This window comes from Ceratosolen solmsi, unplaced genomic scaffold (genome assembly GCF_000503995.2).
Source record: "Ceratosolen solmsi marchali unplaced genomic scaffold, CerSol_1.0 scaffold3, whole genome shotgun sequence".
NCBI lineage: Eukaryota > Metazoa > Arthropoda > Insecta > Hymenoptera > Agaonidae > Ceratosolen > Ceratosolen solmsi.
Genome location: NW_011948428.1, coordinates 5,134,645 through 5,206,733, shown reverse-complemented (window position 1 = coordinate 5,206,733; position 72,089 = coordinate 5,134,645). Strand labels below are relative to the sequence as shown.

The window sequence follows — 72,089 nt, the reverse complement described above, 5'->3', positions numbered from 1 at the left end:
TTAAGATTTCCTGGGGATTTAATTTGAATAATTTCGCTTGAAGTTGAAGAAAGGTATTGTACGCTAATAAAATTTTGTCAAATTAATTGTGAAGCTAAATAAATTCATTGAAATTACTTTAAATTTTATTTATACGTTAAGTCATGAAAAAATTTAAATTGTCAAAGACTTATATTATACGAGGGGAAAAAATGCTTGTGAAAAAACAATCAACACAAGCTTTTCTCGTAAATTTGATTAAGTTTTTTGAGATTTCTATTTTATATAATTAAATGCGATTCCTATTTAGTGTAAATTATTAATTTTATATGAGTAGATATTTAAAGTATTGAATTTTTAACGCAAACATTCGTTCATGACAATTAAAGATTTATAATCAAACCATTATTTGATAGAAAGTACTGATATGTATATATATATATATATTTTTTTTGTCCCCCCCCCCCATTAGCTATATTATACTATAATAGAAATGAAACTGTTGTTTATAAGCTTTTTAAAAGCATATTATCAATAGATTCTACATTTATGTACTAATACATATAAAAGCCTAATTTGATAATTAAAATTTAAAATGATGAAACAAATTCCAATTAGTTAAATATTCTTTATGTATATAATAATTATATTATAACAAAGAACATAAACGATTTCATTAAATTTTTAGTAACAAGCCTTTACATATTTTGATATAATTTCCGATATTTCTTATCTTCTTATCATTTATTTAGCCTTATGGATATTGGAAATTTTCATAATGAATTTTCGTTTGAATTTCAGAAGAATCTTAAATTATTTTCTATAATCACTTACCTTCACCATTTTTACAAAAATCGTAATTATTTAATACTGCCTTGTATTTATATTATTCCTTTTACTCCTTTATGTCCCATTTTGAATGCAAGTACATAAGCTCTTGCTATGAAACACGTTGAGCATTGTAATTCAGGAGTTGTATAAAAGATACAAAAGTAGTATTGCTATCCATTTCTATTTTTCCCTCTTCTTTTTATCGGAAATTGACTTCCTGGTATTCTGCTGAATACATGATTCTTTGATCAGTCTTCATTCTTCTTTTATTTTTCACAGTTATTCCAGTTATTTTTGCCTTTCTTGTCAAATTTAAAATTTTTGAACATAGATACATTGTCTTATTGTATAATGAATTACATGAAACAGATGTAGGACTGTATACTCTATATCTAGGACTGAAAACTTTGTATTTAGGGATGAATGGAAGTTTTATAAAAATTATAGTATTTAGAAAGATATGAGAGCCAAATTTCTAATTGTATGGATAATTAGCATTAAAAAATTAAAATCTGCTCCTATTTTACTATATTTGTCCATTCACATAAAATCATGTTTTATATCCTTAATGTAGTTCCCATACAATTTAATAGAATTAATTTAATTCTTAAAAAATGATAAGTAATCAAGAGTATATAATCAAAAATATGTTTTCGATTAAATTTATTTGGATTATATATATTTTTATTACTTTAATATCGTATACAATTTTCTACTTTTGTTTTACAGTATAAGGATTTCAACAGCCCATACTTTGTACCAAGATATCAATTATTTATGTAGTGTAATAGAAAAAATTACTGAACAATTTTACTACCTGCCACTGTACTAAGACGATTCGTAGCACTATATTGTTTCAAACCTTTTTGTTTATCCTAAGCACTTCTTAAATAACTTCTTTCTCATTTATAACTGCCAATTATACGTAGGATGGGTATTAATTCAGTGCTTTTAAACAAATATTTCAGTAAATCTATCAAATAACAACAAAACAAAAATTGCAGCTTCTTTGAAATCTGATCACATTTAACTCAGACCATTGATTTACAATTTTAATATTTTATTAATTTTATTATTAAAATATTTCAGAAAACTTTTTATTACCAGACGAAATTGATTGAGTAGTAGTAAGGTATATTCTGTTAGCACACAATTACTAATAAAATTATTATGTCTACGATTATTCTAAAAAGAAATACATAGTTTATTGATGCAAAATAATATACTTGATAAACTATGAAATTCCTTGAACATATATTTATAATTCATAGATTATATAGCATCAAACAAGTAAGAGTAAATTAAAACTAAAAAATTATAAATTATATTAATGATGCTTCGAAACATTATACATTTAAATATAATTCGATGAGTAAAATTATATTTCATAATTTAATATTAATGAAAATATTTAAATAAACTTCATATAATATTCATAAAAATAATTATAATTCTTAATAGTGTAAATATTGTTTCTATTTTAATTGACAATGAAATTTTGAAAAATTAATGAATTAAAAAGAGAAAATAAGTGAAATTTTTTATTCTAAATATTAAAAAATATTTTCTTATATCATAATTTCATTGAAAAGTAATGCCAGTTTACATTTGTTATATCAGTTGTTCATAATAAACTTAAAGGAACGATGAGACTGTAAATTTACATATTATATATCTCAAAAAATGAGAATATTGTTAGAACGATAATGTTCTTCGAATGTGTCCTTTAGTATATATTATTATTATTTGGTTATTACTATAATTTTTTTATATTCATGAATGTTGCTGAAAAAAAAGTCATTTCAGTTTCCTTATTGAACCGTTTTCTGTATTTATTTAGATATTGTCTGGAATTTGCACTTGGAAAATAAATAAAATAATTAATAATACGATTAAAATATAACATGTAAGCAGATACATTTGGAAGATGAATCTTTCTTATAAATAGACAAAGGCGAGACATTATTACATTAAGTAGCACAGTAACTTGAAATAGAACTTGGAGACCATCTTTTATCTAGATACGCTTTAATCTAAATTTACGAATCATGCATAAAATTTGCGGACTCCACTGATTCTCGCGATCCATCAGTAGAGAAACAACAACTGATCTACAATAAATAATCAAAAGAGTAAAATTCGTGAATTACTTCGCGTCGAAAAGAAAAAAATAACAATAAGTTTAAAATAATCGTATTGAATAAACAGAGAATTGTACATTAAATATCTTATTAATGAGATATAGTGTACAAAAGAGTATAATCTTCAGTCCCGGATAAGGAAGTGTTAGCTTAAGTAACAGTACGTATACTTGCAGTCTCTTACATTTTCAAATTTTTCTTGATAAAACAGATGAAGATAAACTGAATCCAATAAGAAAAAGCACTACTACAATGATTTCATTTATAAACTATTTTTCTATAAAAATGTGTAAAATGTTACAATATTTTACAATTATTTCGATAATATGATATAAAAGTAATAATTATTTATATTTTCATATAGATATAATTTATATTAATTCGGACACCGTAAGGTAAACATTAAGCGTCTGTTGATTTTGAAAAAAAAAACTTTTTTTTATAGATATTGTAATTTTGATATAAGTAAAAAACATTTACATGCTAATAAATATATATTTGTTATATTCTCCCCTACTCCCTCCCCCTCCCCGCCCATTCACCACCAAATTGGCTTTCACTCGCTCTCTATATGTCTACCTCGCTCACTATCTTTCTTCTTTTGTAATTACTACAGAAAGAAATATTTGGTATTTAAGCAAATTTCAATATTCGTATCTCCATTAAGTCAATTCATTATAATATTTGTAAATTATTGTTTAATATTGATATGGGCTTATTTAATACATATCTAAAGTTTCTAAATTTATGAATATGTACATGCCTATTTCTAGTAAACGTAAATATTATTATAATAATTCCTATAAGAGAATATTCGATACACTTATATACAAAACTTTCGGTTATTATATAATAATCGTTTAGGAATATTACACAAACAATACAATATAACAATATATATATATATATATATATATATATATATATTTATCTCACAAGACCTAAATTAAACATGTTTTAATTTAAATATTGATTCTCTACGATCATTATTTCATTTTTTTTAATAGTTTCCGCGTATGAAAATCTATGAAAGAACATGTTATTTAATTAGATGTTTATCGGCATAATAAATTCAAAAAGATTTGCATAAACTCAGGGAATTTAAATATTGCCAATAATTATTATTTATAATATTTAATCAAAATTAATTCAAATCAAATGAATAAATTGTTTCTTAAATCTATACAAATGTTTATTTATTTCGACACAAATACTAACACCATCAATTCCTCGTAAAAAATACCTTAACATAACAGCAATCATTATCAGTAGATGAATTAATTATTAGAATAGAAATTTTTGTACAATTATTATTTTGTTTAACATTATATTGCAAATTAATAAATTTTTTTTTAATATAAAAAAAAAAATTATAATAGCTAAAAGCTTACTGCAGAATTGAACGATATAAATGTTTATAAGGTATTTATTATAGATATTTACCACTTGACATGTCATACTGATTATTTATAGATAAAAATATTTAATTAATAACATGTTTGAATTATAGAAAACCAACACATATTTTAACGCTATTAATTTAATATCGCACATAGTTTTTTACATCGTCTAACCAATTTTTCATGAAAAATATTGTTAAAACCATACTGATATATTATTCTATTTAATAGATACTTCGTAAAATATTCATTTGGCTAAATAAATAAGCACAAGCTTTAAAATATTTTCTGATATAACCGATTATTAATTAATTCCAGTCGTATTTATTAAAACATTATGTAGAATATAAAATATAAACGTTTTAGTAAGTTTTTGGTTTGAAACTTAACTTAACTTAATGATAACTGTAATAAAACTCATCATTTGATTTAATTTGTAAGAATAGCAAATTATGAGAATAAAACATTGACAAATACATATGAATGACGTATTTCCATTTTTTCAAAATTTGAGTAGATTTTCCAGACATAATTTCATTCAATTAATTTATTTAAAGAAATAAATAAAATAATTGAATTTCACAGTTCGTTACGTATAAACTATGTAATTTAAAGTAATTAGTAGTAAATTAATTAATAAAAGCATTTTTTTTTTCATTAAAAAAAATATATATATTGTTTAAAAATAAATAATAATGACCAAAAGACACTTTAGATAATCGAACTATATATTTTTATAAAAACAATTGGTATTTACGTATATTTATCGTGTGTGAAATAATAATATCCAGTATTATATAAATATAAATATAAATATGTATAATATTAAAAAGTATTTTAAAAGTGCATGACATCTACTTTAATGAATGTAAATCAAAAGTTCTAACTAAATTTTTTCCTTTGGAATAGTATTCATCTAAAATTTTCAATTATCTTTGCGTAATATACGATGAAATAAAATCATGTTTGTTAAAAAAAGAAAATTATATATATTTCTTCCCTAAAATATTAACCTGTTCAATCATTGAGTTATCAAACTAAATAAGTTACTAATGCAATTACGAGAAATTGTATACTTAACACTGTTGTTGTAGCCGAAGTCATATAAACAGTTGATACGGAAAAGCTACTTTCATTTTGTGCCTCTGTTGTTGAAACGACATTTGTAGTATTTTCTTCCGTTGTCCTCGTCTCTTCCGTTGCTTCCGTTATTTCTTGAGTCGTTGTTTCTTTCGTTGTTGTTGTTTTTTGTGTTGTCGTTGTTTCTTGTGTCGTTGGTTTTAACGTTGTTCCTTCAGTCATTGGTTTTAACGTTGTTTCTTGTGTCGTTTTAGGTGTTGTTGTTGCAGCTGGTGTTTGTGTAATCGCCGGTGTTGTAGTAATTCCATTTGTAGTCATTATCATATTAGTATTATGTACTGTCATTGTCGTTGGCTTTAGCTTTGTAATGATCATTCGACTTCTTCTTCCCATTAAATAAATTGGTTTTTCATAATTATTGTTCTCTTTCTCAAATTGACTACCATCTTCAATTATTGGCAAATCTTTTAAATGTCCAGGATTCCTGAATTCTACATTATTTAAAAAGAAAAATATTTATAAAGTTATCATCTTTAGAAATATCATTAAGTGAAAAAAATTTCTGTTTCGTACTATCGACTTTATTTTTATCAAATGGATAAGCATGTACAGCATATGCTACTAGGGCTAATACTGATAAGATTTTCCAAGTCATCCTGAAAAAAATATGAAACTTTTTATATATAATTATTATCATCATTCAGATATTAAAATTAAATGAGAAAAATAACAAAGAATTTATAACTTGTAAATAATTATGTGTATAAATTGCTTCGAATTATTTTTCTTATACTGTAAGAAATATTCTTATTTATACAAATTTTTAATTTGATTACATATTTAACAAAACAAATAATTTATTAACATTATGTGTTACCATTTTATTAAAGAAACATTTTTTATTATTCTAATATTAATTTTTCGTTATATCATCCTTTTATTATGTATTTGATATATTTATAAAAAAACTTATTTGGAATTAAACAATATAATATATAATAATATTAAGTTATTGAAAGAATTTTTTAATTGAATAATAATTTACAATATTTTTTTAATATATATGAAATATTGTATAACTAGTAAATGGAGTAAATAAAAAGGTATTAACTAAAAATATATATATATATATATATATATATATACTCTCTGTATATATATATATATATATATATATATATATACAGAGAGAGAAAGAGAGAGGGAAAGTAAATAATGCAATAATTCATTCTTTGTAATTTGATAATCTAGTACAATTTTTTATAATACTTAAAATATTTTATTTTCTTTTGATATCCAACTTATTATTACTATTATTATGAATTTAAGTAAAAAGGAATCAATGACTGGTTGATTAATTAATGCATGTATATATATTTGTTTTATTCTATTAGAAATATTTATCGTTAAACAAAAAATCATAAAAAATTAATTCTGTATAATATGTGTTTAATTTGAATATAAAAAAAAAACTTACTTATTTTCTGCTTAGTACGTCTTCTTCGTAAATTAAAAAATATTGAAATACAATTTTATACAATGAACATTCAGCACCTAAATTCTTAACTCTACGGAAAACCACTGATAAATGAACATGAACCCACAATATTTTTACTATACATATATAGGATTAGATTAGTTAAAAGTGTGACCAACAGATAAGACCAATGTCGATAAGTATAATTTTAATTTAATCGATGTTTGTAATGGAAAATTCATGTTTTACTCAAATATTTTTTGAATATTTCAAGAAGGTTTTTCGTAGAATTTATTTATTTATCTAAATAAATAAATAAATAAATATATATATATATATATATATATATATATGTTAATAAAATAGTTAATTGTAAAAATTAAGTTAAAGATAAGTGTATTTAATATTTAATATCTTTTAACAATAGAGGCTGCCATAAGCGGTTAAGTTTATTTATTCTGATGATTTATTCTGACTTGACCTAATACACACATTTAAAGCATAAAAAAATATTAATAAATATAGAATTCCTTTAATACAATTATTAAATATTGAAAATTGATTAATAGAAGTAAATAAAGTTTAGGAAAGACTTATTATTTATATACTCGTTTGAAATCAGTGATTACCAATTAATTTAAAAAATAAAAAACAAGTTTTAATATTTCATTAAAAAATTTTCTTTTTTATACTTGTATATATCATGATTTTTAATTCTTTGTAGATAAATGAAAATAAATTTTCATCTAATTACCGTATTGAGAAAATATAGCAAATTATTATTTGTGCTTACAAAGAATATTTTAATACTAAATTTGTATATTAAAAAATATTTATTTATATATTAGATTATGTATAATTATTTTTATATTGAATTATTTTTACACATATTTGAGTGATTATAATCGATTTTAAATTTTATCAAATTAAATTAAGAATTGTAAGTAACAATAATAGATAGTATAAATAAAATTATGCGGCAATACGTGGTCAATATTACTCTCTTTATGCATCTGTTGAAAATATCAGTGATCTATAGTAACATTTGGCATAAATTATTTACAAAATTAATAGACATATTATTATATTTTGAAATCGCTCAATTTTCAAAAAGATCTTTATTAGTTATAATAAAATTTAATCGAATTCTAATAAAATGTTGCATCGTCAAATTTTATGACGAATCAAAGTGTATTGCACTTATTTAAAATATTATAAGAAGAAAACATCTATTTTGACTTATGTTATATGCTATTAAAAGTAAAAGAGAAGAAAATTATGACTAAAAAGTATAAAAATCTAATGTTTAGTTTTGTGTAATGGATTTATGCACCTTTTCTATATTATTTTACTCCTTAAAAAGTAAAAATCACTCCATTTATATTTTTATATTATATATATTTCAGATTTCGTTTTCGAATCTAACAATGTTTACTTTAGATAAATTTAATAAATATATGCAGAATTATAAATGAAAACAGATAAATATTTCAATATTAATTATTAAATTTTATTATTATAATTTATTATTATAAAGTTTATATTATTATATTTCTTATAACTACTAGTATTGATCAATCAAGTCATATGGATTGCTAGAAATTCTCTATTTTATTATTGCAAAATAACAAATTTACAATAAACAAAAATAACAAAGAATAAATTTCTATTATTCTATAGTACAAAATAAAAACATGTAATTTATCGTCTGTCTAATTTTCATATGAATCAATGTCTTCGAACGTTCATTAATTTTATTAAAAAATTTTACTTTATAATATATATATATATATATATATATACAATATTTTTATAGACAATTAATATATATAATTAGAAGGATACATTTTCTCTTTCTGCAATATGAAAGATATTATGAATAGTAAGTAATAGGATTATCTAATAGTCATCTAATAATTATATTTATTAATTAAAGTTTAAAATATCACTGCTTCTAATAATTATTTTTTACTATTCTAGGTAAGTATTTACTGGCTTCGTAATTAAAATATCAAATTACTCTCAAATGATTATCAAGTAAGTATATGATTATCAATTTAAATAATAATAATATAATTAAAAATAATTTTTCATTTATTTTTAATAAAAAATATTAAGACTAATTGAATGATTTTTTATATGAATTTTAAAAAATCTATGAACAATGGACGTTTACAAATTGATGAATATTTCTACTTATCAAAATGTCTATAAATATTTCTCTCACAATTTTATATTACATAAAATAATAATGTAAAAAATGATTAGAAACATTACTCAATGCAAACGTGAAGACACTGAAATGAGGCAAGAAGGCACATTTAGTTCTTTAGAATAATTATTAATTGTTTCTTAATTACGCAAGGACACGAGAAGCTTATTTTGAAAATCATATTTTCACAATCATAGATCCGTTGTATCAGTATATCTGTTTAATTCATAATGAACTCTACATAAATAAAACTCACGTTTTAGATTAACACGTTATCCGATAACGTGTCGCCTTAATTATAATTTTAAGCTGCATGAATCCGTATGAGACAATTTTTTGTAGATAAACTTTATTTACTTATAATAATAATACAATAAGAATTAATTTACAAAGAAAACCTTTTTTTTCTAATTGTATTAATAAAATGTATTTTAATCGAATGACTCAGTTGATAAGTGTATTTAATGTATGTAAATATTAAAAATTTATTTTAAGATATAAATCAGTAATTGTTATTTGGACAAGTGAAATTAAAAATTTTATATTCATCATTCTATCTATCTACGTCTATAGTTATTAGATTATTGATTTTTAAATGAAAAATAGGGCTCCTGGATTTCTGCATTTATAGAATAAAAATAAATATTACACATAAATATACCAGCAATTAGTAGTTATAATTTTCATAATGATTAATTATATTTAATATTTTGTCATTATTTTTTAATGAATTAATAATGAATTTGTTAATTAATAATATGAAAAAATATTTGTATCCAATAGAATGTATGCAAAAAATATTTGAACAGTTGATAATACAAGTGAGATATATGTTTCAACAAAAAAAATCGGAAATATTTATCATACAAACACGTTGAATTTCTAAAATAATTAAGCATAATTAGATTAATTATACATTCATAATCTTTATAAAACAATGATAACCTAACATATTTGAAAATTGCTAACTCTATTGATATTGTAATTATAAAATAATAATTATATAAGATTGAAATGATTTTATCAATTTTTGATAAATTTAGATAGATTAGAATAACAGTTGGAATTGAATTATTAAATTCATTTGTTTAATTGAAAAAATCACATTAAAATCAATTATTTAGCGAAATCGAGAGTATACGTTTCTTCAAAATTCTTTAAATATCAATACTTTGAAGCAAAAGCATATTTACATTCATTATTAATTTGTAACTGTTCTAATTAGATATTAATTATTTAAAAACTTAATAAACATTTATATGTACAAGAACATAAAAGATTGATCGAAAATGTAAAAACTCTACAAAAAATTTTATTTTTAATTTTTCTAATATGAGAATAAAGTGCATTTATAAGCTTGAATATATTGGTACTTACCCATATAAAATTATTTATTTAATATTCTTATATTTAAATAGCTTAAATTTAGTATTTATCCCCTTAAATATTTCTTGCCATAAATCAATTTCAAATGACATTCAACCACTTGCAATGAATATATTATATTCGTCGTAACGTCGTTTAGTAAAAAGCATACTATCGGATTAGGTTCATCATCTTTGTGCTTGTGGCCGACTTGTTATTTATTAAATATAACTTGAGGATAGCAAAACCAGGTGTAAGAAGGGAAAATTCCGCCTCACTAAGGCAAGAGAATTCACTGTGCTCGTTCCTGCCATAACACATTTTTGTTTTATCACTTGCAATCTGCATTTCTAGACAACTTTATAAAATACTGTGGAGTATGTTGATCATACATTGAACTATTTAATTAAAAAAAAAAAAAAAAAAAAAAAAAAAAAAATTATCTAAATTGTCATGATAACTTATCTAAAAGAGCAAAATAATTTTATGTGCTAATTTTATAATTGTTAACAATATACTGTCTAGTTAATTTTACGCTATAAATAAATTTAATAAACGCCATATATATATATATATATATATATATTTTTTTTTTCTGTATTACACAGGATATTTACTAATAATTAAGAGAATGTTGTAAGAGGATTATATAAAAATATGAAAAAACAATAGTAAATTAATAAAAACTCGACTCTATTATAAGCGTATAAGACATTACCTGAATTTAATCAGAAAACAATGAAGTATCGTGGACGTTTAAAAATATATGATTAAAGATTGTAATTATTGATGATAAGATAAACAAACAGCACCAAACGGAATTGAAGTGGTCTTTGAAAAACTATACTTTATCTGTTCTTCAAGAAAATATAAATGACATTCTTTAGATTAATTCCGTACAAAACGTTTAAAAATAATTATCTTTTAAATTAATCAATTTAAATATTAAAAAGGTTCGGAATATTTCTAGATTTTTCAATACCTTAATTAAAAAGCAATGAAAAATTTCTGAAATAAATTATTGTTTCTATATTCATTGAAATAATATTTCATGTTAATTTAACAGATTTAATAATAGATATCATTTCAAAAAGTTTTCCTTGTGTTTAACATAAAAATTACGATAAGAGTTCATATAAATTTAATACTCTTAATATTAATAAATTTGCCAGTCGTTTCTCAAATGTAATGATTTTCATTATAAAAAAAATTATTATATATTACCGATGCTTCGCAAATATCTTATAAAACTGTAAAAATAAAGAAAATATATATTCATTAAATTCAATTATGTTTAACAAAACAAAAATAATAATAAAAATTGTCCTAGTAACCTATTTTTATTATTAAAAATAAAAATTATATTATATCATATAAGCATCTGCCAGTTGAATTGGCAATACAACTTGATTAATTTTAAAAGGCATTAAATAGTCTATGAACTAAAATAATTTAATAATAAAATAGTGAATTAAAACAAAAACAAGATTAAAAAATCGAACGGTAAAACAAATTTCAATACTTTCTTCTTTCTTATCATTTGGCGTTTCAATGAATGTAAGTTTTGTAATATTAAAAAATTAATTTAGACATTGCATTAGAAATAATTATGTTGAACTTTTTAAGAATGAAGTTGAAATTAAAATAGAAAAGACACTCATATCCAGAAAAAAATGAAAAAACCAATAACAAGGTATTAATGATAGAAGAAAATGACTTCGTCTAGAGATTTTCATCTAAAATACCTTATAATAAATTGCTTATTAATATTTATTAATATTTAATATATATATATGTCTTTAACAAATTTTAATTGAATTTGTAATGTGTTAAAAAATGTATAGTAAATTTATTTCAATAAATTAATTATAATCTTATAATTTTTTTCTAATTACAACATTAAACTTATATAATTTATTGAACAATTCACTTGAGAATAAGACTACAATTAATAAGTATAAACAAGTTCCTTGACAAAGTAAATTATAAATTTTAAACTCTATTCTAAGATATAGACTTTCCATTCTTCAAGCTTTCATACTAACAGTGGATACAGTCATGTTTAATTAAGTATTAAACACTAACTCGCACTCACTTTGAAAAATTATGTATTAGCAAAATGTGATTTTATTTATGTGAATAACCGATACTATCATTTTGAAAACAAAGTGATGAAACTAGTGCAACGAAGGTGTAGATAACAGTCACATTAGACTGATAAGTTAGGTAAATGATCATGTATAGACGTTAAATCTAAATAGCTCCGAGCTATAGTTATATATTCAATTTATATTCGTCACGCGATGGGCAACAAGGATACCTACAAAAATATCATAATGTAGCATATCATGCAAGAAAGTCACAATGCTCGTCCTAACGAGAACTAACTACTTATTTTGACATTCTGATAATCTGAATGTATTACATACGAGAGGACACGCACATGTGTATTTGAATAATAAACATTTATAGCGAACAAAATATTTAATATAAATATTTAAAAAATGGTTGCTTTGACCATTTAGTCTTCCAAAATAAATTTCTCGACTACGTACGATTATTAAAGAATTATCCAATTATATTATTTTTAAATTATAATATTATTATTTTTAATAACTATTAACGTAGTTGTTAATTTTATTAAATTTTTACTATATATATATATATATATATATATATATATGTATAAATATTTTTTAATCTGAAAATTTTTCAATAAATGAAATGCACATAATTAGAAAGTATTTAGGAGTTCTATGATAGATGTTTTTACGCAATCACACTCAAACATTGAATTTTTATTAATTATAGAATTATAAATAGAATACACATTTATAATAAATGTCAATATATAAAAAGTAAATAAATTTTTAGCTCTACTACATCAATTTTATCAATATTCTATATTTTTATTATATTTTAAAAAGATATAAACGCATTTCAAATTGAAATGCATATTCATATTGCGGTAATAAATCAAAAAACAAAATAATTTTTATTTCAATAATAAAAGTCTATTATTGTCAAATACATTTTATTAGTTTTACAATTATTAAAAATATTTAATTATATATATATATATATATATATATATATATATATATATATATATACAGTTTATTAAATATTTCAAAATTTTCGAATAGATATTCTAGTAATGAATATTAATATTTTAAATATTAATTAAGACATATTTTACTTAATACATTATATGCTACAGACGGTGTGAAAAATAATTAAAATAATTACCTCTCCGTTGTACATAAATTATTGATTGTTCCACTTTTCACAATATACGTGATTATTAAAATTAATTTGTCTTGATTAAAGAATAATTTATCTTATTCTAAAAATTATAAATCTTATTTAAAATGAGAGAGAGGGAGAGAGAGAGAGAGAAAGAGAGAGAGAGAGAGAGAATCTTATTTATGAAAAATTAAGTTATTAAATTCTATGTAAAATATTCTCCACATTAATAAAATTTATATCAAATTGTTTATATTAAGTAATGTATACATTTTGTGTACATTTATTGTTTTGAAATATTTTCAAAAATCATATTTCCAATGTCTTTTTCAAAATAAAATTATCGTATAACTAACCGAAATATTAATGAAATTTTTATTTCTAAAAATAGAAACAAAATTAATATAAATAATAATATTCATTAATTGTTAATATGCAAACATTAATATTTATAATAAATATTATTCTAACAAGTTATAAAATTATATTTTAATATGTAAAATTTTATTCAGATAGTATGGAAAAACTCAATAGTTACGGCAATATACATTTTTCAGACAACATTTCTTAAAATGAACATCAATGAATTTAACACTGTGCTATGTAACGGAAATTTGGTGGCTGTTATAAATACATAAAGGTCAAACTTATATGTGAGTGCGGAGGTGAAAATATATTGCTTGACTTATTGACTTGAGACATATCGAATTATTGAAACGGTAAAACTCAAACACCTGTTTGCTTGGCTTTCCAAAGAGTTTACGAGATGAATATCCTAATAAGACGAATGCTCTGCTCATTTACAATGATTGCTATATATATATATATATATATATATATATATATATCTTATTATTATACAGATATTAATTAAGCACATAATAATTAAAAATAATTTTCAAAAATTAATTTTTAGTGCTATTTCGGATTCTTTCAATTTCAATAAAACATGAAAAATAGTTGAAAAATGTTATCATTATTCAAAATAATAAAAAAATTGAGGCACGCTCAGTGCTCATTGTTTAAATTATGTTACACGTGTTAAAATGGAGTAATATTTCATTTAATATTTTTACTTTAAAAAAAATTATTACTTTTGCATCATTCAACACTACATTATTACCTACATTATTTAAATTTCTTTCTTCATATTTCTTCTTTACTATGTAAATATATTTCTTGCATTCATTTATTATTCTATATACTAAGGGATTTAAGTATTACATGCATTTAAATTTAAAATTAATTTTTTATTGAACTTATACAATAATGAATACACAATAATAAATTTAAAAATAATCTTTTATGTTTTGTTAAACTTTTTAAAGTATATTATAAGCTGTGAAATCGAATGAAATTTTTTATATAAATTTCTATGTAGTAAAAATAAATTTACATTTATTTATAATCTACATTTGTTAGATAAAATACGGCTTGTGAATTTTATCTCAAACTTGGTTTGTTTTAATTAAATTTGTTAGTTTTATATATTACTAAAAATTATATACTCGATGTCATTTTGAAAACAGAATAAAATTGATTCATTCTAATGATAAAATATTGGCTTTAAAATCTTAATCATATAATAATTTTTTCTAAATTTGTTTTTACTCACTGAAGATTGAGATTTAATTATAAGTCATAGAGAATTTAATTCATTTTTATCAGAACTGGCGCTTGATAAATTTTCAATTTTTGTAATTTTTTTCTTTATAACAGCTGATAGAAAGTCGTCTGATATACATTCTACTTCTCTTATCTTCTTATCACTAATCGATATTTGTGTTAGTAGAATTTTGACACTTATTTTTCCCTCACCTTATATATTTACGAACATTATACAAAGTCTGCAAACGTTACTTGGCACTCGCAATTGAAAGGTAAAAACAACGCCACAAATAGGAAAACGAGGGAAGGTAGTTAAACAATGCAAATGATACGTTTTAACTTTACCCAAAGCGGTGCAATCTGTAAACGGAGATGTATAAGTTTAAAGAAAAATATCGATCGCGCAATTAAGTTTATCCAGATTCGTCCACTTTTTTTATTAAGCGCAGTAAGCATAATTTATGTACGTATGTGTTACGATAAATGTATGGTGAGCGAGAGACGATGAGCATCTATTGAAAAGATCTCTATTTATTGTACTCCAATTCCTCTATTTATGTAGAAATGAATGGGCATCGATAACCAATCGGCAATAAAGCTCTATTGCGCAGAATCAAAAATGTGGTACGATTAAACTGCACTGAACACCTGTGTGATACAATTGTCTGGAAATGACGCCGAAATCGTCGCTTTAGCGAATGCGCCGCCTCTGACATTCCAACCACTTTAATTTCAATTTTATTTTTCGAAATGCATTTTTTAATATGTTTTTGTCTTAAGTTATATTTATCATTGACATTCATAAAATAAAAAATAATATTTTTTATTATTTTAATCGTTACTATCCAACTCGTAATTAAGTAATTAATATGATTATAAGGTTTAAATGTTATTATTATTCTTTCAATTTGTATACCATTTTCTATTGGTTTTTACATAATCTATATTTACAATACTAATGAAACGAGATTAATCAAATAAAATTTAAACATCTATTTCAATATGTTTTTCTTTCGAATAATATTTTGTATTACAATTAAATACTCTTGAAGCTTCTGCTGACGAAATTGCCTGTTTTAGATTTTTGACACATGATTTTTTAAAACTTTTTGTTTTTACATACGATTTACGTAATATTAAATATACATTTACAAGGGAAAACTGACGATTCGACCATTTATAGAGAAAAAGAGAGAGCCGGAGAACGAGGACAGAGAGGTAGGAGGAAAGAGACAATATAGTCAGATATTGAACGCTACACGCATATGTAAAAGAAAAAGAAAATTTTAAATAAAAATTCTGTTTTATAACAAATAATGGCAATGTTAACTTTAAAATATACTTTTTTCAAGCTAATTTATGTTTCAATGCACTTCATTTCCGCAATTAAAAGCATTTATTTTATTCAAATGTGTTAATGAAATTAAGAAGAACTTTCGTATTGAAAACCAATAGACATTAACGCTATTGAAAAAAGTGATTGAAATTTTTTGTTTCAAGATTTAATATGCAGAAGAGCTGAGACTCGAAATAGTTAACTGCATTTTAAAAGAGTTAGAAGCATTAATTCTATCAAAGAAGATGGTATGCTATTGAAAATAATAACTCAATTTAAAAATAGATGTCTTTTACTTTTTTTATAAAAGAATAATGTTCAAATTATGATTTTCTTCAATAGTTTGCCATGCAATTGGCATTGATAGTATAAAATTTATCTAATATCTGTAAAAACTCCTAATATTTTATTATGAAATGACTTAAAATTATCGTAAGTAATATAATAAAAGTCATTCCTAATAAGTTAATTTAGAAAATAGCAACGGTAATTTAATACTTCTTTTGTTAACTCTACTACTTGATTTTCAAATTTTTAGAATTTTTCTAATCTTGTATTCGCTTTAATTTGCTTTATACATCGAATATTATTCACGAATGATATTAGTTATACAGTGATAATACAATATATAATTAATGTAAATAATGTAACTATAATTAATATGTACTATAATCAATATATAATACAAATATTTTTTAAATAATTATGAAACAACTTTTTTTATTGCATAATTTGAAATAAACAAATATTAAATGTATGTAATAAACAGCCTAATTTCACAATTATATCAGTAACTTTTAATATTTAATCATTTATTTGATGCATAATAAACATCCTGCCTTTGTTGTAAAAAATATGGGTAAAAGAAACACATGTTAGTAATAAATTCGTATAAGACTTTTTGCAAATTCAATTATAAAAAAATTAATACATCATGAAATTTATTTTTACATATATTTAGATGTAATAGTAGAAAGTTATTATTTACAATTAATACCCTTTTCAACAAATTGTAATTAATATTCGAATATTGTATTTTTTACTTTCTTCAAAACTCAAGACTTTCTTTTGAAGTCTTCTTTTACAACTTCTTTTATAACTTTAGTAAAGAAAGTTTCCACCCCGTTTGAGTTAGAAAATAATCCTACTGTTCCTAGTCTTAAATAATGACTTAGTTTTGAGTCTTCAATTTATGAAACCTGTTCTTGATTTGCATTTTGTATAGCGGAACAGTGTTTTTCATATAAGAGTATTATCGATGAAATTTATCGTGTAAAATTTTTTTTTTTTTTTAAATTATTCTTATTCTGTTAATATTTTTTTCGAATTTGTGCCACTCTATAACATAATATTTAGAAACTTTTTTGTTCACTATGTTGTTTCATAAAAGAAATTTATAAAAATGTACCGGTTATTTATATAAATTTAAATGTTATATTAGCAATTTTCACTTTTATCTCAGAGAGTATGATTAGCGATTCGATTTGAGCTCCATAAATTTCAAATACGAGAATTGAGAATTGTATGTAAGTATCAATACCTTTATCATTAAGAATGTGTTATAGATTAATAATTTCGAAATTGTTATTGTTAATATTGAAAAACTTTACATCAATTTAAAGAAAAATTCTAATGAAGAAATTGTATTTATTAGTGGTTGTCTTTGATTCGTTTAATTTTTATGAATTCAAGATTTTAATTTAATTTTTACAAATAAATCAATAACAGTATATCTGTAATTATAAAATTACTTATTTTATTTACTATTTATTATTTTATTTATTAAATGTATTATAAATCAATTAGTTATAAAAGATTTTTTGGGCTTTTATTCAGTTATACAGTAGTCGACAAAAATTCAAGGAAACGAGATTTGCATCTTCATTGAAGAGAGGAAAATAAACGACAGCACTTGCGCATATAAATAAGATTCAAGAAAGATACTATAAATTTACTATATATACATACATGCATGCATTCATATATATATATATATATATATATATATATATATATATATATGTTGTTACACATTTATACCTTGACGTAAGCGTATAAAAATTGTAGGTGCTGAAGCTATAAAACGTGAATCTTGAAATAAAAACGTTCAAATGGGTGATATATTTTTCGCTAAATTGAAAAGATAAGCAAAAAGTTAATTACGTTTTTCATTGCTTTAATAATAGTTGAATAAAATATTTTTTAGCGTTAGAATTATGTGAAAAAACTTAAATTAATTTTATTTAAAGAACAATTTATTTTATTATTTGGCCTTTATAGCTTTCCAATTAATAATATTTTGTTCCTAAATGAATCCTTAATCGTTACATTACTTATCTGACAGTATTTTCTATTTATAAGTAATTCAGGCCTTCCAAATAAATCTTATGTAATTAATTAATTTTATATTTCATCTTAAATATATACACAATAATTTTAATTAATAATAAACCATCACATAATATCACATAATTAGAATAATCTAACATAAGGAACGAACACACTTACTAATTACGCTTTATTGTATTTAGAAATTTTTTGAAAAATTAAATTACTTATTATAATAATTACATTACAATAAAGAATAATACTAAAATTTTAAATATATATTTTTATGCTAATGTTGCATACAACTAAGATTTTTTGTTCGAACAAACTCAAATCACTCGTATGAAATTAATTTCTTTTCATAGTCATGAATATAGATATAAGTATACTCACAAAATAAAATTGTATAATTAATAGTAACATTTCACCAAATTTAACTGTACATCTACAGTCATGAGAGGTGATTGCAATTTCTAGTTTGCAATTCGTCTTGAACCCTTGGTACTAAGTAAATCGCTCTATCCTTCTCCCTTTCCTCCTGTAAGTCTCTCTTTGTCTCTCAGTACCTTTCAACTCCCTCTTTGCATCAACAACGTCTTTAGTATATTCTTAGAAGACTGCTATAACGAGCAGAAAATACAATTGTATGCTTTGATTTATTACGAAATGCACTAACATCACGTGCAGTATTTTGATTCTGTGGAAGATGGTGTATGAGTTCACGTAAAATATATGTGCAAGACGTATAGAGGATATAACTTATACTTGATAAAGGAAATCCAAAGCTAAGCTCACAAATGTTACGTTCAATTTTAATTACGAAGACAGAATATTTACAAGCATAGGGATTTCAAAATAAATAACTTGCGATAAAAATATTTTTCATTTCTCCTTACCTATTACCGTGTATTAAATTACTTTCGTTAATTTTTTTAATTAAAGAATAGTTTATCTAAACTATGGGTATAAACAAATCAATAAAAGATCACTGAAATATTATATTAAAAAAATTCATATTTAAAAAACATTCGATTGAATCAAACAAATTTAATAGATAGATATTACATTTATATTTCATAATAATATTATATTAAACAATGTAAAATTTCAAATTTCATTGAAGAAGGAGAGGTTAAGCTAATATCATGTTTGAATTTTCTATAATAAAGAAGATTTTTGTTTTTTGTTAACACGAACAACTTATTCTTGAAAATAGACAAAAAAATACTTGTTAAAAATCTAATTACTTTTCAATTAAAATATTTTACTAATTCCTTTTCAGATAGAATAATTAGATATTAAAATAGTAATTATTTTATAATAAACAATATTACAATAAATTGTAATAACGAAACATATATAAATGAAAAAGGTAAATATTTTCATGTTATTGGAAATTTGTTTTTGTTACTAAAAAAATATAAAACTAAATCGTTGGAATATAAATGATGCATAAATTAAAATCAACAGAACGGAATATTAAATTTATCTATTTTAAACAAATAAAATTTCTAAATTTAGTAACATAAATTTATAATTGTATGTGAATAATACGAATGCTAATGTGTTTTTAAATATTTTCAAGATATTCAATATATTAAATTTTTAATTATTTATATATTTTTAATATATTCATAAAACTTATTTTTCCCTTGTATAATTTATGTCTTAATATTTGATTGAATTATTAATGATAAGTTTTGCTAGAATATTATAAGACTGCTACTCATAAACTATGATATTAGTATGACATAATGAACTTATTGACGAATTGACGATTTGAAAAATTTTTAAACATATATTTTTATTTCCTAATTAGTTATCAGAATATTTTCTTTGAGCAAATTAATTCTGTTTATAAATATTTTCATGGCTTGCTATACGCTATCAAATACAGCAATAAATAAAAGTAAAATTACGTGAGAGAAGTAAGCTAAAAAAGTATGAAACTAAATTCCTTATTACCTTTATTGATGATAGTTAGTATAATAATTTTACTAAATATGTATGTTACAAAAGGGACTAATAAAATGATAAAATTATAAATTGTAGAACTTTTTTCTCATTTATATATATATATATATATATATATATATATATTGAAACTATGGAACATTTCTATAAAATAATAAGAATATAAAAAGCTACCAAAAACGTAACTATCTGGCAAACCAATTAAATTGCGTAATAAACATTTCAGTATTAGAATATGAATCACTTAATGACAACTATTAATGATATTCTTATAAAAATTTAATCCATTAATCAACATTATTCGCATTAGAAGAATGAGAAGATTTTCATACAGAATTTGATAACATACAACGTAGAAATCCTACAAAAATATCGAAGAAAGAAGGTTCTAAATTACAAAAAAAGACTTTCCTCGTACAAGTAGAAAATTCATTCATCAACTGGTATTTACTGACTATACCGAGAGATTACGAGAGCATGGAGTCAGTGCGAAACAATCAATTAAGAATATCCGGAAGTCTGAATAAAATTCAAGCGACACGAAATAAACAGTTTATGCTTGCAACAGTATATGTATGCAAATGAATTACAAGGTCGCGTGCTGCAAACGACAAACAACGAGCCATTATAACAAGCCGACCATTATGTCATTCGATCCATCTCTCTTTCTCTCTCCCTCTCTCTCATAGAGTCATCACTAAACAAGTATTTATAATGGTATAATTATCCAGATTGTTATTATTTCCAGCCAGTCGTTACGTCTAATTGTAGTCGGATATACATTTTGAATTATTTCTTAATAATATGGATGAAATATCGATTTACTCAAAGTCAAAATTTCATTTTGATAAACTATTTATCTATGCAAAATAAATTACAATATATTAACAAACGGTAATTTGAAAACTGAAAAATAATTTTAATATAATAACATTTTTAAGCTTTGAACAATCCAACACATTATTATTTGTATCATCCGTAGAGCGGAGAGACTGATTAGGTAAAAAGTGGTTAATATAAGCTTTAAAAAGCCATTTTTCCTCTTAATAAGGGATTATAATAAAAATAACACCTAGGAAATAATTAAAATTCTCTCCCCTAAATCTTTTATTTTATTCTCTAGTCATTGATATATCCTATTGTAATAATGAAGTTATATGAAATTAATTTCTCGAAATTAAATTAATGCATTAACCAATAAGGATACCATAACAATATAGATTACTATACTATAACGATATTACAATATGGTATTTTTATTTGTAACATGTAATTTGATTTTTAATTGAATATATGTTAATGTTAATTGAAAACAAAGTCTTTTTTAGACAATGTGAATAAATCATTAAAAAAGAAAAGAATAATTGGTTCTAAATATATAGATATAAAAGTGATAAAATTCTATAATCTATAGTATATAAATTTACTTAAAAATTACATTGATTATTATTTGTAGTGGTAAACTTTGTAATCATAAATTCTGTAGCTTTTTAAAATAATTTCTTTTTTTTATAAGTCATCAGTAAGAGTACAATATCTATAAAAATGTATTCACGTTACATAAATTGTGAGTTAAAAAATAAATAAAAATTTATTCAGAAACATGCACGAAGAATATTTTTAAACAATATTTTGAATCAAAACGTATTATGATATCTCATGGAATGCAATTCCATAATGAAAATGTTTATTTGCATTGAATAAAATTCAATGGACAAATAAATCAATCACGATTATTTAAATACCTATTTAGATGTATATATAGAGGATGACCCACATACAAGTAGAATTTTTTTCACTCATCGTCTTGTAAAGTTATTTGGCGCTTCCCTGGATATAATCCTCTTCGTGGGTAATTAAACCATTTAAAATGCAAAACTGCCCGCTGGCATGAGGTCGTTTCATTAGGTTGCAACATTGATTTTGCAGAAGCAAAAGAGCCTGGTTGCTGCGAAGAATGTCGTTTGTTATCTCTCTTTAACTTTTCTATCACTTCCCAGACTCTTCTCTCTCTCTCTCTCTCTCTCTCACTCTCTCTGCCTTCTTCTATCTTTGGCAATCTTTTTTTGCACTGTCTGCTTCTTTTTATCTCTCTCTCTCTCTCTCTCTCTCTCTCTCTATATATATATATATATATATATATATATATATAATATACCCAATAGACTGTTGAATTGCAAATTATTTAATTTTATTTTTCATCAACTTTATTTAAATATATAAATTATAATTATTAACATCAAATGAACATTATATAAATAAATAAAAATTTATTCATTTTTATTAATATTCTGATTTATTTGACCGTAATGCTCTAATTTATTATTTATATTGATAAATTTATTGATATTGATAGTTTTTAATAATTTAATAACAATCTATAATACGAAAATAATTTCAAGATCATATTTTAATTGAAATTTTTTTTTTTATTAAGACCGGATTATCCAGAGATAGAAATATTAAATTGCATCGATTTATAAAATCCAGATACTAAAGGCGCACAATGATAATCTAAAAAGAGTAAAAATTTAAAACGAATTCTCAATCGTTCATCTTAATATTATTTTCTGTTTTTATATTTTTAGTTATCAGCTTACTTTGGTACAAATAAATGATTTCATTTTCATTATTCATGACATTAAATAAAAGAAGTCCATTTTAACTAATTTTCAAAAATTTTCAAATCTTTAAATTATTTCTTAATCACTTTAATTTATGTACTTTACTATTTCGAGTTCAAAATTTACTTGGTCTGATCGATTAATAATATCTGTCGGATATTTTACACGAAAATAGATATGAGTGAAACTTATAAAAGTGCAATCAGTAACATGTAAGAATATAAGATATTTTTACGTCATAATGTAACAGATGTTTATAAGTATGACTTGAGTAAAGTAAACTGTCGAACTTTTCATGAGATTTCTCTAACATAAATTCATAATTTGTCCGCTCTTTTTGACAAAAAATACTGTAATTTTCCAAGTTTTTTATTCTTGCGACAGAAGGCTTTGACCTATTAAAAAAAAAAAAAAAAACAACAACAACAACAAATCGTTATTCGAAAGGATCGAACAATAAGTAAATTTTAAATAATTATTAGCGAATTAAACTATAATTTGCAAATGTTTATATGAATATATACAGGAAATCAAAAATATGATTATGCAATTTAAGTACGAATGAAAATCTAATGTGTCGATAATATATTGTAAAGTCAAAATTTAAAACAAAAACATAATACTTATTGTAGAAAGAAAATAGAGAGGTATTGAATGTAATTTTAATATTGAATGTTAAATATATTTTCAGATCTTAAAAATGATTCAACGAGTTACCCTCTCTACATACAAAATAAAAATAACATCTTTATCGATGAAAAAGAAATTCTATTAAAATTAGATATTTGTTTAAAATGAATGTATTGGAATATTGACAGAGTTTTTGAGATAATTATTTGCTTTTGTAGGTGAGAAAAAAAAATCTGAAAATTATATGTCTAATGAATAATGAATTTGATAAATTGAGTATAGCATACCAATCCATAAAAAATTACTGTACACAGCAATGAGAACAAGTATTACTATTCATATTAAATTCAAAGGAAAAATCACTTTCCATTACTAGAGCTTTATATTCTATGATAAAAATTTAATTCTCCAATTACTCATGTTTTTCCATTTTTCATCAAGACAAAATCTTCAATACTATCCGATGTATAATTTGTCATCGATAACCAAGACCTCAACCAATTTCACTGTCCAAGGCATTTAACTGCAACAAATAATCTTCTATAACATTTAAGGAATGAAGCTTAGATAGAGTATAATAAACAATAAAATACAGTTACATACTTGTATGGAATTATGTGTAGCATCCAAATATCCGTGAATAATGCATAATTAAAATTGCAAGAGAAAGGAGCGGCAGGATTTTACGGCTCTCCAAGGAGTGGATAACGATTTGTATAACTCTCCGGTTGACGTCTATGACGGCATCGTTAGTACTGGGATCCATTCAATGCATAGTTGATACACATAAATGCGCTTATATTAAGTATGCATGTAGGCGAATACGTGTGCCCCTCAATATATAATTGAATGACCAATTAAAATAGATATTTCATAGGTTTGTGTATGGGTTTTCTTGGATTCATTTTTTTTTTTTTTTTTAGTTATCAGGGGTTCGTTCGTGTGAAAGCTTAAAGCAATAACTATTCGATCAACTGATATTATTGTATGAAACTATGAAACTTACCTTTAAAATGAACTTTATTTTATTGAAAAGTGTTAATAGCTAGATTTCATCGATTATCATTTCAAAAGTCCTGTTATCGCGTGCCATATTACGATATATATTGATCTGACAAGTAGCAAAATTACTTGGATGAATTCAAGGACCTAATTATATTCAATAGTAATATATGTTTTATTTTTAATTATTCATATTGAAATTGCACTAAATCTGTTAAAAAATAGACTTAATCTAGACTATATATAAAATATATTATATTATTTATTACAGTTATAATAATATATTCTGTTTTAAAATCCAAATAAAAAATGATAGGATAATATTTATGAAGAGTCACCTATTGTGTGATTAATTTGCCATTAGTAATATTTATAATATACCATATAATATTTTACTTAGGTAAAACCAAAATAATGGGAAAAACTACAATTGTTACAAATCAAGAACATCAGTGTTATAAGAACCAAACAACCGCACTATAAATTTGTAATAGTAAAAAATTCAAATAATTTGTAAATTAATTTTTATTTAAAATTATCAATTATTAATATTGTTGCATTGTGAGACAGTAATAAATAATCTATTATAAAAAATTAGCAGAAAACGTAATTCTTATATGAGAATTAGATAATCAATTTATTAAGATAATGAAGGTACTATATAATTTATTCATATTCATACTCTCTTATATTGAAATCTGTTGTACATATCATTTAAATATGTATATTTTGTGAGTCTATTTAATTTTTCAAATTTGTACTTCCCATTGAAATTATTTACTTTTATAGTAGATTTTAAAAATGATAATTATGGCAAAAGTTGGAGTATTATATAACTTTTCTTTCTATAATCCTCGATATTTTATATAGGAACGGGTAAATTTACGGATTGATATTACATTCAATTTGTATTTTGAAAGAATTACATTAAATATTCTTATAGATATTACAAATTCGATATTTAAAGTATATTATTTATACACTGGGCTATACAATATTTGCAATTATTTTTGTCGATTGATGTAATTATTAATTTTTTTAATTATTCTTATCTTAACAAGTGTTTTTAAACTGTAATGTATGTTTAAACCTTTACATATTGATTGATAGAGTTAATAATGTTGATGACGATATAAATAAAAATAAAAAACTTGTGTATTATGTGTATTTTAAAACTGTAATATTTGTGAAAAAAATTTTTTCTAAGTTCTTTTAAAGTAACTGTAAATTAGTGCTGGGTTCGATTGATCTATGATTGATGAAATAATATAAATTTACATCTTCTTGATAAACTTTTCACCGAATATAAAAATAATTAAAACATTGTGAATATTATTAATGGTACGTTGTACTATAATTAAAAGCAGATCAAAGTGTAAATTTAACGACCAATGGGAAGAAATTGAACTAACTTAAATAAATCAATAAAAAATAAAAATGAAACGGCTACAAACAAGAAATGCTGATGTAAAACTATTAGAACGAGAAACAGTTGAGGTATTCAGAAGAGTTAAAATAAAGAAAGGGATTTATACAAAAGATATTCCATTCCGTATAGCAAATATACAGCAAGAACGCTGAGTTTTGAAGCTGTTAAAGGCGACATATCCTTGCAAAAATATGCAACGCATATATTTCGTTTATTGGCAAAGAGTTTACAATCGTGAAAGAGTTTTTCTCCGTTTTTGTTAAAAATATATTAAATAAAGCATTATTTTCAACTTCAACAAACTATTCAAATATTTTATGCATTTTTGTACACTTTGTATAAGTAAATATTTTTTAACTATTTAAAACAGATATTACATATTTTAAGGAAATAATTACAATAATAAGATAGAAAATATATATATATATATATATATATATATATATGTGCCACTTGAATTACTACATATAATATCGAATTTTGCAATTAAATTTTATATTTCAAATATAAAATTTATTTTCTTTATTGTTTTAATCGCAAATATTTAATTTAACAGAATAATGTTTGTGAATAATAGGAATTCACATCATAATTCTTATTAATCGCTCTTTCACGATTGCACCATCACATCGTGATGAGATGAGAAATCGTAGCCATTGCATCATTTTATCAAGACGTTTGGCTAATATTTCTTTGATGACTTTTTCAATATTTTACATGGCTAGGAAAGATACATATCGAGTATTTCTACTGGCAAATTTACTCATAACTATTCTCATTTTCATGCATTTATCCTTCATTTATCCACTCTATATATTGTCCAACAAAATTATATAACAATAATAAAGAACTTAAAATATCAAATAAAATATATCAAAAATAGACAGTTATTAACGTATTATTAAAATCCTATTATTATCTAGATAATATTTATTATTTATAAATCGCATCGTATTGAAATTAATAAAGTGGTTTTTAGAAAAAGTTTTTATTAATTATCATATAGCATTTTTACATTTATAAAATATATTTATAAAAGTATATGATTCTTTAAAATCTGCTTTAATTATTTATACAGTAAAATGCATTTTCTTTGTATAATAGATATCAGTTATCTCTAATACAAATAATTATTTAAAAAATTGTAGATATATCTTAAAATTGTTAAACCATTTTAATTTATTTAACTATAAAATAACAATCACTGCACTTTATTTTTTCACTGTATTTTATTTTTTTTTTTTTTTTTTTTTTTTTGAAATATAGAAATTTTTTATTGATTAAAAATAATGCATAATTGTGTTGCATAAAAACACAAAGTAACAATCAGAAGGTTAACGATACTCAATATTTCTTTTTTAGAATAACATTATATACAAAATATTCGGCTTATCAACACTGTATTTTAAGTTAATTGTAAAATGTCGGATTTCTGATAATATAAATAACTGGATTCATTCAATTTTTCAGTTAATAAAAAATTATATAAATCCATTTTTTATATATATAGTTTTTTATTATGATTTTCTTAATATGGTATGATATATTGATTAAACACAAAATAATACTGTATATATATGATCTTGTATCTTTAATTAACAATAATACAAATTTTTATTATTAACAGATTTTATTAAGAATATTTCTAACTATTTTTATATTTATTTTCAAAAAAACATTTGAATATATATATATATATATATATATATATATATACATTACAAAAACTGGAATTTATAATTCTTGTATAATATTTATATTAATGTAAAATAACATAATAAATTAAAAATTTTTAAATACTTATGATCAATATTTATTTTTTAAAATACAACGATTCTATTTTGTTTTATTTTTATTAGAAAAATGAGTAATAGCCAATTTTCTAAAGTATCCATGTGCTCCCAATAAGTTAAGAATTTTGTCTAAAAATCAGTCAACGTACATACATACACACAAACACGCAAACGTATACACAACACGCACGCACGCGCAAACGCACGCACGTACGCACATGCCATATATTATTGTAAGAAAATATAAAGTTCTCTCAAGCATATCATTTAGCAAACATTCGTTGTTGCAATTTTCAATTATCAAAATACAATTAACTACGAACTTTTATTCGAGTACTATGCTTAAGTAGAAACTAAACTTATAAATATCAACTTAATATATTATGATAGATTTATTTATACATAATCATCTCGTACGAATTAAAACAATGCTTAGGTCTAAATTTGGAAAGAAACCCATTCACAAATCTAAGACTAGATGCATGAAATTTAATTAATTATGAGTTTGTTGAAAAATATGTTAAACAAAAATAATGAGATACTGAATAGAAATTCAAGATTATTTTATAATATCATAAAGAACATTATAATTATTATTTAAATAGAAGACAAAGGATTATAATTACAAATTACTTAATTTGTCGCGAATATCCAATATTATATTGGTAGAACACGGAAAATTTAATTTAAGGAAACTCGCGAAATCCTTTTGAGAGAAATGCGTATTATCGGTTCCTTGCTATAATTCAATGTAAAACCACAACGTCTTATAGAAAACTATAAATCACTAAACCGGAATGAAAGCTTTGAATTGTTTGTGCACTAATAATATGAAAATAATATGAAAAAAAAATATTAATTTTCTGATTATTTGTATTTATTATGTATTTAGTAAAATTTTCCTAATGCTCATGACATGTCTTTTATGCATTAATTGCACAAAATATAATATTAAGACTGTCATATTATTTACATTTACATTAAAATGTTTTTCCTGTATTAAAAATTTTAAAGTAGCAAAAATTTTATATTTCTAATATTGAAATAAATGTAACGTACTTTAAAAGAAATCAGTTGAAAAAACTGTTTACTTTTTTTCCACTTATTAATATTATAAGAGCTTTTGTTATAGTTTTACTTTTATATGTGAAGAATAGGAGTATTGAATATTATAGAAATTTTTAAAATTAAATGAAATTATTTTATCTTTAAATTAAAAGCAGTTAATTAATAATTTTCCAAGTTTAAAATGAAAAAGGGGTTTAAAATGAATAATTTTTTTTTCAAATATAACATGCAAATTCGTGTATCAAAGCAACAAAGCATATACATAATTTTACTTAGCTACCATATAAAAGTATGTGTATGCATTGCAGTAACATATATGTTTCTAAGATCATTTCATTAAGTCACAGTAATAATATGAAATATCGATTATATTATTTTCTTTAAAAATACGAAGCAAAAATGTAAATGAACTAGGTAGTGTGAATATCTTGAAAACGTGTACCAACGTTTTGCAAAAGTTTCCGAAATTATTGAAATATGAAATTTCTTATAACAAAAGTTTCTATTCAAATCTTAATTTTTTTATTACATAAATTTCATATGATTTTATTTTTTAATGCGAACCTCATAAGGAATAAAACTATATAACATTTGATAAAAGTAAATGAACGAAAGAAAGTATGCATTTAGGGCAACTTCTTTATTCTTCTTTATTCACTTTTATTCGGATAACATATTCTCATACTTTTTATAAAATAATTAAGCTAATCTATAAAACAAAAGTAAAAAGTTCTTATCGAATTCTATATATAAAATATGATCATGTCAATAACATTTTCAAATAGATGTACAATAATTTCTTTGTTAGACAAATTTAATAATTATACAGAATAAGTACAAATGAAATTTTCCTCAAAGTAACCTACTGAAAAATTTTATTTTACACTATCTAACAAATGAATAATACTATATATTCTTAGTTTATTAAAATAAAACTGTGACTATTATTTTTTCCTAATTTTGAGTTTAATTCACTTACGAAATATAAGTGCTTTTAAGTTCTATTTCTTTTTTAATGTTGTAAACTATTTTATAAAAAGTCTATAGCATATGTTATTATTATTATATTATATATTATATTCATAGTGAATAGAGATATTATGGTAATGTACTATTTATATATATATATATATATATATATACTATTTTTAATTTCATCTGTATATGCTTAAGTATACATTTTATTAACTATTACATATATTCTTTATAGCCTTCAAATAATCAATTTCTATATATACATGTATATGCATGTATGCATGTATGTATGTGTGTATATATATTAGAACTTAAAAGTCAATAATTGGGAAACTTATAAGAAGTAATTTTAAATCGGAAAAGCTATTAACATTGAAAAATTACTTTCCCTCCTTCCATATTTAATAACTTGAATATAAAATAGTATATGATATATTCGATTTTTCAATGTAATTCAATTCCACTTGAATGCAACCAACTAGCAATCTATAACAACATCAATGGGAAATAAATTAAAACTTCATAATAACAATTATTTTTCATTAGTAAATGAATACTGTAAAATAATTACAAGTTTTTTGTGAGATGAAAAAATAGACCAATGTTTAGTAAAGTGGTGCCTATCAACTCAAAAAGAGATTGAACGCAAATAGAAAGTAGCAAAACTATATAGAAGTGAAAGCATATAAATTACCATTTAAAACTTTAGGAAATCAATAACTGAATCATAAATAATAATTGTTTATTTTAAAACTAATTGTAAATGAATTACAGATTTTAAAAACCTATCTTCTAAATTTATTTGAAATATATATACAATAGAAGAATTTTCTTCTATTATAATAACTTGTATGACTTTATGTATGATTATATGCTTAATACATTGGATGAAAAATATTACTGTGGTTTACTAATTTATTTATATAATTTAATATGGTTTATTAATGTTTATACATTAATAAAAAACAAAATACTATAGAATATATATATATATATATATATATATATATATATATATATATATATATATAGTATAATATACGTTATTTGTTGTAAAATATTACAAATCAGTACCATGGTTATATTAATTTTACAGTTTGGCCAGATTATAGGAATCGAACTAATGTATAAAGCGAAATATCGATCTCCTTTGCAATTCGGGCCACTAAGTAAAATCTTCTAACATATCCCTGACGGTAGTTAAACGAAGCTACGAGAATCTCGTCCTCAAAATGAAAGGAGTCATCATAGACGGCACTTGTAAAGGACAAAAGCTCCATAAAAGCTCCATGAAATAAGAATACAGAAAAGCGATACAGAAAATCTACATACGAGGAAATGACCTATTGTTGTCAGTTGTATACGCTATCTCAGGTTCATTGATCGGTACGATAAATGCATCGAGAGACTTTTGTCTACATTTCACAAAAAGTGAAGTTTGCGTGTCTCTAATCCCAATTGCCAAATGCTTAACATCATTGTACTTGGTGCACTAAATAAAATCTTCGTCGGATGGACTGATGATTAGTTATTGTCGGAAAAATTATAAAACAACTCTGCTCTCAATGGATAATTATTTTAATACATAAATACTTTAAGAAAAAAATAACAATTTAAAAAAAATGACAATAAGATTTTAGATTAATCACTGCTACAATTTATTAAATATACATATTTAATGTTTAACAAAAGCAGTTCATTAAATACATTTATGTATATAAGGAATTAAAATTCGAATAATATTATTTTTCAAACTGAAATCTAAATTACCTTTTGACAGACAATAAATGTTTGGAGAAAACATAATCATTATTTGTATCCTTGAAAAAGAAGTCCATTGAATCAGTTACAACTTACAATTGAGAGATTTTAATGAAAATATAGAAATACTTGAGGTATGAATGTACTATTTGTGAAATACATTATTGTATGTACTTAATATTAATAGCACGCAGACATAAATCAAATGAAATATATTATGATACCTATAAGATCCAACTAGCAATTTTCTAAACATAATAAAATAAAAAATTGTTCATATTAATTATATTATTGTTTTTTCAAAAAAAAAAAAAAAAAAAAAAATTATACTACATTAATAAATAATGCTATATTATTTTTTAAAAGAGAATAATATATATATATATATATATATATATATATATATATATATATATATATATATATATAATAAATATAAATTGTATTCATTCTGAAATTGTTATTCAGAATTATTTTTTACAATATAATAAATATAATTACAAATTATTTATCCTTCTTGCAAAATACCTCTAACCAAGTATTTACATTTATATTTACACTCATAAAATTACGATAAATAAATTCATAAAGATTTTGGAAAAATCAACTTCATCATGATTATTTCCGAATAATAAATAGTTATTAAGTATAAATACTAATTTAGTAATATTCTTATGTATGAATATGTGAGTACTATGCAGAATTTCAAATAATTTATGTCCAATAAATAAACCTCAAAATAAATATTGAGAATTTATTATTGACATAGTTTCATCTCCGATTTGTTAGTAATAATTAACATTATTATAGCATAAATATAATTATAAAAATGATGCGGTTCTAAAAAATTGAAAAATTTTACAAATACGAAAAACTGAATGAAAATTCAATTAATATTATTAATATGTACGGTATAAAATGATTCTAAACATTAAAAATTTTATTTTGAATAATTTGAAGAGAAAATATTCTGCAGTAGAAATTTTACACTATATTTTTATTACGCACACGTCCATCTTAATACGTATATTTCACACAAATATACACTTATATACATATATACATATATACATATATATTTATATGTTATAAAAAATTCTTTTATTAAGATAGTGAATTTATATTTTAATAGGGATGAATATGAATGTGCATTTCTTTATATACTAATGAAATTTATGAATTTCTATTGTGTATTCTTACACTGAGCAATTGTAAATTAAAAATTATAATTTACTCTTATTCGCGATTTGTTGTTTTATCGGTCCCTTATATTCATAAGGGACTTTATATGAAAAAATTTATAGTTATTTTACATATATATATATATATATATATTTTTTTTTTAATAATATTTCATACATCCTTACGTGAGTTTAAAAAAATGTGAAACAAAATTATAAAAGAAAATATACATTTCAAAAGTAATATAAATACTTCTTATATTTACTCAAAGCTGAAGCACATATAAAAGTATTTTTAAAAGTTTCACATAAAAAGTATAATACCTTTTATTACATCATTTTATACAAAAGTAAGTTATGCAAACGACGTTGAAAAAGATTGCACATCGAACAGTAAACTTTAAGATTTTGCTGCTGTGATATAATTATGAAAAACAAGAAACTTACATTTGAAATTATACGAAAAGTAGTTTCAAGTTTTCTTTATAATATTTGGTCTAACGTTTGACGTCTTATATTTTCATTATGTAAATTATATAAATATTTCAATTATATTTTATATTATTATAAAGTAAACATAAATCTGCGCACTTCTCGATTTTCCTGAAAAATTCAAATATATTTCTAACGAATCTTTGAATATTTAAAAAGTACAATTCAAACATCGATTATTAAAGTTTAACGTTATCAATAAGTTTTTCAAAATCAATGTTTAAATTAGTATTATATTAATATATCTTTTATTTATTTAATAGCTTTTATATAAAAGTGATATTCATCTTTATGTAAAAAGCTATTTAGCAATTACATCGTTCGTCTGTAAAAGCTATATATACTTAATATTTCAATATACGTTCTATTCTTCACATGTATAGGTAAACACGAACAAAGTAAACATAATACGCAAACAAAATTTGAATTAATTTCGAACAGCATACTCTGATGCTCAACCATAAAGGCATGAATTAATTCATACTAATAATGGAGTTCAATTAATTTTGTTGCTGTTTATATTTTAATTTTATTATTTTAAATGTATTTTCTATATAACGTATATATTGTTAAGTCATTATAAAGATATATAAGTCATAATAGCAGTTGCACGTAAAATTGTAATTTTTCATTAAATGTAAATAAAATTCTCTTCATTTCTTAAATAAACAGAATAATTTTTTATGCCAAATCAAAAATAGTCTTATTTAGCTTTTATAATCTATTAATCGTATAATTATCAAGAAATTGAATAATAATTTAGTATTTATAATTCAAGTAGAATTAACCCTAACTAATATGTACCTTCGACTCTCTTACTTGTTTCAGATATTCATTAAATAACGCATTAACAAAGCAAAAAAGATTTTATTGAGCTAACACACGTACTATGTCTTCATTAAGGATATCACATCATTACCACAAGATGAATTAATTTAAAATATATAAATAAGCATTTAAGGTGAGTATGAATAATAAAGGAAATATGTATAAATCGATATTGATTATCAATTATGAACATTAATTCATACACAAAAAATAGGTATATAGTAAAATTGAATGCAATTTGGATTGTATAAAATACAAATAAGTATCATTATATTTGCTTATAATTAATATTTAAATGACGTAGAAAAATAATTGTCAATCTAAACAACGAATATAAATTCAAAAGAATCTTGATTTTTTATTTATGTTGTAATTTATTAATTGGGAAATATATAATTAGGCAAGATGTATAAAATAAATATCAGAAAAGAATAATTTTGTGTATTCATAATGTATTTCAGTAATGATTTGTGATTATGAAAAACATTTTTATTTATAATATAAAAAAATTAATTTATAATAAATAAACGATGTCTAAATTACAAGTTAATATTATTGGATAAATTTGAAAAGTTTTTGCTTAAAGTCATTGAAAAACATACTTAAGTTACGAATATTAATAAATATGAAATATAAATATAATATTGCGTTAAAAAAAATTTATTCATTCTGAAGAAAATTTTATTAAGCTTTTTTAAATATATACTTTATAATACGCATACTCTAGATATTTTAAATATATATTTTAAAACTATTCTTTAAGGAAACAGAAACTATAGAAGAAAACCCATCATTAATATAATAAAATTTTTTCTGCAACATAACTAATTTCATTTATATTTAATGTATGTCTAATACCTTAATAGAAATTAATATTTAATATGACAATAATATTAATATTATCTATGTTATTAAGTTTAGTTTTACTATTAATATATTACAATTTAGAAAGAAATTAATATTTTTGAAGCAAATATAATGATACTTTTGTTTATATTTATGTGATTTTCATTTCACATGCAAATACATTATGATTTATGTGTATATATATATATATATATATATATATATATATGTATGTATGTATATATTAATCTTTTCCATAAAATGATATTATTAATAAAACTAATTATATTTATCAACGATTTACATTTATTAATATTTATATAAGTCTGTTTATACAATTATAATAAGTTAATTTTATTAATTATTAAGGAGTTACATAATTTAATAAACGATTATATTTAATTAACCTATATTTATATATATATATATATATATATATATATCTGAAAATTTAATGAATTAATGCAACATTTAATGATCTATGACACGTTTCAGAAAATATTTAAACACTATTAGCTTAATAAATATATGAATTTTATTTAAACAACGAAGTAAAGTTTGATTAAAATTTATGAAATTTTTAAATACATAAAAAGGATATTAAACATATTTATTTGACAGTAACTTGTGCATCCACGTGCCTATTTAATTTCTCTAAATATGATTTATCAAATGGTAGATAAGAGGTTGCATTGAGATCAAAATGCCGAATTACGAGAATTATTGCTATTTATATACTGAAAGTGTGGTGAACTAATTCCTCTAATTCTGCATAATAAAATATCTACTATTTTAATATCATTAGAGACGACTAGGAATATGATTCCATAAATCTTTAAATACGAATGCTACTACTGACAATTTACCGAGCTATTGATATTTCATACAATACAGCCAATTAACCTTGAAAAGTTCCGGTCTCTTATTCATTCTAGCCAACATTCTCCGCATTATCCAATTTCACTAACAACCGACTCCTCAATTATCGACAGCCGTCAAGCCTCTGACATCTATGACTTCTCTGTTCAAAGCCCTGGAGTACAAAATAGCAAGAGAAATAGCAGGACCAGGTAAAGCAAGGAATATTCTGCATTCTCTCGGTCCGCCTGTTCTGGCGGAGGTCGGAGTGGCCCTGGGCCCAAATATTAATTCCTCGACGCAGGAGCGCCTGACCCCGGAGCATCATCTATTAAGGGACGAAGTTGCGCCTCGCGTCCTTCACCATCAGCTCCTCGGTCGCGGGGAGTGCGGGGGGCTACGGCCCCGTGGTCGGCCTCCCCTCCTATAAAAAGAGCTTAGGTGAGCGACTGTGACTCTCGGTTATTATTTGAATTATTTATTCTTTTAATGAAGCTATATTTGGACAGTCTGAGCTGGTGCACTTTCCGCGGATGCTGCTACCTAAGGTCATTCTTCGAATAAAAAAAAAGTATAGTACATGTTCATTGGGACGTAGATTGCGGGTTGAATAGTGCTTCTGAATAATTAAATCATTAATGTACCTTTTTATGTATCTAGATTTATCTGAGATCGAAATTTATCATTCTATAAAACTTTAATAAGAATATTTGTGCGTTGAAATTAATTGCACATATTTTTTTTCCTTTTTCTTTTAAACATTTCAGAAGATAAATTGCGTTAAAAGCATTTTGAATAACGTTTTAACTTTCTTGCATTCGTAATAGCTTTTTATGCCAATGTTAATTTAGTTTTGCAAATGCAAATTTTACATGCAACGCTGTTTTACATAATGTAGAATAATTTACAAGCTGTAAATATATAATGAAGTAAGTAAACAGTTGCAAATATTTATATGGACATTCCATTTGCCATTTGCTTTCATGCTTATTGAATGTAATATTCTGACAACATAGGAATATGAAATAATACGTGTAAAGATGAATTTTTAGCGCACAAATAATTGTAATCGGGCACATTTTAAAGATGATTTATAAAATCGATGTTAAAAACTGTAGAGAAATATATTGATAATAATGTGTGATGCCATATAGTGATTATAAAATTCGTAACTTCTGCAGAAGTGAAGATACCGTAAAGTGGGATGTCTTGGGCAGGTGGTACCGGGGCGTCTGGCTCCACTTTCAGACTTCATAAAAGTAAGTTGAAAGACTAATGGAAGAAAATAAAGTAATTGGATTACAACTTGAAGAAATACTTTATAACGTATTCGCATTTAAATTTTCTGTACATACACCCGCATAAAAAAGTAAAAAATTCGTTATATTTTTATAGCTCTTAGCGAAAAATATCTAGATTATTCTATATCATAGTTTATTATGATTTATATACACTAAATTTTAGGAAATCGAGAATTCTCAGCTACATGCTTAACAAAATTAAAGCGACTTAAGAGAACTAATATATTTTTATATAAATTCATCTTAAGAATAATTAAAAATTTTCCATAATCTAGTGAGGTGAAATATATTGAATGAAACGGTATTGAATAATGAATATTGAATGAATGAAGTGGATAAAAAATTTTTCATTATTTTATTTTTATCAAATATATTATTCAAATAAACTCTTAATGTTTTAATCTAATATCCTCGCAAATTGTATTATTTTTCGGTAAAACGAAGACGTTGAAATATTTACAATTACAATGTTATATTATTTTTATTTAAAATTATATTCTTGAGCATTCGTACAATAAAATTCACAAAAGAATATAACCATTAACTTAAAATTCACAATATATATCCATTGCTATTTATAAAAATAAAGAATCCATTACGCTGCGCAGTTTATAGATACAACACTCACAGACGCATCTTAGCGTGAAGTGTAAGATGTACCAGGAAAATGGATTGATAAAGAAAATCATAAAACGACGCTGAAATAATAGACTAACTTTATTTCAATTATTTTATTTACTATTTTGCTCACTGGCTACTCTTTGTCGTCGTTCATCTTCATTTGCTTCCGAGACGATCATACGTCAGTCGTATAGGATCGAATGTAAAATTAAATTTTTTTCTTTATAAATTATAGCAAATATTATCTACGTTATTATGCAATAAAATATTTCATAAACTCAATTATGAAATATGAGTCAAAATATTAAAATAATTACGAAAGCAATTGTGTATTGTTTTGTCTTGAATGTTCATTTTTTACATAACATTTTTACTTAACATTTCCAAGCTTAGAAACATTTTTTCTTAATAATATTCTGATTATTATTAAGTTTTGTGTTTCTGTCTGTGTTTCTGTCTGTGTGTGCGTGTGTGTGTGTGTGTGTATACGTACTGACCGGTGAAAAGAAACGAATGTAGTAGCTATGTAGGACATTCTTCCTTATAGTGGTCGAACAAAACTTTATAATCCCTGGGACAAACACGACAATCAATGCCAAAAATACTTATAACACTGGGCAGGGTTTGGGTTCGGGTTCGGGATCGGATTCGTATCATGTTCACGTCAAAGTCAAGCGAGTTAAGGAGTTAAGGTATAATTAAGAATTAATATTATTAAGATAGGAGCAGCTGTATTTCAGCATTGTACTATCCGAAGAAAATTAATTTTTAATTCGATTCTATGTGATTGATAAGAGATGGCCGAAATACAATGAAGAATGGAAACAAAGAACGCGATATGAGCAAATAGCATAAAGTATGAATTATATCATAACCCTTCTATGATTTTCCTTATCAATCTACTTTATTGGTACACTTATTTACATTTCTCATTAAGATACAAATATTAGAGAAATTACGTCCAAGATCTGCGTAATATAATAGATACGTCATTAAATACGTAATATTATTGATAATTCTGAAATGCATTTTATAAATAAAATGATAAGGTAAGATTGACTCAATTTATAGTTCACTTGGATAATGTTAACATTACAATAAAAACGATATAGTTTAATTTAATAGAATACTCATAAAGGAGTAAACAATTTTCTTTTATTAATTAAAAAATTCTTTTCATAATTTTTATATAAGCAGCATTAAATTAAATGCCCAAGAGTTCATTTTTATTTCATAAGAAAGATTTGTGAATCTCGCGAATGAATAATTCATAATTATTAATAATCATAGGACAGAAAATATATTTTCAATTCTTAAAATTTAGTGTGCATATGATCATTCTACTCTAGTTTAGTACACCTTATTATTGGAAAATGCAGCACAGCTGTTTAGTACTAAGTAACATGTCCCTAATGTATTAATGTCCCAGTTCAGACTGTCTTATAATGAGCAATAAGCACATATCATCAATTAGAAATAAATTTGTAAAGTGGGAATAATAAATAACTTTAACAACTAGAACATGATAAACTTTTAAGTACTTCTTATTAAGCTTATATTATTAATTCATTGTTATTAATTCTCTCCATAAAAACATCATACTAATTACATATTACAAAATGCTTTTCTTACTTAAGCTCATTGCTACATTCGAAACCTATTACTATTGCTATTTTTTCTAATAATCAATTACTTAAAAATTGGCACAATCGTTTTTTATTTAGTAATTGATATTATTATTATTATTGATTATAATGATTTTTTTATATAAAATAATAATAATAATAATAATAATAATAATAATAATAATAATAATAAAAAAAAAATAAAAATAAAAAAAAAATAAGCGAAACTGTAAGATGTACAGATTTAATATATAGACTGCTATAGTCGGATAAAATATTATTACAAAGCTATACTATCATTCCCAGTTTATTTTCTGTTAATAATCTAGTTATAATAATTAATAATTAACCATTTACTGTGCAAAAATCTTTATGTAAATTTAACATTTATCTCTATCTTGTTTTTTTTTTTTTTTTTATAACTATACTCTTTGAATTTTGTGACTATTTTAACTCTTCAGAGCACAAAGTATAATTAATGATTTTCACACTAGAACTCAAAAAAGCACGTAAAAATTATGTTTAACAAACTACATATACTCCCAATGAATGCCTCTTTAAAAGTTTATTTTAAAAAAATGGCCGTAAGATTTTCTTAAATTTACAAATACAAGTAAATATACAAGTACCATTAGGTTTTATTATTGTCCATATAAAAATTGGAATAACTTATTTTCATTATAATTGAATAAATTATTTGAAATACATTTGGAGCTTATGAGTTATGAAAATATTATTAGAAATCTAAACATAACAGCATAAAAAGCTTTTGTAGTATTAAAATAAGTTATTTATTCGTTAAAACAATAATGGTGTTCAAATGCTAAAGTTTAATGAAACTCGCAATTTCAATTTCATTGTATGGACTTGGTTTTGTCATCAAAACAAAAAAACAAAAAAATTGCTTTTAATTCTGTCCAAGTTTTAATTACTTCATTAGAACATCATTAATATATCAAATTAGTATTATTAATAATGTAGTTTATGTTCGAATCATTGCATATTAAATAATATATATATATATATATACTGATTTTTAAAGTTCATGTTGCATACAAGCAACGCCGAGGGGCATAAGAACCCTTTTAGACGAACTATTGTGAAGAGACCAAGGCATAGCGAACCTGTTCAAAAGACAAACGGTAAAATTGGCCCATTTTCGTTCAAACGGGAAAAGTAAAACTCGTGGATGTTCTAAAAAAAAATTCATTATCCATTGTAATTAATGCTATTTAAATCTTTTTTGTCCCCAACACACTCCAAAGCATCAATACTAGTCTTAAATGTCTGATTGAAATACTAATTCTTGACAAGTTTTTTTTATTATTTGGGCACAATAACATTAGTGCACTATTCATTACTAGATTTATTAAAGAATACCTGTTTTTCTAACCTCGATAAGTCGCCTTGTGAGCCTTTTCCTTCATACTTGGATCATTCACTAGTTTTTCATTTCTCCCTTTACGTAGAAATCAATTTACGTAGAATTCCGAATTTAAGTGATTAAGTTTGTTAGTACTTTAATAAAATCAATAATTGCAACTTGAATATTACATATTATAATAATGAGATATGTTGCAGAGTATGTGTTGCAGGCATACGTAGGCATATGTATACGTTCAATTTTATCAAATTTAAGCCCAATTTACAAATTATAATGTGAAATGGTTATTGTACAACCAAACTAAAATTATAAACACTATTTTGTAAAGAAGAAAAAAAAATCGATTTATATCATTTATGCAGTCGTTATAAACAATAACATTTCTCTTATATATATATATATATATATATATATATTTATTTGTCTTGAAAATAAAAAAAATAAAAAAATAAAAAAAAATTACGTTCAATGTTCAGAAAATTAAGCCAGAGTAATAAAAAATTAATATTGAAAAACAGTCTATACTCACTTTTATATGAATATCCAATCATCATTTTTTTTCTTTCCATTTTTGACATTTGACTTACATTTACTTATTCACTTACTTATTCGAGTCACATTTAAAATTAATAGTTCAATATACTTTCGCAAATTTTGATACGCAGAGTGATTGACAAATAATCCGGCTAATTACGATTCCAACTTATGACTTGCAAACTTCATCGTTATAACTTTGATCGTTTCAATTGAATTTTTGAGGAACTGCAAGTACAAATATTTAGAGAATATATGCCAATAAGTCGTGACGAAATGTGAATTATAACGACACTTTACGTAAATGAAAATATTAGTCTGACCTACAATAGTTGGCACACAATAACCGTATATATACGTACTAACACACATAGTTCACTGAAATTCCGAAGGCCCGAGGAGGGCACGTAGCTTAGGGTGGTAGCTCGATGCAATTCTTATGACCCAAGCATTCCGGCTTTTCTCTCCTTCATGAAACAAAAAAACCAAACGACACCAACGAGAACAGGTAGCGGCGGATCATGGGGCCGCAACACCAGAGGTCGGGCCGGCCGAGGTCGCGGGGGCGGCGGTGGCGCGAACCTCCTTCCCGGTTCCGGCGGCGTCGCCCCCGCGCTCCAGGCGAGTCAGTATCCACCGGGGCTACAGGGTGTCGGGCCCGGACTGCGCGAGGTCGTCAACATCTTAGGGGAGCGCAACCAGGTCGGCACACTCACGGGTATCGGCCCGCCTCCTGGCGCATCCGAGAACGAGGCCACCTCCGACGAGGAGGAAGCGGAACTCAAGAGACCGCCAAAACCACTCTACCGGAGGCTCATTAACTACATGCGGCAGGCTTGGACAGGTGTTAAATTTGCTCTAGGTGAGAGAAGCTTCGTATCTATGTGTTATCTTTGATTACATTAGTCTTTATTAACATTAGCAAAACTTACAAGCGTTGTAGAAAATTTTGATGCAAAACTGAGGATGCAGATGCTTGGGTTTCGATCACCGAAGCCAAAATTTTGAGCCTCGCGTGTATCGATTATCTCGGCTTGAAGAAAATTATGCATAATATAATAGAAATTTATATAAGCTCGTGATTCATCGACTGTGTTATTTCGTGATATCGAAAATTCTCCAATGTCATACAAACCTCATGAATAATCGTGTCAAACTTATAAATAATTATGATCATTTATAATCATAATTAGACTATGCTCGAATGTAGGTAAATTAGTATATATATAACACTACAGCTGAATAACATTTTAGACAATAAAGCAATTAACTATCTCTTACGGTAATTTAATTCTAGATAACAATATTCTATCGATTTTTACAAATGAATAAATTTTCGGATGATTATATAAAGTATAACGAATATTGTAATAAATAAAGATATTTCATGAAGAAGAGAATTTATTGATGTTTGTGAGCATTAACTTTTAAAAAGGCAATTAATTGAAAATCTATATAACACAACTAGTAAAAAAATTTATAAATCTTTAATCAGCGGAATATCCTCAGTTCCATTTTAACTAATATTTTAAATTTTGTATAGTGCGCATATAAAATAGTAGCAAATATTTAACTTATTATTTGAAAATCATGGAAAATAATTGAGTATTAATTAGACATTTTCATTGTTTAAGGAACAAATTTTGAAATATTAGTGTAATGAAGTAGCAAAATTTTCTACTTTGATCAAAATTCCCTGTAATATAATTATATTATAATTTTAAACGTGAAAATTTTACTTCAGTTTTAGTAAATAAATTTTATCAATTTACATTGAGACCGTAATTATACTCTGGTATTTAAATAAGATTCGAAATGAAATTGCAATTCAACGTTAAGGTAGAAATAACTATGTGCACTCGATTTAAAATAAAAATTACCTTACTAAAAATAATTGAACCGTCCGGTTAAAAAAATATTTTATTAAGCGACTTTTTTTTTTATCGATTACGGGATTCTAATTTTGGATGAATTGAAAAATTCAACCATAATACTGTGTCTTTAAATTCTAAATGCATTACAATTAATACGGAATAATAAAGTGGCGTCACATTGTGATTATTTAATGTTTGTGAAATATTATCTTCAACTTACCCAGTCTGCAAAAAGAATTTATAATCCACTCGGATAAATGTGCCATAATATATCGTAATAATACATTGACAATCATCTTCGTAAAATAACAATTTTGTCATAGAATAGCCATTGATTTCAATGCCTTGATTACCCATCGATTCCAAATCAGATAATATTTATAATCTCTAATCTCTAAATATGTTTTATGTTATACGACTAGGTATGCTCAAATTATAAAGAAACTTTTTAACAGCTGCATATCAGTATTTTTAAGACAAATTAATTGCATTACATATATAATAGTTAAGATTGTTTTCGCCTTTGATGTCTAATCCAAACTAACCCTTGCCGTCCGACGCCCAGCTGACATGATGGGCGATCTAGGTATTATTTTAACGGCCATTGCTTTTACACAATCTCCTATTGCTTGCTGCACTGTTATTATTATTAACTTTTTATTGCTTATAATATATCAGAATATTTGGTTATTGCGAGAGGTGCTTTGTAAACAACCAGCTTCGAGATAAGTAAATGGGAGCAATTTAATTAATTCCATAAATTCTGATGATACGTAGTGATTTATGGTTACATGAAAATCATCTATGAAAGTCACGAAGCCCGTAATCTTGCAATATCCATTTTTTCTATTTTAACTATGATTTTATTACAAGCAAACTTTCTAAATACTATCACATATTATGAATATTTATATATCGTATTCACATATATGAAGTTTTATTATTACGATCCATTATTATTATTGCTATTGTTATTAATTAGTGAATAAATAAATTTATTCATATAGTTACTTTAGATTTAAATTTTCTCTCTGCATTTACTTATGACATGTTTTTACATCTACAGACCTAAAGTAACAATTTCACGTAGACGAAAATTATAGAAATCATAATATCCAAGCCTTTAAATAATACAATCATACATAGAATTGAATTAATTTTATATTAAATAATCATGTGATTTGTTGCTCATAAATGAAGAAACATTGTAAAAGATTAAATATTAATAAATTTAAATACGTAGTATTGTATTATAGCAAATTATGTCGACGGAATATTACAATAAATATTAGTTAGAAAGTTTTTTAATTCAATCGATTACGAACAAACGAATTTATAATCTCTATCTATATCTACAAAATATATAAATAATAAAATTTGATAATTTTATAATATTATAAATATAAACAATGTAATTAGATGTTAAAGTGGATGAGTAAAATATTTAGAAGATATATTATAATATTAGTTTATAAATAAGAGAATAAATAGAATCATTTTATAATGGATAATTTCATATTATTTAATTTTATTCCATTTTGTAAAAAGAAATTCATTCGTATAAATAACATAACTTTTTTATAAATGGATTTATAATCAATTCTTGAAATGTTGCTATGATCGAAAATCGCCCCTCCCCTTCCCACACACACACGCGCGCGCGCGCGCGCACACACACGCACAAATAAGGAATACATTACGATAATAAAGGTTTTGATTTATACAATTTCGTATATAAATTTCATGGACAAAAAATTTATAATAATCTTTTGATAAATTTTTAATTAAATTAAATTATTAGAAAATTAGTAATTTTGCTACATTAGAAATTGGATAGTTAAGAAAAAATTTTCATATTTCTTAATATAATTTTATCTTGAAATTAAATATAATATTATATGTTATAAAAAATGTACAAAAAATATTATTTTTATATATTTTTTTTTTTGTTTTTTGTTTTTTTGTTTTTTTGTTTTTTTGTTTTTTTGTTTTTTTTTTTGTTTTGTTTTTTGACGTAATAAAAACTCCATAAACAGTGGTGTTAGAATTAATGAAACAAAAATTATATATAAAGTATTATCGTTTTATAAAATACATTCTTAAAAAATGTAATCGATTGGTTGAAATTAATTATTGCAGCTGATAATTATTAAAAAGCATTTATTTTATAAATGTTGATGACGGCTTAAATACATTATAAAAGATTAAATTGCCGTGTAAAGATTTCACGAAAGCTTTTAAAAGATGTTATTTATGTTTTATAACACATTTGAGTTTAAAATTAATACGGTGTTTTATAGAAATTACTTTAGAAAATTACAATAAAATAAAAAATTCAAATATATTCTATAATAATAATTATTATTATCTTCATCTTAATAATAAATACATGAGAATTGAAACCAAAATTTACCTATGAATTATTCTTTAATGGAAAAAATTAAGATCTCAGGCACTTTTAATAGTACAATTAACGGTACAATTAACACTTAAGTCAACAATAAAACTAATTCTAATTTAATTATTTTTCAAGTGAAACCTTGAAAGTAATAATAAATAACAAAATTATTTGAGACTCTTTCAAACTATGTGCATGTTCTAACTTATTTAGCTCTAAACATTTAGCTTTCCCGTGTAGATTTTGAAATTAGTTTCCAACTAATATTGTACCTTGAAGATGACATTGAATATTTTTTGAACTACAAAAATTGAAAGAAAAATATATCCTATTCTGAAATGCCACATGAAAATCGATATTTCAAATAAAAATTGCTCGATATATTAAAGTTATATATATTTTACAAAGGAATATGGAAATACGTTAACGTATTTTTTTACATTGTCCGAACGTTTGTCTTTATATTCTATCGTTGACGGCATCCGTTGTGCGGCAAACATAAATCCAACACCTTGTTTTCCGTTACTGGCATCCATGAATAATCTGGAATAGTTGTTTGCTTGTTAGCCATGTCCGCCCGTATATAAATCGAGTTTGTCGCTGCTACTTTGTGGAAATTCTTTACTTTTTCACTTCTTCGTTCAGCAAAAACGAAGCAATGGGACGTGCAATAGAAGGAAACGTAATAAAATATGAAGATAAAAGAGTACCGATCAAAGCGAATCATATCATTAAACATTGCTTTAGATAATGAAAAGATTATTATAAACTGAGAAATGTGGCTTTTTAATTATCAAGATCTAACGTTCTTTAAATCTATGCTATTTCAACAAATACTTATTATATTATTAATATTGAAAATAATTTTTTTTTTTTTTATCATTGTTGAAATCTTATAAATAATATGTATAAATATCGATAAATAGGCTTATACTTTTTAAAGAAGCCATTTAAATATGTAAATACAATTATATAGTCTACGAAACATATAATTTTGCATTATAAAATTTAATTTGAAACATTAATAAACATTTTGCCTATGGAATTTTAGAAAGCTGATGATATATAATTGACAAAGATAAATTAGATGATTCCAATGAAGTTTTATTTAGACATTGAAATCAACAGGTTTAATATGAAAATTTTTTTTTTTATAAAACATACAATTACAAAACATGTTACAAGTAATGAAAATAATCTATATTTTAAATATAAAATTTGAGAAATTTTAAATATTCATGACATTTATGTATCATGTCTAATTTCGAAAAATTGAATAATATTAAAAATAAATTCTGCACAATAATATTGAATTAAAAGAAATAAAAAGATGAAGGTAAAATTTATCCAAAAATTGGACAAAATTATTATTTACGTTATCGTTAGCTTCGTTCCAATAAGTTATATAACGTCTTCGTCAATAAGTTATATAATATTATAAACTATTTATGTTGTTGCAATTTCACAACTTTATAATCACTTTGAACTCCCCTAATAACGAACAAAGGAGTTATATTTATATATATAAAATAATATTACGTGAAATATTTTCACAACTATATAAAATAATAAAATTATAAAAACTAAACAGTAAATTTGCTATTAATACAAATAATATAAATAAATTTTTTAATAAAGTAGATAATCATTTATACAACATAAATTGTTGTACAATTATTAATAATATATTTAATAATATAATATTTGAAAATTGTTTTTTATAAAAAAGAATAAAATTTCAGACTAATATCACATCTACATCAAATTGTTAAATTCGTTAATTTGTTATAATTTTTTAGAAAAAAATTAGAAAAATTACATTGATAATAGAAGATAGCATGCATAAATTGTATAATCAATAGATTAGCACGGACATATTATTTCAAATTTCTTTTAAAACAATGAGCTAATATTTTCCTTACAACTATTATTTTTCTTACAACTTCACTGCGTATATTTATATCTGATATGCATTCTTCTTAAAAGAAAGCTGCATTATAATACCGGAGGGATATAAATGAACGGAATTATCCAGGAAAATATATGGGAACAAATAAAAGGACTTTGAGGCTGGATTTTGGATTACTCTTACTTTTCATAAAAATCTACACCACTTCCCATGCACGGAACCAAGCTATGAAAATATTATCCTTAATTTTGCGATCACTAGCTAATTAACGAATAATTCGTATTTTTATTCTGGCAACATCACCAGCAAATAACTTACCTTCTTTCTAAGTTTAAAACTTTGATTAAAATTTCTATATCTTAATATACTTCATATTTCCTTACAGAAAGTCTATGATTTAAAAATAAAATAGAAATTATTATTTTACAGAAAATGTATTAATAACTTGATCTTTGACCTGTCATGTACAATAATAACATCGTTTTTTATCCTTTAACCATTTTATTAATTACTTGACTAATATTAATAAATAAATATGTGTATGTGTTTGTGTGTTTGTTTGCTTTTGTGTGTGTGTGTGTGTGTGTGTGTGTGTGTGTGTGTGTGTGTGTGTGTGTGTGTGTGCGTGCGTCTGCGGAGTGCGTACATACAAGTTTGATGAGAATGCATCGATTGAATTCTATAATAAAGTTTCATAATTTTGTCAGTGCTTCGGAAGCTCAGTGCTTCTATAAAATATAAGTTTAGTATTTATTTTTCGATGTAATATTCGATAAAAAATAATAAGTTAATGAACAGAAATGTCTTTGTGTATGTATATATATGTACAGAATGTAAATAATAAAAACCATTAAAGCGTGTAATATGTTTAAAGTAAAACCAGTTATGTATAAAAGTTTACTTGATCAATACTCTTAAACAATTAACAAACTTAACAATCTTATTAAACCATACTAGATGTCCTTTATGTATAATATTTATATACTCCTCACTTATATATTTTGTATCTACATACATAAATTATATATTTTCTAGATCATATAGAACATTCAGTTAGATTTTGCAATATTGTCGAATATAGTTTCGAAAGTCTTTGACTTGTTGAATTGTTATTAAGTATTTATTATTCATTTTAACAGCGCTTGATTAAAAATATTCGTCATACAATTACATTAGATGCTCTACGCATTACATCACAATTACATAGATAAAATGAAATATGTGATAAATTGATCGGCCAATATTTGTTATCTGGTAAAACCAGACATTGTAATAAATGCGTCCGTTCTGAAGAAGCATCCAGTCAGTTAAGAGATAAAGAGTCACGATTATGATAAGGAACGCCTCTTCTTCGAGAACGAAATGGGATAGAAGGGACGAATTCACAATATGTGATCACATATAACCGGTCCTCTTGGCACTATATAATATACTCGAAATTTTTATCTTAAATGTAATTATCGTAAAGAAACAAGAGAATTCAAATAAAACATTTCAAATAATATTATTTGAAACTAGTAAATTAAATCATTTACACTAAATTTAAATGGCACTTACACATTTTTATATTTTCCCGTATACTTTAATCGCTTAATATAAGGGCATAACGCTTGTCTCGTTTATTTTAGTTTTATTACACAAACTATTAAGTATTCTATAAAAAAATTTTATTCTGATGACATCTTTCATAAAAACTTTTAAAACCATTAGATTATATCACGCGTAATCTAGCTTTATTAATTGGAAAAATCAAAATCTCTTATTGACATTGCATTTTAATAAAACTGAAATAAACTAAAGAAATCAAAATCGTAATATAAAAGTTTAAAATTTTTTTAATAATACAAACGAAATGTATGCAAATTTATTAAATTCAGCATATTATATATATATATATATATATATATATATATATATATATTTATTTATTTATTTATTTATAAAATATATTAAATTTATACAAATGAACCATATAGTTCGTTACTGTAAGTCGTACAACTACTATAACACTTATTATACAAGCATCAGTAATTAATTTGTTTTAATATATTGTATTATTAATTATATGCTTTAATCAGTGAGTTTTTTTTTTTTGTTAAAATAGCGACACGAATATATATGTTCAGAATGTAATGTTTATATTGCGAAGTAAGCCGTTTTAAGATTTAATTTTCTATAAATAAAAAAAGTATATACATTTTTATTCAATAAAATTATATTTAAAAAAATTCAATATATTTCATGCAGACGTTGCTCGTATATATATATATATATATATATATATATATATGATTGATGGAATTTTTCCGGTAATTGGTTTATGACAAGTTCGACACGATGCAACCTAACACCCGTGTTGGTAGTGATGAGCAATAGAAAATTCACGAATTTACTGCTACGATAAACTCGTACTAAAGAATGAAGTACATAGTTAAAGAATAAGCTGTAGGTCCACCACTTTCATTGCAGAAGAAAGTCTTACATAATATACAAGTGTTGAAAATAGAGTCAGAAAATACAAGAATTTATTAAATATAATTTCATTCGAAACAATGGGTTACATATTATATTGCAAATCTTGCATGAGTGTAAATTACAAGAAGTATGGACTCAGATGTCTTATAATTCATCGTTTGACTGATAATCTGAATAAAACTGAATATGATATCTATGATCAGCTAAACATCCATGAACTCATCCCAAAGTTCGGTAGATACATTGACGGAACTCTTCATACGAGGCAGATACTTAGATTTCCTTGTTAAAAGCGACATCTTCATAGATGTTTGTTATCATACAGTTTTAAATAACATATTAATAAGCTAAAGCGGATATGAATTTCATCAAAATTATAATTTATTTAATCTAACGTTATATTTATTATTTACTGCATGAAATCATTCTTAATAAAAACTCTTACAATAAACTAGCTTTTACTAATGTAATAATGGTTATGAATTTATACATAAAATATTTTATTATAAATATCTAAAATTATGTTAATTAACTTCAGACTATTAGGAAAACATTTGTCAGAGTTTGAAACTCTGTCAACATTATTATTGTACGATAGCAATAAAAATATACTAATAAATTATTCATATATATTATAAACTCAAAAATTTATATAAAATATTTTATATATATATATATATATATATATATATATATATATATATACATTCGAGTGATTTTGTTATCACTATTTATAATAAACTAATAAAATACTAATATTCTAAATTATAAATATATAACATATTTTTGTTCTATATTTAATTCAACATAAACCGCTCGTTTCTTTATTGACAAAAAAATTATTGAAGTTATGTACGACAATCTAAAACTAGTCATTTCATTGCTCTTGAACCTTTACTATGCTTATTTATGACTAGTACTCCTCTTTGTGACAGCAATTTTATGTTACAATTCATTGGAGCAAAAACATTTCGAGCTAAGGAAAGAATTGCGAATTCAAGAAGAAAAGTATGAGTTTTCTGATATACATCGGAAACTTTTTCTTTCCTTCCCATTTCCCACTTAGATTGAAATAGCATTCCTTTCGCAAAGCGATTTCATAAGTTTATTGTCTTTGTTTATTCGTTGAATCGCGCATTCTTTAATCTATTTGAAAGTCTAGAAAGTAAATAATAACCGCATAGAACTAAATAACATTTGACCTATTTAAATTCTAACTATATTTCTAATTAAATAATTTTACACATAATTGTGCTAAACTCTTTTTCGAATTATATATATATATATATATATATTATCTCAAATTTAAATTATATAAAATCATTATAATAGCATGAATTTTAAAAGGTAAATTTCATCTCTTTCTTATATCGATATTTGCATTTCAAATATACAAATTTTGTTTATATTAAATATTAAATAACATTATTTACTCATAAATTTCTTTGTTCGCATTAGAATTTTCATTAAAAAACAAACCAACGAAAGTAACCATTTAAAGTAGTTCTAAATAAATATTGTGATTTTTAGACTAAAATTATATTGTAATTTTTCAAATAATAAATATAGAAGTGGCGGTAAAAATAAAAATTTTAGTGACATATATGTATATGTTTTATAGAGTTATTCATAGAATTATATGCCTAAATTGAAATAAACTAATAATATTTATAATTTTTAAATTAAAATTTTGATGAATTATACTAAAATTGAAGTATTTTTAATATATGAATATTTTACATAAAATAATTATCATTGCGCATAAAATAATTAATTCAAACTTTAAGAAATTAATCTGTAAAATGTTAAATATCAAATGAAGTTGTTTAGATATTTTCGTATCTATATATATATATATATATATATATATATATATATATATATATATATATATATATAAATACATAATAAATAGAAAATGTTGAATAATTAATTGTTATTAATATATTTCAATACTTTGATTTTAAATAAAAATTGTATGAAAAATTCAATTCTAATACGATTTTATTAAATAACTGAAAAAATTTTGTTTTATAAAAAATTACCTTGGATAATAAAATAAGGATAGAATTAAACCTTTACACTATTGATTACTGTCATTTTATATAAAAAATATTTTATACAAAAAGGCAATAGGATCTATTAATCTTTCAGTGTAATGTAATTATTTGTCTAATAAGAAATATTGATAAAATATTATTTAAAGTCTTATATAATAGTGTTTGTGCAATTTATAAATATAATTGAATTAAAAAGTTATTAACAGAAAACTAAGACCCTCAAATATATCCATTGATATTCTTTTATTTGAATTGAAAATTAGATTTTCTTTTATATTATTCTATCTTATATACGTGAGGCTAAAGTGATAATTCAAATGAATTCGATCGATATAAGCATAGAGTCATTGAATGCGTAAAAGCTGAAACACACAAATCGCTTAGGAACAAAAAAGTGCGCAGTAGTAATCTAAATTCGTAAATTAAATGTGTGATACAGACTTAAACCACATAAACTCAAACAAAAATTTTCTGAAATCTTCTAATTGACTTAGGTTCTATAGCCTTTGTCATAGATACGCAATTAGATTTAAATGTAAAATACTGGAAATAGTGACAATTCAAACTGACCTTTGTAAATATTGTCTCTTTCTACTGCTCATCATTCATTACTTTATCAATTCTTTAATATTTAAAATTGAATTCTTTCGATTTATTCATTTTATATGTTTATTTTACAACGTGACATAGTTTTTAAATTTAGTTATATACGTCGAGTTTTATATCAAGAGTATCGTCATTAATAGAAAAAGTATTTTTTTTTTCTTTTGATCTGATGATTAGAAAGTTTATATAAGATATTTCATTCATAGAAAATTTGTTAGAACACAATTTGCCGTCAATATCAATCTTATAAATTAACTTATGTATTTTTATGTTATGAGCATTGATTCTTGTCTCTGGATATAGAAAAGCATTTTCAAGTTCAACCTATATTTTCCACATTACAATTTCATATTTCAACGAAATTTGTATCAATATCACGAATTGACATCGTTACAATTGCGATTACATCATTATTTGAAGGATTTGAAACACCTGGTACATTGCAAAATAGCGATCGAGATCTGAGGAATAAAAATGACAAAAAGGAAATTGAATACTGCAGATTTGGTAATAAAATGAAAATCTAGTTTATTTCACTGAAATAATAAACTCTCTTTTTCTAATCTTTTTCACTGAAATTTTAAACGAGTGCTGAAAAATACAAAAATAAATTATTACATTTAGGAATGCAAGACCGATGTAAAATACTAAAAAGAATGGAAATAACGCATCATTAGTATACAAATTGTGAAAAATATATAAAATCTCATGCAATTTATTTAAAAATAATCTGAGCTTTGTTATTATTATTATTATTATTATTATTATTATTATTATTATTATTATTATTATTATTATTATATAAATAGTTGAGTTCTGAATAATTAAATGGATAAATATTTACGTTAAGAAATTTTTGAATAAGAAACACTACATATTACTAGTTGACTTCCGCAAACTCTATGTCCGTACTTTGAAAAATTAATTAAAAAGCAAAGAAATTGTAAATTAATCTTAACAATACTCTCTACCATTTTCTCTTAATTTAAATATTCAATCGTTAAATACTTATACATTTGAATTGGGAATGTAATAAAGGACGCCATAGCAAGCAAAGCAATTGGTAATGCGAAGGAGCTTTGTATCACGAATACACGGGAGCACTTGGAACTTTCTGTTCCAATGAACATAGAAATTTCAGGTTTCCTACCACTGCGTGTTATCGTGTTTTGTAACCGAATCACAGAACTGCAATCTGCTACCTGAGTTTTTCTTAGCTTCAGTGAACAGCTCAAAATTGTTTAACAAACACGTTCGACATTTTACGTCAGAATTTTGCTTCCCAAATCAATATTTTAATTACGTATTTATTTATAGTCATTCGAAATATTACGATAATATCCATAAAAAAAATAAACTATAATGATTATTAATTTTACTAGGTTTTAGATAAATCATAAATTACAATATATTTCCCATTCATTATTTAATTAGAAATTAGACGTTGCGTAAAGAGAAATTATAAACTTAATATGAAACATTTGATTGAGAATAAAATTTTTCAAATTCGAACTTCTTAATTCTACTTATACTTTATGCGATTTTTTTTATGTTTTATTATTTTTCAAATCACCGAGAAATACAATTGAAATTTTCAATAAAATAAATTCAAATTCTTTTAATGTTCAATAAATTTAAACTGCTGATCTAAATCTTTATTTATATATTTTAGAATTTTTTTCGATTATTTGCTATCTCGTTTTACAAAATTCACCTTATAGTTATGGGCACTGAGTAATCAATTTTCATAAGTCAAATTATTAATTTGCTATTTAAAATCTAGCATTTACTTACGTATTATTCAAGCTAGTTTGTTCAAATACTTTAGATATTTTATGTAAATTAATTATGTTAATATAGGAATGTGTTTTCTTTTAAATGTTTCATTGATCGCTTAGTATTTTAATTCAATTAATTATTCTTTGTGTATGTAGTGACAGTTTCGCCCATTACTATATCAAACTTAACATTCCAAGTTCAGCCAAAGTATTTTTAATAGTTCAAACAAGCTAAGTTTTAATTAGTACTTTAAAACTTATTCATTATACTGTCTTTGAGAGTTTTACTGCTTTATTGTTATTACATATACATTTGGAATTGCTTTTAATAATAAATTATGTTTCATTAAATTAAGTCATATTGTTCTAACAATTTTTAATAAAAGAGTTTTTGTATAAAATTTTTTATCAATATATTCTATTTCCATAAGAGAAAAGCCTGATGTTTTTATATCATTCGAATAGCTCGCTTAGGGAACTTTATGAGATTTGTCTGGAGTTCAACCAGAGTAGTAGATGTTGAGGTCGAAGCTGCATAAACATCCTTTTACTGTAATTGAAATCTTTATTGCAATAAAATGGATTGTTGATAACAATATAAAATATTTAATCTAACATATCAATAAAGTATTTTATCTTTTAGTTTCCTTAAAATTCCATACATTTTTATCGTTAAATACTATGTTTATTGCAGTTTATTAATTTTATTTTTCGCTTTGTAATATTCTCAGATACTTATTGAAAATATATGAAAATATCTATTTGGATTTATCTTTAATGAGAATATAATATTATTGAGTAATTAAGCATTGAGTACTTTTATATAGTTCAACGCATTTAAATAAGATTTCCAAATATCTTTAGAATTTTTTAAATATAATTTTTCATTTAATTTCTTATTCATTTATTTAAAGATAATGGCTATAAAATTGTACTAATAAGTGTAAAAGGCATTTAACACGAATGAAATATTACCAACTAAATTGACATTTTAAAACAAACTTATTTATCGCCCTGCATAAATTATCTGCTATACATCTATTTCAATAAATAACTAAAGCAATTAATTTTACATTAGAATATTTATTTCCCATAATATATATCTTTACAAAATTCTTGTCATACAAATTGGATAAATATTATAAAAAATGCATTAACAAATGCTGAACTTGGTAAATTTATGTTTCTTACAAGACCATAATATCCTACGAGACCATAAACTAGCGATTAATAGATAGCTGTGATAGTTTAAATGAGGCTAATTTTTGGAATGTTTTCTGCATTCAATTTTCTAAATTTCGAAAAATATCAATGAACGAAACTAGGATTTTAATGTCATTTCATACACCCAATCATGTTATATCAATATACGACAAACATACTGAATATTTACGAATAATAAATAAATCATTAAATAATATGCAAATTATCAATATATATATATATATATACTTTTGATATTTAAAAAACATTTAAAATTATAATAAATGCTATAAAAAGAAAACGGAATTATTGATTGATGTCATTTGTTCTGAGCTTGATACGTGCATCATTTAAAAATCGATATCATGACCTTGATCTAAGCCCGTATATTTCCATATATAGAATTGATGAAAGTTGACATGGAACCGTAATAGGATATTCTGAATTCTTATTAGAAATTTCAATTCATAGGAAAAGTGTTTTAGATCGTAAGCAAAAAAGACTTTTGAGGTGATGAAAACTAGTTCACAGAAGTTATGTGCAACCAATATTTCTAAAATAATCTAATATTAAATTATTTTTATATAAAAAATACAAATATCCATATATTATATATTAAAATTTTTATGTAAATTTTTGTGAAAATTAAGTGACAACATTTTAGTGGAATCTAAACAAACATTAGCATGTAATTGTTAAATTATACATCTTAAAATATTTTATCTTAATTGAGTCTAATACTTTATATATATATATATATATATCGTTTACCGCATGTAAAGAAATAGTTTCAAGTAAATTGTATTTGGATATATTTAAATGTATTGATTACATCAATCGCGAAAAAGAATACACACGTATACATATAACACTATTTTTCTACAAGTAAATTCTGTCAATTTCAATGAAATTAAAATTCTAAAGAAATATTTTCAAAAATATAATATCATGTTACTTATATAAAGTAATATAATTAGATTTGTATATTTTAATCATTTTCAGATAATATTTTTAATTAATTTAATTAGAACACTACAACAATTTAATTAGACAATTTGAATTAGAAATAAGATTTGAATTACTTATCTACGTATACATTTGAAACATGGAATTATCTAATGTTCATCTTTAATATTTGTAGGCATAATATTTATGAATTCTTAAATTACTTATTTAACGTAAATATATTAAGTTTCATTTATACTAACAAATTTTTAAATCGCTATTTAAAATATATAAAAATTTCTTTAAATATTAATAGTGATTTGTAATTAAATTCTAATAGTTTATACTACTTAAATTAAAACAATCATTTTAAGTATTATAAATCTAAATAATATTTAATATTATTATAAAAAATAATAAAAAAAAATTGATATTTTGTATATTTTTGATGAATTATTTTGTATTTAAATTAAACTATTTTTTGTAAATAATATACTTAAAATATAATTAATATAGTTTATCTCAAACTTTCAAACATTGGAAACTGAATTTAAATTATTTTTAATAAAAGTGTATAGAAATTAGCGTTTTAAAAAATATTTCTACACTGGATAAGATAATTAATCATGTATGTAAACGATTAAAATATTATCTATTTATCGAATTATAATTTCTCATTGACTATTATAATATGATCAATGTTTGCTTGAAATTTCGATCCCTTAAATAATTAAAGTTTGAATGTCATCGATATGAATTTACAGTCGGTATATTAATAATAAATATTATTTAAATTTACAAATTAAAATACTTTCCATTGTTTCAAAACTACTTTACGCACTTTATTTAATTATGATGTGCTTTTGTTTTAAAACGGGAATTTGAAAAACTGCAAATTCAATTTTTTTTAAAAATGTTATTTTAATCAATATAAATTTAATGAAAAATTGTTATTCAAATCAATTTTAAAAGTAATACAATAAAATGAGAAAATTGAAATGTAAAATATTTGAATAATTTAATATATTATTACATATGGTTAGTCTTTTTCTGTTTGAGAATCGATAGTAATAGAGTTATCTGATACGTAAATAAATATCATGTGTATGGAACAGTTAATTAAAATTGATGAAATTAAAATTACAAGTACGTAGAATTTATGCAAAAGATAGAAATCTCTGATTCGAAACTTGGAATGAAGGCCTATTGACAATTTTTCGATGATGCTCGCATATTGGCAAGTGTCCATTGGATGTCTCTTTTTTTCACTGTCCCTTACGTAATCTCTTCTATCGCTACTATTAGTAAATTTTATACTTAATAACGAAATGCTGTTTATTTACAAATAATACAATTAAGATTTATGTGGTATACGTATTTCGTTAACTTATTTGACAGAAATATATATATATATATATATATATATATATATATATATATATATATGGTTCAGTCAAAATAATATTACCATTAATAATTTCACAGTATAAAAAAGATGTAATCATATATTAATTCTGTAAAATAAATTATAAAAAAAAAAAAACGATAATAATTTTATCTTATAAAATGTATTTTACGTCATCGATATACATAAAAAGAATAACTCGTGTGTACAAAACAAAATTTTTATCTTTAACTCAGTGATAATTCGTATTTATGTTTTTGTAAAGTAAATACATATCGAAAATAAAAATATTCTTCAAATATAGATTACTAAAAAAATTAATCTGATATGTGGGTGAAAATAGAACAAAAAGATTTAGTTAAATTGTATAAAAATAAAATGGCATTTGGAATATATTCTTTGGTAATAAATTAAATATTGTAGAATTAATGTATTTTACACCGAGATTTTTTTTTTTTTTTATTTTTTTTTTTTATTCATAATTATAATATTTGAACAAAATATCCTTAGAAATAAAACTATTATTATATAATTTAATTAAAATATAAACTACAGAAAGAATTGTACGTAATACAATCTGTATTTAAAATTCATTATTAATAAATAAAATTTTATACTATTAGGACACTATATAAAAACTATTTTTAATTAAAACATTTTAACTGAAAATCGTGAAATATTTTTTAAAAACTTCAATTTTATTTTCTTTGACATTAATATTTGAAATAAACACTTCTTTTTTTTTTAATAATTACATAGTAAGAATTTCATTAATATTTATTATTGTTGTGCAGTATTTAGCAAAGATAAATAAATTAATACTGTATTTTAAAAAATTGTAAACCTTACCATATAATTAATTACCTTTTTATCACAAAATTTCTTAGTGGTGAATTCTAATAATTACGCTGTAGCCGGTTCGTCAGCTTTCTAGTAGTATGTGTGAAAGTGTAAATTGATAGACATAATGTAGCTTTAATTATTCCCACTGCTTGATACTTCAGTGAAGCCAGGCGAGATATTCGAATGAAATTGTACGTGAAGGATAAATCTACCGTCTTTGATATACCGAGTTTTTTCTTATGATTGTAGTTTATTGAAGCTTCCATTTTTCAAGATCTCTCATTATGATATATTGATATATAAATAATTGCAATGTGCTATGTATTAGATATCGATAAAATTTTATACAGATATCATAAACGTTCGGACAGTAAACGATTATATTTTATTACAATCAGGTATGTTTCTCCTGCGTATTATTAAATAATGATGATAAATTGGTAATAAGTAGTTGCATATTTTAACTATAACTCGTTATTATTATCGAAAATTCTCCAGTTACTTCGTATAATTATTCGTATAAATCGCAAAAGAATTTAGAACATAAAAAACTAAATCGAAGTGAAAATTACAGAAAACAAAAATTTTTCAAAAGTTAAAAGTAATTATATTTTAATCTGTTTTAGATAATTTGTTTGATAGACAATAATAATTATGTTGAAATATATAATTAATATAAATAAATATACATGAATATTATCATTAAATTGATATGTAATAGTAAATAAAGATCTTATTCAGTTAAAAAATTATTTATATTATAATTGAATTATAATTTGAAATATTAACGTAATACATAGTAATTGCAATAACGCACAAATTATTATGCAATTTTATATGATTTAAAGAAATGTTTAAATGTCGAAAATAATACTAAGAATATATTCTGTGTATAATATATTAGTATTCTATTACAAGTTACAATATTATTTTTTATGTAAAATTAGAAGGGATTTATATTAGAAGGTATATATATATATATATATATATATATATATATATATATATATATATATATATATATATTTTTTTTTTATTTTTTTTTATCTTTATAAAGTATATATATGTATATATATATATATATATATATATATATATATATATATATACACTTTATAAAAATAAAAAAAAATTCTTTTAATTATTATGATAATTACGAAATGTTACTTCTCAAGTATATTTGCATATTATTATACAATTATATAATGAGTCATGTAATTCGTTTTAATTATGTTTAATATTTATATAAGTAAAATAAAATTGCACGAAGCACAAGATCTACTTTGGAATTTGCTTTCGTTACAAATAATTTTTTATATTTATACATGTAGTGGCTTTACTCTACATTATTCCATTTGCATAATTTTTAATGTTTATGAATTACTTTGAATATTTTTAAAATTCTTCAATCTATGTACTATAAATGAAAACAATTTTTTTTTTAATTTTCATTGGCTGAAAATAACTACTATCTTTTAACATATCGTGGAACAATGCGTTGTATCATACCACATTCATATAACTATAAAATTTATAAACTAATTCATAAAATACAATAAGTCTGTTTTATCTATTTTATATTCATAATTATATATATTCATATTGTATATTTTAAATTTCATTTATATTCATAATCTTTTACCAAAAAAAAGCTATTTATTTACCTTCTATGTGGAAAGAGATTATGGTGATCTTTCATACTTCGGAAGGAAATAATTAATTTATCCAGATGTATAATTAAAAGATTTCTATGACTAATAATTTTATCTTTGTTAAAGAGACTAAAAAATTATGAAATTAATAATTGATTTTCTTCTAAGTCAGTTTCTTCTGTCGCATAAAATTTTTGTAAAAATTAATATCAATATACAATTATAAAAATATTTAATGTGGAATTTTGCTATAAAAAGTGAGACTGTAAATAACATTATCTATTTTAATAAATTTCTTTGGGTGAAACTGACGATTTCACTTAAACGTAAAAATAGAAGGTGTTGATATTTTCTTCTTCACTGCAAAATGCATACAAATCCATTATTACTTACTGGCATCAAATTAAAATAACTAAAACTATAACTAATGTGAATAATATTTTAATTGATATAAAAGATATTTTATTTCGTGAAAAAAATAATGATTGTTAAATATATTTATTATATGTTTCACTAAATATATATATATATATATATATATATATATATACCACAGTCGAACTATAATTTAATGCTTAAATTATAAATAAATGAGATATCACCATAATCAATGTTATAAATAATAATATTAATATAATGAATGTTTTAATAGCCGATGTTTAGAAAATTATCCTACATTGAATATTTTGAGAAAAAAAACGTTTTTCATATACTTTTATTAAAAAATTTTTCATTTCCATTTAAAGAAATTCTACTTCATATAAAATTTTATCGCACACAAGAACAATTTTTATTATATTACACTTTCAATATAATGAAAGTATTAAATAAATACTAGAAAGTAATTAATAGTTTATTATAAGTTTTGTAAATAATTGTTGTAAACTTTCGTTAATAACTCCGAGCACCAATACTGTCACTTTTCATCCATTCTACATACATCTGCTTTATATTTTAGAATTTTAGCACAATAAGTATAGTAAGATAAAATAATGAGTAAGACAGAGACAGAGAGAGAGAGAGAGAAGTAAAAGATACGAGGGCAAGATAATGATTATGTTTAAGAATATCAATTAATGAAATATTTTTTCTTTTACGGCGCTTCTATGTCCTGCAGATTCTGAATATAAGGAGGAACAAGTGCCAAGATACAGGCCAGATTCACTTGCGAGTCTTTGTCGGGCGACACGTTTTACTGAAGCGGAAATGAAGCGGATATATCGAGGCTTTAAAGCCCAATGTCCCACAGGAGTCGTATGCGAGGAGAACTTCAAAATCATTTACTCGCAGTTTTTCCCACAAGGAGGTAAATTAAGTTTATTAATGTAAAATAAGCCATTACCGATTATTATTACCGTCATGTTAATGATTTTTAGAAAGATAATATTTTTAACAATTTAATTATTGCGAGAGGGAATTTCCATACGAAATAAAGGCAAGAGCGATGTGTAGTGTGTAGATTAAATTTTTCAATTAAATAAATGCCTCTTACTTTCAATAATATAACTAATTTTTCTGCGTAAACACAGCCGTATTCAACTACATTTCTACCAATAAAATAAAGTGCAAACTATTTCTCCTTATCGTCCAACATGAGGAAAGTTTTTATATTCATTTCATCTAAGAGTTTCGTTCATCCAGCTCTTTTGACATAATTCAAAAGCTTAAAATCTCTCGTTCAATCCAGTCCAGTCAACAACTTTATTTTAGTACCAACAAAACATTGAAGTTTTATATATGTGTATGGAAAACTTTTTCGGAAACTATATAACCATTTGTACTCAGAGTACACATTTCTTGTCCCAGATGATAATCCATTCGTACTATCATCAAAAACACTTTTGCTCAAATTTTCATTTTTTCAACTAAATTAAGAAAAATTACAAAGCACAAATTGTCTCTAAATTTCTCTATAATGATTGACAAAAAAATTAATTTTCCTAATTAAATGACAGATATTTTTCATAAATTAATTAATAAAAATTAAGTATATATGAGGTTTTAATTGTTTGAAAGATTTGAAAATTATTTGCTGTTTTTAAGCTCCAAGCTTTTAGAGTTCGAAAATTAATATTCGATGAAACCGTTCAAATCAAATAAATTGGTCAATATTAAATTATTAACATTCTTTATTCAACATTATTGTATATGGAAGCAATCGATGAATATTTAAGCTTAATAATAATAATTAATAATAAAATTTTTCCTTAATAAATTAATAAATTCATGTAAATTTGCAAAAGATATATTAATATTATTTTCATTTAATTATTTAATTATTATATCAATAAAACTTTAACATTTTATTTCCTTCTTAATACAATATAATAATTTATTTTCTCACCATTTCATATAAATATTATATCAGTCTCTCATCAAATTAATTATATTCTTAAGTTTCCTTTACATTGTTAGATTTTTTATACTATATGCGATAATTATTGTTATAATAACGTCATATTATTATATCTGAGGTTAACAAATTTTTGTTGCAAAAACTTTTTTCATCATTATTCTATATTTAAAAAAATATCCTTTAATATAAACAATATTCATTCTATACTTAATTCATATTAGTAGTACAAACTTATAATTCGTTAAAATATATCTATTTAATTTTTAATACAAGTTTTTTTTAATTCTATCATTCATTTAATAAATCTTATGATTCGTTGAAAACAATTATTAGAAAAAATTCATAAATAGAATTAAGCATTTTGATTATAATTTCCGAAATAATTTTACTTTTTAAACTTCCAATTTATTTAATTGAAATTTCTAGAATTTCCAAATAACAAGATAATAATGTTTCATGATAATAGCCATTTTAATAATCAATACATAGATTCCTGAGATATTGAGAGTACCTAAGTCTACAAGGGGTTACAATTTTTATTTCAAATGGGAAAAAATAACTTGGAAAGACTCGGTTTTAATTCAATTGATTAAGTAGTAATATAATATATAATTAAATATATCTGAAATAATAATTTATCTGTTCTCTCATGTATATTAAAATATCTGTGTAGTCGTTAATAATTTCTTATTGAAAATGTATCGAAGGACAATTCATTTTAGTAAAAATGTATATTTACATTCTCTTTATATGCCATTCCTATATAGTTGCATATTAAATAGTTTAAACTACCAATAAATTATTTCGAAATCTTTATTGTAATATCAATGTAACTCTAATAAATATGAATTTTTTTCTGCTTCAATCTATAGATTAAAAAGAAAAAATCTTTAATTCTAATATTAGTTTTACCTATTAATAAAATTTAATTTCGTAATAGATTTATCAAAAATCACTCGAGAATTCAAGCATCCTTTAAGCCTTGTAAATTCTTAATGTACATCGTTGGCTCGGGTGGATCCCCTTTAAAATCAAAGTATAGTTAACCCTGATTATTGCGCATATTGCAATAATTCTAAATTTTGCTAATAATGTAATCAACGTACGTTTTTCAAATAGAGTATAAATTTAAATATCAATTAAAAATGAATAATGAATTACTTATAAAACTTGCTTTAAAGAATTATCCAAATAATCCTTATTTGGACTGCAAATAGTAAGATATATTTTAAGAGCTTTTTTTTTTCAAAGAAAAATTTTGCACTCTTCATAGAGAATATATCGGTTATATGTTTTTAAAGTATTGATCGAAAAGAATAAATAAACTAACTGAATTTGTTCAATGATAATATTTAGTTTTGTTTTTCGTCATATTATTATATTCATATTATAATTGTAATAAAATTGGAAGTTATGGAAAAAAATATTTTTCATATTATTATAACATTTCTTCTTTTACCTGTAAAACATTATTTCCTTCATATCGTGTTAAAGAATTTTATATTGAGAAATATTTTGTAAAGTTTATTTAATAATTTCAACATGCTTTATAAATTTTCTTTATAATAATTACAATAATTAAGAATTAATACGAATTAAAAATGATAAAATATAAATTATTTATTTTAGAAATAAAGATTTTTAAATCCATTTCCCTGTATTATTTATCTTATTTTTTTTTTTTTTTTTTTTTTTTTTTTTTTTTTTTTTTTTTTTTTTATATTCATTTATTATATTAGAAATAAAATATCTTAGATGCATCTATTTTAATAATTAAAATAGGCTTTTTTGTTTATAAACTCAATACATAAGTCTCAATTTAATTTATCAATATTTCAAACTTAGCAGATCAGAGATAAATTGAACGAAAAATAAATACAGCAACATCTTTCACAGTAAAAAGTTTATTTAATTCTATTTGACTGTAACATATTTACCTTTTCCACAATTTTTATTAATTTCATTCTGATTGAATTCATCATCGGCTTATATGTTTTCATCTACCTCTCAAGTAATCGAATTTGTCCTTTTCTCTACTTTTCCATTTCAACAATAATAATTTTTATCTCACAAACAGATAAATAAAACCGCATGATCCACTTTTATATTTCTTACACATTTTCTATTTTACTATTCATTCCCCCTTCCCTCTATTCATTCACTCTTACTCTCTTGCCGTTCTCTCTTCTTGCTGGCCCTCACTCGTACTATGTTGAAACTTTACACGTACCATCGATCGTCCCTTGAAAGGTACAGCGCCACATTGCTATGCTATTCACTACCCTTTCGGGATTTATGATTTAGCGCTCGCGCACTGACGGTAAATTGCTCTAAGAGAAGGGCAAGCAGACCGTTTACTACGACTAGAGGCAGAGACGATATAAGAACGAGTGACCCTGACCTCTAAACTACCTCCTAAAATACAAAAGATGGTACATTAGAGACAACGAGGGAGAAAGAGAGAAAGAGTATACACAGAGAGAGAGAGAGAGAGAGAGAGAGAGAGAGAGAGAGAGAGAGAGAAAACGAATTATAAAAATCACTTATAAATCGTAGTTTAAAATATAAAGATAAATATAATTCAATTATTACAATGTAATACAGGTGAAATATTTGAAAAATAATGATATTATTTTTAATAATTGCAATATTAATTTAAGATAAAGTGAAACAAATAAAGTACAGTAATATTTATTATGATAAAAGAAATATTGTGTTCAGAAATTTATTACTTAAGTAAATAATATTATAAATCATCGTACCGAATATGAAAGGAAAATTTTTCCTTTTAGAAATTTTTTTATTAAAATTTTAAAAACTCTTTCGAATCGTTAGAAGAATAATTACAAGTTTAAGATTATAAATTTTTTTCATCTACCGAATTAAATTGAAACAGAATTCAGTTATTAATATATAACTCAACGATTAAAAACAATAAGTTTATATATAGCTTTTTATTCTTTCAAATTAGCTTTCTTTCAAATATTTCAAATTAGCTTAAACTATTGCATTTTATAATTTTTTCCCTTATTTATGTTTTAATTTATATTTTAATCTGTACTTAGTGAAATACATATTTGTTTTGTAATTCAAGCATACCAATGGTACAATTAATAGAACATGTAATTGTTAATAAATACTTTTTATACTTATTATTATAGAAAAAAGTATTGTTTTACTTTAATGTAGAAAATACTTTCTTTTTTTTTTTTTTTTTAATATAATAAAATTATATTACCATATTTATTTATTATTAAAACTTATTACCTAATAAAATGTAAAATGAGGTTTTATTGAAATTTTTCATTGTTATCTTCTTTGATTTATGAATAAAGTTTTAATAGATTAATAACGATAGATTAGCCAGAAATTCAAATAAAATTTACTAATTGATAACACAAAAAGCAAGATTCATAATTATATTGAGAAATAATACGCAATAAACACTGATGCATTGTTTTACTTGTACTTTTCTCAATTTTGTACATAATTTTCTTTAAAGTTGAATTTTTAAGATAAATATAATACAAATAGTGCAATGTAATAGCATAAATTATACAAGTACATCAATTATACAGTTAACTACCTAAGTTTAAGTAAATAACGCAATTTCTTTTCAACTTTTAACATATATTACCTTAATATGTTGATAATTGACAATATTAAATTTCAATCAGTAAATTCATAAAATTTAGGAATTTAAGAACTATAAAGGATATTTTATTCTTTCGTATATAAATATATTCGGATGTAGCAATATAAAAACGTAATATCAAAATTGATATTTAATAAAACTATCTATCTCTTTACTGATGTTAAAAATAATTTTCTTTATTAAAAATTATATTTGTTGATAAATATCTCAAAATATTGCAAGAAATAAATAATATTGTTACATTATAAAATGATGTGATTTTTTTCAAAATCTTTACTTGTGAACTTATATTGATGTTTTAAATTTTAACTTCCGCCTTTGCTTCTTGTCACTATTCTAGAATTTTTATTCTTTTCTCAACCCATAAGCTTCGGGGAATGAGGTTTTGCACTTTAGTTGACTAGAAGACATTATGACGCGTATGTTCTTGCAATATGATGTACTTCTAGTGTATATTACGTACACATAGTCATTATAAAACATACTTATGGTTATTGATATTTCCTTCTTATATAAACTAGGTTTACGAAAAATAAAAATTAATGACAAATAAATAAGAAAATGAATGGATAAAATTAAATTTTTCAGAAAAGTTTTAATTGCAATAAGTGTAGGATTTGTTATATTATTATTAAATTAATTAATTAAAAATTTTAATCTATCCCTTATGTTTCATATTTAAAAACTTTTTGATAAACTAATGTTTATTGAACATGTCACATTACTAATTAAATTAACGAAAAATTAATTGTAATTAAAATTACGTTAAATAAATAATACTAAAATACTAACTTAAAACCAAATAATAATACTTTAAAAATATTTTTATCAATTCATATATAAATATAACATTCTCTTTTATTAATTTTTAACAAAAATCTAATTAATATATATAAAACTTTGTAAAAGTTAGTTTTTAAATTTACATCTGCACATATTCGTCGTTCAAGTTTAGATAATTTTGTAAAAGTATAGCATTTATTATTGAGACAATGTAAATAGATAAATATTTAAAAAGTGCTTATTGCATTTTAACCTTTATTCTCTTCTTCTTTATTTAATAAAATTTCTTCTCTATAATTCTGATATATCATAGAGATCAGTTGCTCCATATGGAATTATTAATAAGAGAAATATGAGTAGTGTAAGTAAATAATATGCCCGACAAAATTCTAGTTTTCTATTTATATTATTTAACATTCATTATCAATTAAGTATTTTTGCTTAAAACGATTTATTTAAATAGCTTCCAATAAATTATTTAAATCTATTCAATCTACATAACAATCTATACTAAATAATTTTACATTAATTAATTTTAAATATCCTATAATTTCGAAAACTAATCTCTTGCACAGACTCACAGCTAAATAATAAAGTATATGCAACTATAAAAATAAAATAAGATTATTTACAAAAGTGGTTTATAAAAATATGACACGTGAAAGACATCTTCAAAAATCAACTAATAGAATAATTTAAAAACCATTCAATTGCATTGTAAGAATGCAGTTAAATTTTGGAAATTGTATTTTATTTAATTACGTTCCTAAATTGAGACGATTAAATACTATAATTTGATAATTAAGAATATTAGAATAGTGCATTATATAATGTTGACTGCTTGCTATCCCTTTTTTATAAAATAATTATAATTAAATATTTTTCTTAAATATTATATCAACGTATACTATCTGGATTTTATGAAATTATTCTATGTTTAATCTCATCTTCTGAAGTAACAATTTAAAAAGAACTCGTTTGCTTGTATTGAAAATAAAATACAGCCATAAATATATTTATGGAAATATTTTTACTTGTCATAATTTTAAAATAATTATAATATGAAGCCTTCTATTTTCTAATACATTAAATTTTCATAAGTTTAAATAAACAAACTTGTATACATATTTCATTTATTTTATGTGTAAGTATAAGTGTAAATACATAAAAATATATTTGGAACAACACAAATGTGGTTAAAAAAAATTAAAACCAATTGAATCACTGATTTGAATAACAATCGTTGCTACTATGCTAAGTATAATCCATTCTGCAACATTATTATTTTATCTATAATATAATATTTATATAAAATATGAATAGTAAATCAATTATTGATTTAAGTGAATAAATTAAAATATAAATTTATAAAATTAAATGTACTTTTTGTACCCTAAATACTCATATATACATATGTGCGTGGCGTATGCGTGTGCGTGCATGCGCGCGCGCGCGTGCGCATGTATGTATGTATGTATGTATGTATGTATGTAGGTATAAATATATTAACCGATATTAAAAATTATATTGCTATTATAATATTATATTTATAAATTAGAGAATATAATTTAAAAGAAAGTTTTTATTTAATAGATTGAGCTTATCTAATATTCCTTATTACTATTTCTCTTTTCCTTCTTTTCTCTTGTCTCTTTATTCTATTGATCCCTCTCCTCTTTATTTACTTAATTCTTCTATTATCGTCTTACTAACTTGTTTATTTAAGTAGTATTATTGTTACAAATGTATAGCTTCTATTACTTTATATGCTTAAAATATAACATACCACGTAATATTAAATGAAACATAAGCTTTATTTATTTATTATTTATTTTGTTCTACAATTTTCTATCGTTGCTATTAAAAAACCAAAGTCTTAAAATTAAAACTATAGTTATATCCTTTATATTCGCTTCTTAATATGTATAATATAAATATATATATATATATATATATATATATATATATATATATATTTCCATTCTACCAGTTACTAACTTATAACTTCTTTCTGCAAATAAATTAAAATAAAAAATGTTTTCACAAATATGGAATATCAATTGTATGAATCAAATTCTACAACTTTAGAAATTCTGAATTAATGTAATATTTCGATTCAAGTCTTTTGTTGTTCTCGAAATTTTCTCAGAATGGCTCAAAAGATAACCCTATAATTCGAATGGATTTTCTTCTCAAGATGAAAAAAACTTATATTTTAAGACGTATAGACATTTATGGAATGACTATCCAATTGCGTATTTCCTGCTGTTATCGCGAACGGAATTCTATTATAACGTTATCAAAAGCAAATGCTGTAATTATTGAAACTTAGATGAATAAAAAATTCATTAATATCAATTCCTATTTGCACAAATTATAGTAAATTTATTATTTACACACGCGCGCGCACACGCATTTATTTATAAATTACATAAAATGAATAAAATTTGTTTAAATAAACATATTTCAATATGGTTATAATGATTATATGATTATATGTATAATAACAAATAATAATATGTTATCCTCACATCTTATTACCTAAAATTTAATTACGTAAATGTAAATGTCAATATTGTAAAATGGCGCAATATCAAAAATATAATTAAAAATCTAGATCAAATTTAATAATCCAATTTATTACTTTGCGGAGTTTGTTAAAGGGATCTAAAAATATCATAATTAGTGATATAAAATTAATCATTTTTTAATTTCCTACTATACTCAATAATAAATAATTTATATTAAATGTGAAAACTTAATTACTATTATTTAAAATACAATTCTTTATTTATAAATAAATACTTAGTTTATAATTAAATATACTAAATGATTTAAAAAATTGAGATAAAATTATAAGCGAATATCGTTACTTCTTAAAGTTTTTCGTTTAACCGGATGATTAACAGCTACAGACTTACTTCACTTAAAAATCAACGACGAAAAGCATTCCTGAACCGGAAGTTATTAACAGTTTTTGAACTTCCAGCTCGCATATGGCGCTTTGTACAAGTTTAAAGTAAATGAGTAGACTAAAAGAATAAAAAAACTTAAATAAATTATGGCAATCGTAAAATTTATATAAATGATTTATATAAAATATAATCTACAAGGTTTCAGAAATATGAATTATTTTAAAAAAATAATATATCGAATAAGGATTTTCAATGTAATTAATCTGGCAAAGAATTTATATAAAATAATTTTTATTTTTCAAATTATTTAAACATTATACTACTTAATCTATTAGTAATGTATTTACTTAAATTTTTTAATGAATTTTTTGCCATCTTTGTCTTTCTAATTCCATAATCCATAAAATATTTACAATACATTATATTACAATACTAGCAATAAGAACAAAAATATATATCTTTCGCAACTTTAATGAAACGATGGTTCTTTCTTTTTATTATCAACCATATATCCATGCTTTGAAAAAAAAAAAAAAAAAAAAGAAAAGCCATAGTATTGTACGTGTACATTGTATGTGCACAAATGAAAAACAATGATAAGCTCGTATTTGCATTAGCCTCGTATAATAACATTTTCTTCTCACCAACGATAATTATAACATTTACTTTTCAGCAAACACAAGCCAATATGCCCACTACGTCTTCAACACCCTGGATCACGATCACAGCGGAATCCTCAGCTTTGAGGTGAGTCCAATTCTTTTCTATTCTTCTATCGCAACATCTCCTCGGAGAACTCCCTTTCAAATTCCCCGGTGGGCAATATTGTGGAAATGACATCGGTTACGTATGTGTGATTCTCTTATACGGGTCTTATACACCCACATACAACGAGTTTTTCATCGACTTCAACAATGAAAGTTCAGCCAAGTTTTACTTTATAGTTAGTACATTTTCGACTTTTAGGTAGTAGCATGTTCGCTAAGGGCTAGCCTCGTTTTAGCTTTTATTTTCTTCCAATGATAACGTATTTGAGATTTTTTGCAGAATAAGAATTGGCGTGAAAATTTATAGTCTAAATTATTCTAAACGCAGAAATATACAATTAACTTAATATTGTAATAATTGTGTTTTCATTCAATAATATATATATATATATATATATATATATATATATATGATTATTTTTTTTAAAAATCAACGTTTGTGCAACGCGTGTGTTGATATGAAAAATACTAATTTTAAGATAATGAAATACTTCCGATAGTTATCATAAGTAATTTTACAGATTTCCCATATATGT

At 23.1% G+C, this 72,089-nt stretch overlaps 2 protein-coding genes across 2 annotated transcripts; one reads left to right on the top strand and one right to left on the bottom strand.

The window, feature by feature from the left end:
• Positions 1-5,359: 5,359 nt before the first annotated feature.
• On the bottom strand, positions 5,360-7,064 carry LOC105363718 (platelet glycoprotein Ib alpha chain-like). The gene is made up of 4 exons (XM_011501469.1): positions 6,909-7,064; positions 6,005-6,087; positions 5,428-5,922; positions 5,360-5,364 (listed from the first exon to the last, which is right to left on the bottom strand). The coding sequence occupies exons 2-4, from the start codon at positions 6,084-6,086 to the stop codon at positions 5,360-5,362; spliced, it is 582 nt and encodes a 193-aa protein (XP_011499771.1). The 5' UTR covers position 6,087; positions 6,909-7,064.
• Positions 7,065-37,613: 30,549 nt separating this feature from the next.
• LOC105363717 (uncharacterized) lies at positions 37,614-71,623 on the top strand. Its single transcript, XM_011501468.1, has 4 exons — positions 37,614-37,723; positions 42,438-42,791; positions 62,195-62,383; positions 71,460-71,623. The coding sequence occupies exons 1-4, from the start codon at positions 37,669-37,671 to the stop codon at positions 71,621-71,623; spliced, it is 762 nt and encodes a 253-aa protein (XP_011499770.1). The 5' UTR covers positions 37,614-37,668.
• Positions 71,624-72,089: the final 466 nt, after the last annotated feature.

Excerpts from the sequence above, each read along its gene's own strand:
- LOC105363718 (XM_011501469.1), bottom strand. The coding sequence starts at position 6,086 with ATGACTTGGAAAATCTTATCAGTATTAGCCCTAGTAGCATATGCTGTA. Across the intron at positions 5,923-6,004 it reads TGATAAAAATAAAGTCGATA|AATTCAGGAATCCTGGACAT; the intron begins GTACGAAACAGA and ends TAAATAATGTAG.
- LOC105363717 (XM_011501468.1), top strand. The coding sequence starts at position 37,669 with ATGTCTTGGGCAGGTGGTACCGGGGCGTCTGGCTCCACTTTCAGACTT. Across the intron at positions 37,724-42,437 it reads CACTTTCAGACTTCATAAAA|GTAGCGGCGGATCATGGGGC; the intron begins GTAAGTTGAAAG and ends CAACGAGAACAG. Across the intron at positions 62,384-71,459 it reads GCAGTTTTTCCCACAAGGAG|CAAACACAAGCCAATATGCC; the intron begins GTAAATTAAGTT and ends TTTACTTTTCAG.